The sequence below is a fragment of the Arvicanthis niloticus genome, chromosome 25 (assembly GCF_011762505.2).
Source record: "Arvicanthis niloticus isolate mArvNil1 chromosome 25, mArvNil1.pat.X, whole genome shotgun sequence".
Classification (NCBI taxonomy): domain Eukaryota; kingdom Metazoa; phylum Chordata; class Mammalia; order Rodentia; family Muridae; genus Arvicanthis; species Arvicanthis niloticus.
The window spans coordinates 16279340-16351428 of record NC_133433.1 but is presented as its reverse complement, the minus strand read 5'-3'; the positions used below and the strand labels follow the sequence as shown (position 1 = coordinate 16351428).

The following is a 72089-nucleotide window of genomic DNA, read 5'->3' as shown; positions in this document are numbered from 1 at the left end:
CCAGCCACTTTGTTGAAGGTGTTTATTAGCTGTAGGAGTTCCCTGATAAAATTTTAGGAATCACTTGTGTATACTATCATAACATCTGCAAATAGCAATACTTTGACCTATTCCTTTCCAGTTTATCTTCACTTGATCTTCTTTAGTTGGCTTATTGCCCTAACTAGAACTTCAAGTACTATACTGAATAGATAGGGAGAGAGTGAGCAGCTTTGTCTTGTCCCCGATTTTAGTGGAATTACTATAAGTTTCTCTCCATTTAATTTGATGTTGGCTATTGCCTTGCTGTATATTACCTTTATTCTGCTTACATATGCACCTTATATCCCTGATATCTCCAATACTTTGACCATGAAGGAATGTTGAATACTGTCAAAAGGCTTTTCAGCATGTAATGAGATGATCATGTTTTTTTTTTCTTTGAGTTCAGGAAATACATTGATGGATTTTTGTATATCGAACCATCCCTGCATCCCTGGAATGAAGCCTACTTGATCATGGTGGATGATATTTCATATGAGGTTTGATTCAATTTGGGAGTGTTTTATTGAGTATTTTTGTATCAATGTTCATAAGGGAAATTGATCTGAAATTCTCTTTTTTTGTTGAGTCTTTGTGTGGTTTAGGTATCAGGGTGACTATGGCTCCATAGAATGTTCAATGTCCTTAGTCATCAGGGAAATGTAAATCAAAAAGATTCTGAGAGTTCATCTTACACCCGTCAAAATGGCTAAGGTTGAAAATACATGCTAGGACAGCACATGCTGGCAAGAATGTGGAGCAAGAGGAACACTCTTTCATTGATGGTGAGAGTGCAAACTAGTACAATCACTGTAAAAATCAATCTGATTGTTTCTCAGAAAATTTGGAATAGTCCTACCTCAAGATCCAGTTATATCAATCCTGGGTATATACCCAAATGATGCCCACCATACTATGAAGCAATTGCTCAACTATGTTCATAGCTGCTTTATTAATAATAGCCAGAAACTGAAAAAAACCTGAATGTCCCTCAACTGAAGGATAGATAAAGAAAATGTGATACATTTGCACAATGAAATACTATTGTTCAGCTATTTTAAAACATGATGAATTTTTCAGGCAAATGGGTGGAACTAGAAAATATCACCCTGATTGAGATAAGCCAGACCCAGAAAAACACTCATGGTATGTATTTACTTATAAGTAGACATTAGCCATAAAGTACAGAATAACCAGGCTACAATCCACAGACCCAAGAATGCTAAGTAACAAGGAGGACCCAAGGGTGGATGCTTCATCTCACGCAAAATGGGAAATAAAATAGACATCTGAAGTAATTGAAGGAAGGGACCTGGATGGGAAAGGGATAAGGAAGGTAACAAGGGAGATCAGGAATAGGGAAGGGGGTCTTGAAGAGAGAACAGAAATCAGTGGTGGGGCATCTCTGGGATGAGGGGGTGCTTCCAGGAGTTTATGGTAGTGACCCTAGCTGAGACCTCTAGCAATGAGGGATATATAGCAAGAAGAGGCCACGTTCTATATCCAGGCAGGACTTCCAGTGGAAGAAAAGGGACATCAACCCACTCAGAAAACCTTTGATCCAAAATCTGTCCTCCCTACAAAAAGTGCAGGGATAAAGATGGAAGAGAGATTAAGAGAATGACCAACTAATGTCTGACTAAACTTGAGACCCACCACATGGGTGAGAGCCCACCTCTGATACTATTAATTATACTCCGTTATGCTTGCAAACAGGAGCTTAACATAACTGTCTTGAGAGGCTTTATCCAGCAGCTAATGGAAACAGATGCAGACACCCATAGCCAAATAGCATACAGAGCTTAGAGAGTCTTGTAGAAGAATGGCTGCTAGAATTGAGGAAGCCAGAAGGTCAAGGACAATACCAAAAGACCTAGAGAGTAAATTAACCTGGGCCCATGGCGGGGGGGGGTGTCACAGAGACTGAACTAACAACCAAAGAACATGCATGCGCTAAACCTAGTTGCACTACACAGATGTAGCAGATGTGCAGCTTGTTCTTCATGTGAGTTGCCTAACAATTAGAGCAGGAGCTGTCTCTGACTCTGGCACCTACCTTTGGATCCCTTTCCCATAACTGGGCTGTCTTATCTGGCCTCAGTAGAGGAGGATGCACTTGGTCCTGCTGTGACTTAATATACCAGGGTGGGTTGGTACCCATAAGCTGCCACTCCTTTTCTTAGTAAAAGGGGATGGGGGAATAAGGGTGTGAGGATGGGACTAGGAAGAGAGATGGGAGGAGGGCTGCAATCAGACTGTAAACTGAATAAATTAATTTCCAAGTAAAAAAAGGTGAAATCCTTAACCTTCAAGGACATTTAATAGGAAAAAAAGTAGTATATATCATAGTGTAATGAGTGCTGTAACAACATGCAGTGCAGGAGTGGTGGTGAATTATGCAAAAGCCAGAGTGATCAATTCTACATGATGACACTAAAGGAAAATATATATTATTACCTACTCCTGGTCCACCCTCCCACAGTTTTTCATCCCATTTCTCTACTCTCTTGTCTCCAAGAGGATAAAATATATATCAATTTTATTGATATAAAATTGGTATATATATATATTGGTATATATATATATTGGTATATATATATTGGTATATATATTGGTATATATATATATATATATACCAATTTTATATATATTGATATAAAATTGGTATATATATATTGGTATATATATATACCAATTTTATATCAATTTATTCTCACACTTAATACACCCTTACTCTTACTTCTGGGTGATGATATTTTACTTCTGGGTAAAACATTTGCAGGGCAAATGATTTTGTTCGTTATTTATATCCAAAGGTTTATGAATCATATTGGAGAGTATGTAAATACTTATGAAAATAATGTATAAAATAACTGACATGTGCTCACTCAAGAATCTCCTAATTCTGATTAGAAGTAGGAATCTCAGAATCTCCTGCAAACATGAGAAGTAGGGAGCACAGTAGTATCTCATTGGGTGGTAGAAGTTTCTTTTTAAGAAGGGAAAGCCCTTGTCAAGTCAACATAAGGATGTCTAGGTCTTGGAATATGTGACTCTACCCTTGGAAAAGCAGGTACAGGGTCCCAGGACCATCATCAATGTGGAGAAAAACACAGTTATCTTTGGCAGAATAAGCAAAGTGATTCACAGCTGGAAATATGTTCTGGATTCCCTAATTTCTGAGTAGAAAATGGCCATTCCCTAAATAAAAACAGTAATAGCTCTAGGCTGAGGGGCATCTGCTCTGCACTAAGATCTACAACATTGTATCCGAGTTCTTTTGCCTATATAGTGCTATCAGTCAATGATGTTCGATCATACTTTAGGCTAATGACAAAGCTTAGTTGGTAAAGTTGCTTGTCATATAAGCAGGAAGGCATGAGATCAGTCCCCTCAACCCAGCCCTGTCATCCATGTGCAAGAGATGCAAAAATAGCAAGATCTCTGGGGGCTTCTTGGCCAGCAAGCCTACCTTATCCAGCAAGCTTCAGGCCAATCAGGAACCCTATCTCAATATGGTAGTTAATATTATAGTAAATAATATGGTAGTAATATGGTAGTCAGCTCCTGTGAAATAACACCCAAGGCCGACTCTGGCTACTTTATATATATGTACAGCATACACATATAGACATATCTGCGTGCACACATGCATACACACACACAACCAATAAATAAATAGAAAACATTTTGCCACTTTGTGAATTTCCAGGAGATCCTGGAATCCTACCCATGGTATTCCTAGAAAATAAGTTTATTTTCACCTTTGGAAATTTACATAAAATATCTAGCAGCTATCCTAGAATCTATAACCCACAATTTTAGTAAACTTTATAGGTACCATCTAGTTTACATATCATATTAACTTTCATCAAATATTGTATTTGTTTCTCAACATCTTCATCTCTTTGCACCTAGGAAAAGACTAATTCTGGCCAGGAAAATGAATTCAGAAAAATCTATGCATGACCATCCAGTGTAAATGAACAACACCATTCTTAGATAGTACCATTCTAGATAAAGGGTAAAGCCTCCATTAGCCCAGGTACAGAGCCCTGTCAGTGCTGACCACATGAGGAAAGAGTAAGAAATAAGCTGTTATAAAAATCACAGTTTTACCATTAACACAATCCAGTCTAGCCTGATTACAACACATTACTCAACTATAAGGTTTCATTTCAAAGATTCTAAAAATGGTATCTCAAAGGACACTGATTGAATATCTACACTCAACTTAGTATAATGAATATGTTATTTAGAAGAGGTGCCCTGATGTTCCATGCGCCTCCCGTGTCCCTTTTCGCCCATGGAAGAGAGACACGAGAGGCAGAATTCGGGTATTACCACAGACGAGGCTTTATTCGTATAAGCAGAGGCGGAAAGACGGGAAAGACAGGAAGAGGCTCTGCTTAAATACACCCTAGAGTGACGTATTCACTTCTGATTGGCTGTTCACTCATTACCCATAATACGCCCCAGGTTGGGCAGTGACTTTTGGCACGCTTTTGCCTCTTTGCACCTGCACAGTCAGTTGTTTACTAGTGGGGAGGACACGATGTCCGCGCCATCTTGGAATGACGGATTTATCACTGTTGACCACGGCTTCCTACACCCTGATGGAGTTTATAACAACACAATTAAGAAAATTATAATTATCGCCAGGCTGTGGTAGTGCACGCCTTTAATCCCAGCACTTGGAAGGCAGAGGCAGGCAGATTTCTGAGTTCGAGGCCAGCCTGGTCTACAGAGTGAGTTCCAGGACAGCCAGGACTACACAGAGAAACCAAGTCTCAAAAAACAAAACAAAACAAAACAAAAGCTCAAATAAAATAAACAAATCTTAAATTTAAAAAAAAAAGGAAATTATAATTATCAATGACCATGAAGTATAGTAGCCTTTGACAGATACAACAGACATCATCATGACAATCTTAAGAACACTGTTGCTTGTATCCAAAGTTTTCTAAACAACAATGTTGGAAAATGTTTGCCTTCGATAGGAAAAATGAGTTGTTTCCATTTGCCTCTTCTTGCTTCCAGTTACTTAGAATGTGCAGCATTGTGGAAAAGAACACCAACAATTTTAGCAATTCTAAGGAAACCTGAATGAAGAAGTGAACAGTCACAGCCAATAGCCACTGTCATAACAAATACAGTGATCAGGCCATGCCCATCCAGAGAGATCAGCCAGCGTCAGCTTCTGGTCATTATTTTAAAGGCATTTAGAGGGCAAAGCCAAATTGGTTTTTGTCATTTTCTCAAGCAAAATTCTGAGGCAAGAGTTTCTCATTCAATTCACCATTTAGGAAGGCATTTAGAAAGCAAGAAAACTAACTGTTGAACGAAATCAACTGCTCCATGCATTAATGAAAATTAATTAATTAATTAATTTAAAACACCCCGTGGCTTTGCCAGCTTTTAGGAAAGCCCAGTGCATGACTTAGTTGGCTGCCTATGGTTCTCCTACATAATAAGACTGTTTTGTATCTGAGAACTTGTATTAACGGATCTGAAAACAAATTTTAATTTTTATTAGATATGTCTCAGATAATAATGAAAATATGAGTTATAGAGAAGACTACAACTTAAAACATATATTAGACAAACATACTAAAATCAAAAGTCACACCCAGATGTCCTTGTCTAACTGTAAATTTTATCTTGACTATGTAGTATAGAATACAGTTTTATAATCTTCATAGAAAATTTTATTTACTTCTGTTCATTCACAAACATAAATGCATTGTAAATTTGCCTACAGTCTTTGTACAATGTTTATACCATTAGGAATACAACTGGATGAGATCCAGCATCCCAGAAAAGCTATTCAGTTTTTAGCAACATATCCCTTCAGTTTAGAAAATTCTTCCAGAGTCCCCCTGTTCACATGATTTTAATTGGAGATCTTAGTTTTGTTAAACAATGTAGTCATTTTTACAAATCTCAAAAATCACAGAGCATCCTCTTTAATTATCACAACTTCTGTATTCAGAGTGTACAATGTAATCTGGAGCTGTCACTTCATGAAGCCATTTCCATCAGAGGAATATAAACTAAAACCTCATTGTCAAATGAGATTCTCAGAGATGTATTTTTTTTTTTTGCTTGAGATGATATATTCAATTACTTGTAACTGTTTGGGCAAGTCCTTTCACAGTGTGCAGGTCAATTTTAACATCAACAGGAAAAATCAAGATTTATGATCCATTCATCTGTAAAAAGATGAAGCAAGGGTTTTTTCTCAAGTAACACACGCAGTTTCTATTCTTTATCATTCTCTCTCTCTCTCTCTCTCTCTCTCTCTCTCTCTCTCTCTCTCTCTTTCTCTCTCCCCACTATGTCTATTATATTGTATATAGATGTAGCTAGCCTGGTGGTATTTGGTATGTATGAGTTGTCATCAGCTACAACAGATGCTGATTCAAATATTTTAAGTCCTCTATCAAATTCCACATGAGATTGTCAGCTATTTCTTCAATATTCTAAGCTAGTATTGCTGGTTGAAATTAAATTTACTAATTTTTTTATTTCCTGATAGGAGATATAATTCTTCTGTCTTTAATATAATTTTGTTTTACAAATTCCTCATTTATTTAAAAAGAATGTTTCTAGAGCAAGGTGTGGTAGTTTATGCATGGGATCACTCAGGAGGTCAAGCAAAGAAGAATGAACAGTTCCTCCTTGGATACACAATGAGACGACCTAGACCACTGTTGGGTATAGTTAGAGAACATGTCTCAAAAACTGAGCAAAAAAAAATTTCTAATACCCAGAAAATATTTACAGCTATTACTTATCTGAATTTCACAGAGATATTACTCAGATTTTTTTTAATTCAAAAAGTAGGACCCAGTTTTCTCAGATCCTTAAGTTTCTCATTGGACAAGTTTTTCACTTATTAATTGTATTTCCTAATTTGGTTGCTCACATAATGATATTTTGAAGTTGTTCCTTCAGGACAGAAATACAGTTTACATATATACAAGAATAACCTTATGTTTTAGTAAGAAATGTGCTCTTTCCTGCATATCATCCTCTCAGCTTATCATGTACTTTCCTTCATTTGATAAGATGTGCCAGAAATCATTACCTCTACCTCTGTGAGAGAAAACGAAGTGCATACAATGACGCGTCCAGCTGAAATTCAAACTGTTGAGGCCTAGTAACACCAGAATATTAATTTCCCAAATGAAATACAAACTCCTGGATTTTCTGCAGAACTCTTCAATATTTATATAATATGAGATAACAAACTATAATCAAATACTACCTATCCATACTGGTCATAACTGTATTTAGTTCATGACTAACTAGTGATGACTTGGGCTTTCATATCAGAGTAAGTCAGATCTTTGTTTGATTGTGCTAAGACTAACTAACCTCACATTTGACTACAGAACGTGATCTGACAAGTTCTCACATAAATCAATTATGCATGACTACTATCCATTAAGAGCATCACTTGTCATTCAAAGAAATAATGAACCAATGAATTCACCCAGTAACATCAACAGTACATTAGTACACCATCATCAGTAGCCAGTGAAATGATTTAATATGCTAAAGGAATTTTAATAAGAAATAGTATTTCAATTGTGTTCTATATAACCTGTCTCACCACTGGATACAATAATAATTAATGTGTTCATCTTCCACTGAAATCAATTATTTTTCATAACATATTATCAACAGCACCTTTAAGAATGTTTAATTATAAGTCCTACCCAATAATTTTACAAACCCAAACCCATGGACAAAGAATAGTAGACATTTCTGACCCATAAAACTTAGTGTATAAAAACTTAGCTTCTTTAAATTATTCTCTAGTGACTCAAATTAACAAATGATTGTGTCATAATGAGATGTATATGAGGTCATCAAACTTATTTGTAATTTAACATAGAAATATGAAGAGTTAGTATGACTCAGAAAATAAAATTCAAAAGAAAGGACACATTATGAAATGTAGAGAACAAAAGGTAAGGAGAGAAGACTACAGTGGGTAAAATATAACTATTTCAGAAAGACAGATCAGAATAGATAATATTCATACATACATGCACACAAATAGGTCTTTGGAAGTCATATTTCCTCTTAGCTAACAATATCATCTCTTGAGTTCATAGCTCATCATAAATCATTAAACTCCAGTCTCAGGAAAAACATAATGTTGCAAGAAAATGATTTGTCAAATGTCTTTTAATACAATATTATCCAGAGTTCAACTGACAGGTATCAGAAAAAATGCATGTAGCCTCCTGAAATTGCATACAAAATTTTGTGTAGTGACAAAGTACTTGCCTTGTATGCCTGAAGCACCATGATCCATCTATCTCTCCATATAAAACTAGTATAACAAAACACGTCTATAATCTAAGCATCTAGGAGGTAAAGGCAGGAGAATATGAATTTAAAGGTCATGTTTGCCTACATAATGAATTTGAGGTTAACCTCTACTGGAGGTGAGAGAAAGAAGAGAGAAGAATAGAGGGTGAGTGGGAAAAAAAAAGGAACAAGTATACTTGATTTATATTTCTGACTGAAAATCTAAAATAACAAGACATTATTAAAAGTAATTATATTCAAGAAAGCTCTTAGTAATTGTTTTGGCAGGTTCTCATTAAGTATGTAATAAGAAATTATAGCTATTCAATAAACTCATTACAAAAGTTACTGTTATTATTGTGGGAAAACTCATGGATTTAGGAACCAGACAAATCTGTTTTCTAAGTCCTCTGACTAGTTGGCCACATACAAAGGAAAACTCTTGTGAACAAAATTTCCCAGAAGGCATCTGCATCTTCAAAGTGAACTCTTCTTCGAGGTTGACTGACTAAGACTTTGATGAGTATAAGATAGTTCAAAATGCTGTATGTCCAGAGGTTGGTCACAATTTACTTTTTCTACCTTTAGCCATATAATAACCATTCCTTGCCCACCTCTTTGTAAGACCTATAATCCTGTGTCCAACAGATAAAAACATTTTGGATTATATTAATTTAACAAGACCCTACTTTCCAACAACCAAGAAAATGCAGACCAACAACATGTAAGGTCTACAGCAAAGTTTTTCCTTCTGTAATTATCCTTGCTGATTTTTTTTTTAACCAATGTGGAAAAGTATCTTGACTTACAACTTTCCTTATTCTGAAACTATAAAAAAAAAAAAATCATGGAATTTGGGATAACCTAAATCTGTGTTCCCAGGCCATGGTCATTCATTTTTGGCTGTAGAATAAATTATTGACTAGCCCCTTTGCTGTAAGAGTTGTGCTTTTTGCAGGTGCACACTCTGGGGAAGGTAGGGGAGAAGTGGAAGAGGGTAATAGTACATAAGGCAGAGGAATATAAATGAGACGGTAATGTGTTCAAAATACAGTATGAACACACAGCAAAATGTCCCAATTTCAACCCTTCATAATTGAAAACAGTCTACAGAAAAAAATCATGTTTTTTTTCTAAATAAAACCAGCTTTAAAAAAAACTGAGGGTAATAAACAAAAGAGTTTTTCTGAAAATATCACTGAGATCAGAGAACAAGTATGCTAATACCACTTGTACCTCGGGACACTTCATATGTATGACACAAATAAACCTGAGCTTTGCCGCCTTGAACACCCATAAATAAAACCACTACTCATGCTGTGCTTTAGCTTAATGTTTTTAGCAAAACAAAATGAAAGTATAAAATATTTTCATTTGGACTAACAGATAAAATCACTTCTCAGAACAAACAACTGGTACAATAAAAGTTCATTTTTATAAAGTCACCCCCAATCAAAACACCTGAATGCCTGTGGTCATCAGGGAAATCTGCCTGTGTTTAGTATTTGCATAAGATGTCAGTGTCATAATTATGAAAGGCACAGAAATTGTGCAAACTTTTGCTGGGATTTAGTACTTGCTAAATACTAAATACCTTTTTTTGTTGTTGTTGTTGTGTTCTGTTTTGTAAAAACGATAAGCTTTAGAAAATAAAATCTCAGTATTAAATAAAAAAGAAAGCCAGGAACATACATAGGAATTCTCACATATTTCCCTCTGAACTTGATAGAAAAAGGAGAGAAAATTATGAAATCCAACAGTTGAACAGTAAATAACAAGCTTGACACAGTGCCTACCTAGAGGAGACTGGTATCACAGAAATCTTCCCATTATCCAACCACACCAAAGGCTTCAAGACAACTCAAAGAATATGCTGAAAAGAAATAGTCCTATTCACAATGCTCTTAAAATAAGACCTATATTATTCCTAAAGATAAACAAAAGAACCATATTAATTCTTTAAAGAATGTATATAGAAACTGTGAATATTTGCTTATGGTTGTGATTAGACTCCCCAACTGAAGTGTATAATGTGCCAGTGTCTTTTCTTTTATCTTTGAGATAGTATTTTACTTAAACATTTCTCTGTTCCCTTTACACCATTTAAACCCTCCTGTTGCTCCTCCTTGCTCTCTTTCAATTTTATTATGCCAGATTTTTAAAAGAAAAAATCCAATGCAATTCTAAAAACATCAGATTTACACAAAATATTTTCAAATGTAATTCACTGTCAGTTAAATTAAGTAATAAATAAATAAAACAATTAAATAATAAAATATATGTTATATTGGCAAACCAGTTTTTAAATCTCTAAGAAAGAATAAATTCCTGAGTCCAGAGAGATAGCTTACCAGGGAAAGACATTTGCTGCCAAGTCTGAGAACCTGAGGTCAATACTCAAAACTCACAGTGTGTGGGGGGGGGGGGGGGGAAGAACTGACAAGCAACTTCTCTTTTAAGTTCCATGCATACATACACCATAACACTTTTACACACACACACATGCACGCACACTCATGCATGCACATTTCAAAATAAATGTTACAAGTATTAAAATTAAAGAAAATCTGTGGGGCCAAATGAGAAAAGATATAGTATGGGCAAATTAGTTCTACTGAACAAGTAAAATTGATTACAGTTTACAGTGATTAAAAATATATGTTACCAGCATAGATAAAAAATAAAATAAATCTCTTCCCCTAGTCTCCAAGTCCTGGCCCACAACCCTAACAGACGACTCTACCTGAGGCCATGCTAGAACCCTAGGTACCTGAAATCCCAGAAGCCACACGAGTATCAAGAACTTCAGAGACTAAACCAGTTCCCAGAACCCTAGAACTCCAGAGACAACCCAAGTAACCAAAACTCCAGAGGTCCCACAGGCATCAAAACCTCAGTGAAGATACATTACTGGATTTGAAGACTTAGTGTCACCAGAACCATAGGCCACTTATACCAGAAGACCAAAATGAAACAGAATGCAAAAGAAAAAAAATCCATCAAAAAAAAAAATTAAAGTCAGAAATCAACACATAAACCTATAATAACCCAGACCCCAGATAACTAAAGGCCAAAGAACACAATCAACAACAGTCAGGGCAATATGGCAACACAAAAGTCTAGCTATCATACTACAAAAAAAAAAAAAAAAAACCTGTACATATTTGAACAGGCTGAAGCAAAAGAAAATAACTTTAAATCCAATCATATGAAGATGATAGAGACCCTTAAAGAGGAAATGAACAAATTTCTTAAAGAAATCTAGGAAAACACAAGCAAACAGGTGAAGGAAATGAATAGAACTGTTCAAGACATGAGACTGGAAATAGAAGCAATAAAGAAAACCCAGACTGAGGGAATCCTGAAAACAGAAGAATCTAGGTGCCTGAATAGGAACTTGAGACTTGAGCATCACCAACAGAATTCAAGCGATAGAAGAGAAAATCTTAGGCATAGAAGATACAATAGAAGAAAGTAATAATCATCAAAAGGAAGTGTTAAATCTAAAAAGTTTCTGACACAAAGCATCCAAGAAATGTAGGACCCTATGAAAAGAACACAACTATGAAAAGAATAATAGGAATAGAAGTAGACTTCCAGCTCAGAAGCCCAGAAAATATTATCAAAAATAAACATAGAAGAAATTTTTTCGCTTTCGGCCGCGGCAGCCATCTTCCAATTAACTCACCAAAATGACAAACACAAAGGGAAAGAGGAGAGGCACCCGGTATATGTTCTCTAGGCCTTTTAGGAAACATGGAGTTGTTCCTTTGGCCACATACATGCGAATCTACAAGAAGGGTGACATTGTAGACATCAAGGGAATGGGTACTGTTCAAAAAGGAATGCCCCACAAGTGTTACCACGGCAAAACCGGAAGAGTCTACAATGTCACCCAGCATGCCGTGGGCATCACTGTAAACAAGCAAATTAAGGGCAAGATTCTGGCCAAGAGGATCAACGTGCGGATTGAGCACATCAAGCACTCGAAGAGGAGAGACAGCTTCCTGAAGCGGGTGAAGGAGAATGACCAGAAGAAGAAGGAGGCCAAGGAGAAGGGCACCTGGGTTCAGCTGAAGCGCCAGCCTGCACCAGCAAGAGAAGCACACTTTGTGAAGACAAATGGGAAAGAGCCCGAGCTGCTAGAGCCCATTCCATACGAGTTCATGGCCTAGTGTGCAAAAGAGAAATAAAGGACCTAACTGCAGAGTTTTTCCTTTAAAAAAAAAAAGAAAGAAAAGAAATTTTTTTTCTAACCTAAAGAAGGAGATGCTTATAAAGGTACAAGCTTACTGAATATCATATACTTTGGACCATAAAGGAAAGTCCCCACCCAACACTATAATCTCAACAGTCTCAAATATCAATGGACTTGATTCCCCCCAAATAAAAAGACATAGGATGACAGAATGAATAGAAAAACCGCTTTCTTCCTTCTGCTGCATAGAAGAAACACACTTCACCACCAAAGATAGACATTCCTTCAGAATGAAAGGTTGGAAAAAGATTTTCCAAGCAAACAGACCCAAGAAGCAAGCTGTTGTAGCTATTCTAATAGCTAACAAAATCGACTTTCCACCAAAATTAATTAAAAGAGACAAAGACATTTCATACTCATCAAAAAAAAAAAAATCTATCAAGATGACATTTCACTTCTTAACATCTATACCCCAAATGACAAGGCACCCAAATTTGTAAAATGAAATATTACTAAAGCTTAAATTACACATTGAACCTCATACATTGAAAGTAGGAAACTTCAATAATCTACTTTCACCAATAGACAAGTCAACAAACAAACAAACAAAACCAGAAACATTGGAACTAGCAGAGGTTATAAATCAAGTGGACCTAACAGATACCTACAGAACATTTCACCCAAACAAAAAAGTATACCTACTTCTAAAAACCTCACAGAACATTATCAAAAACTGACTACATACTCTGTCACAAAGCAAGTCTCCACAGACACACACACAAAAAAAAAAAAAAAAACACCAAATAATCTCGTGTATACTGTCAGACCACCACAAACTAAAGATTGATTTTAAGAAAATCAGAAACAAGGGAAAGCCTACAAACTCATAGAAACAAAACAACTCTCTGTGGAATGACTAGAGTCAATGCACAAATAAAGAGAGAAATTAAAGACTTCTTAGAACTTAATGAAAATGAAAGCACGGCATGCCCAAACTTATAAGACACAATGAAAGTGATGCTAAGAGGAAAGTTCATAGCACTACGTGCCTTCGTGCCTTGTGCCTTCGTGCCTTCGTGCCTTCGTGCCTTCGTGCCTTCGTGCCTTCGTGCCTTCGTGCCTTCGTGCCTTCGTGCCTTCGTGCCTTCGTGCCTTCGTGCCTTCGTGCCTTCGTGCCTTCGTGCCTTCGTGCCTTCGTGCCTTCGTGCCTTCGTGCCTTCGTGCCTTCGTGCCTTCGTGCCTTCGTGCCTTCGTGCCTTCGTGCCTTCGTGCCTTCGTGCCTTCGTGCCTTCGTGCCTTCGTGCCTAAGGGAGTTGGAGAGATCACATACTAGCATTTTAACACCACACCTGAAAGATCTAGAACAAAGGAAGCAAACAAAACCAAGAGGAGAGCAGGAAATAATCAAACTAAGAGCTGAAATCAATAAAATAGAAACAAAGAGAACAATACAAAGAATCAATGAAACAAAGAGTTGCTTCTTTGAGAAAAAAAATCCGACAAGATTGTTGTGGATAGTCGCATTGTTGTTTGTATTTTGATGCTAATTTAGCTTCCCCAAGAGGGGCTACCTGGGACTAGGAGTGAATCACTACTCAGGACTTCATATGACCTTCTAATGAATAAAGAAACCAATCACTGGGTGAGTAGGCTATGTGGAACTTCTGGGTCAGACAAAGGGATGGAGTCGGAGGAGAGGAGATGGGGCTGGAAAACTAGAGAGGAGGCAAAAAATGTAGATAGTGGAGACCCTGCTTCAGGTGGCAGATTTATTTGGATCTGCTACTAGAGGATTTCATTTAGACTGGCTTATAAATTAGGATGTTAGTTGTTATGCCCAGGAATTGAGTCACCGTTGATTCTGAAGTAAGTTTGTGTGGTGTTTTCCTTCATGCAGCAGCTCATCTGGGTTCCAGAGAGAAAGGTATGGCTGCCAAGTGTGGGTTTGCAAGAAGTGCACCCCAAAAGGCTGTGGAAATTTTGAAGTGTGGGGCTGATTTGGTAGCAACCTGCCAGTGGGAACTTAGTGCGCTAGGTGAAGATATTTTGGAGCTCTGAGTCAAGAGTCTCCATGAGATGAGAACAGGCCAGCCATGCCCACCAGTGCCTGGCAGGCCAGCCTGCCAGTACCTGCCAATGTAGTTGTGGATTGCATTTTTTTTTATATATATTTCACGATACACAAGATAGACAAACCCTTATTGAAACTAAAAGACAGAGACAGAAAATACAAATTAACAAAATCAGAAAAGGAGGACATAAAAACAAAGACAAAGGAAATCCAAAGAATCATTAGATAACACTTAAAAAACAATTACTCCACAAAATTTGAAATCTCTAAAAGAAATGGATAATTTTTGCAATAGCTATCACTTACCAAACTTAAATCAAAATCAAATAAACAATTTAAATAGACTATAACTCCTAAAGAAATACAAGCAATCATTAAAAGTCTCCCAACCAGAAAAAGCTCAGGCTCAGATGGTTTTAGTGCAGAATTATACCAAACTTTCAAAGAAGAGCTAATGTCAATATTCCTCAAATTAATCCATAAAATAGAAACAGAAGGAACATTGCCAAATTCATTTTATGAAGCCATAGTCACCCTGGTAATCAAATCATACAAAAATTTAACGAAGAAAGAGGGTTAAAGATTAATTTCCTTCATTAACACTGATGCAAAAAAAAAAAAAAAAAAAAAAAAAAAAAAAAAAAAAAAAAAAAAAACAAACCCTCAATAGAATACATACTAACTGAATACAAGACCCATCAACAAGACCATCTACCAGATCAAGTAGGCTTTGTTCCAGAGATACAAGGATAGTTCAATATAAGAAAATCAGTAAATGTAAATGTCCACCATATAAACAAATTGAAAGTTAGAAAACACATGATCATCTCATTAGATGCTAACAAAAACCTTTCACAAAACTCAGCATCCCTTCATGATAAAAGTCTTAGAGAGATCAGTGATACAACAGACATATCTAGATATAGTAAAGGCAATTTATAGCAAGCTGATAGCCTACATCAAATTAAGCAAAGAGAAACTTAAAGCGATTCCACTAAAATCAGGAGCAAGAAAAGGCTGTCCATTCTCTCTGTGTTTATTCAATATAGTAGAAGTTCTTCCTAGAGCAATAAGACTGAGACCAAGGGGATACACACTGGAAAAGAGGTTAAAGTATCTCTATTTGCAGATGATATGACAGTATACATAAATGGATACATGATTAACTCAAAAGAACAGTAGTCATGCTATATACAAATGATAAGTGGACTGAGAAAGAAATCGGGGGCGGGGGGGGAAACACCTTTCAAAATAGCCACAAACAATATAAAAATATCTTGGGGGTAACTCTAACCAAGCAATTGAAAGATCTATGTGATAAGAACTTCAAATCTTTAAAGAAGACATTAGAAAATAGAAAGATTCCACATGCTTGTATATTCTTAGGATTAACATAATAAAAATGGTCATCCTACCAAAAAAAATATCTACAGATTCAACACAATTACCATAAAAATTCCAACACAGTTCTTCACAGACCTTGAAAGCACAATACTCAACTTCCTACAGAAAAACAAAACAACAACATATATAATAAAAAGAACGTGGGAAGTATCACTATCCCTGATTTCAAGCTGTACTACAGAGCTCTAGTAATAATAATCACTTGGTATCAGCATAAAAACAGACAGGTTGATCAGTGGAATTGAATCATAGTCCAGAAGTGAATCCATACACATATGAACACCTGATTTTTGATAAAGAAGCCAGAAATATACAATGAAAAAAACAAAGCATCTTCAACAAATGATGCTGGTCTAACTGGATGTCTGCATATAGAAGAATGCAAATAAGTCCATATCTATCACCTTGTACTCAAGTCCAGGCCACACAGTGATAGTTCACAACTTTAATCCGGGCACTAGGGAGGCAAACACAAATGCATATCTGGCCAGCCTGGACTATACAGCAAGTTCTAGGGCAGCCAAAGCTACACAGAGAAACCCTGTCTTAAAAACAAATAAATGAACAACAACAAAAAAAAATCCTTAAGTGGATCAAAGACCTCAACATAAAATCAAATACACTGAATCTGATAGAAGGGAAATTGTGGAATAGCCTTGAATGCATTGGCACAGGAGACAACTTCCTGAACAGAATGCCATTAGCACAGGCACTAAGACAAACAATTAATAAATCAAACCTCATGGAACTGAACGACTTCTGTAATTGGACAAAACAGCACCCCATAGACTGGGAAAAGATTTTCACTAACTTTACATCTGATAGAGGACTGACTAATATCCAAAATAAATAAAGAACTCAAGAAAAGTAGACATGAGCAAAACAAATAATCAAATTTAAAAATAGAGTATAGATTTAAATGTCCAGCATTCTTATACATCAGTAAAGTGCAAATCAAAACAATGATGAGATTCCATCTTACACCAGTCAGAATAGCTAAGAGCAAAAACACAAGTGGCAGCTCATGCTGGGGAGGATGTGGATGAAGCAAGGGAAACAGTCCTCCATTGCTGGTGAAAGTGCAAACTTGTACAGCCACTTTGAAATAAATTGACATTTTTTTCTTTTCAAAAAATTTGGAATTGACCTGCCTTTAGACACAGCTATTCCACTCCTGGGCATATACCCAAAGGATGTTCCACCCTTTCACAAGGATACTTGCTTAAATATGTTTGGATCAACTTTATTTGTAATAGCCAAAAGGTGGAAGCAACATAGATGCCCCTCAAACAAAGAATATATAAAGGCTATTTGGCAATTATTTGGTACATTTATACAATGGAGTATTACTCAGCTGTTTTTAAAAAATGATATCATGAAATTTGAAAAAAAAGGAGGGGGACTAGAAAAAATTATCCTTAGTGATGTAGCCCAGACCTAGAAAAACAAGCATGCTATCTACTTACTCATAAAGTATCTTCCTGAGAATGGAAAATAGAATATATTTCAGTAGTTTACTGGGGTCAGGTGGTCTTGGGAACAGGTAGGATCAGTTTTGGAGGGAGGGAGAAATACTGGGAGAGATAACTGGAATTGGGGAACATTTCTGGGGAGAAGTAGAAACCTAGTGCAATGGGAACTCCATGGAATCTAAGAGTAACTGTAGCAAAGACTCCTAGTAATGGGGTATATGGAACCTGAACTCACCATCTTTTGTAATCAGGCAAGGAAGAATTGGGACACTAACCCAGCCACAAAAATCTTCAACCTACAGTTTGTTGTGCCTGCAGAGTGACCAGAAAGACTTTATACAGCAACTGATAGTAGCATATATGGAGTCCCACAGCCAAACTTTAGGCAGAGCTTTATAGTTCTGTGGAGGAGGTGGGGGGATGATCAGAGGAACCAAGGGGTTATGGGTACCACAAGAACATGGCCCACAGAATCAACTGACTTGAATTCATGGAGGTTTCCTGAGACCTGGGAGCCTATAGATATCTGACCTAGGTCTTCAGAATATATGTTATGGCTGAGTAACTTAGTGTTCTTGTGTAATTCCTAAGAGTGGGACTCTTTTGCCTGCTTCTGAGACACTGTTTCTCTTGCTGGGTTGCCTTGTCCTGCCTTGATGTGATAGTATGTGCCTGCTCTTATTGTAGCTTGCTGTGCAGTGTTTGGTTGACATCCTTGGGAGACCTGCTCTTGTGTGGGGGGAGAGGGTAGTGGGTGGGGTTGGAAGGATAGGGTTGTATGGGTGAGGAGAGGAGAAATGGGGAAAGTGTGACTGGGGAGAGGGGAGGAAGGGGAAACTGCAGTTGGGATGTAATATATGAGAGATTAATAAAAATAAAACAGACACAGGACAGAATATTTTGTGTGAAAGCTGTAGGATTAAATGTTCACTTTGCATAAATTTTACAAGCCAATTACTGATTTATGCTTTCCTTCTGTTTAGTAAACTAATTTGGGGAAATAACCCAGAGTTTTAATAAAACGTTTATTAGCAATATTGCAAATGCCTACCTCCTCTGCACAACCAAAGGGCCTGTATATCACTCTGATTTAACTATGGAATGTCAGCCAATGGGAGGTTAAACACTTATTTGCTTTGTAAAACAAGCAGTCAGGCACTTGAATGTATTTTCCCTGTCGAATGTCTTTAGCTTTGGTTAAGTATCTAATCATCTCACAGGGCATAGTTGTTATATAGGGTGTGTTGAGAAGTGCTGCAGAGGACTGGAATGCCTGATAAACCGTAGGTTTGTCATTAATGACAAAAGTGACAGGATGACCAGAAAAGAATGTTAATCAGAATACATCCTCCTTCCAACTTAAATCATGCAACAGCTTGGTTAAGTCTTATTTTCCCCCATGCTACAAATGAGGTCACAAGCATTTTTTTTTAAGCCTAACATCACTTTTCTCAAGTCATAAAGGTAATCAACATAGAATCAACCATTAAGTCCAAGCTTCTAACACCAAGCTAGGCTTCTCCCTCTTAACTATCCTACCTCCACAATATTCAACCTTGTTTCTTATGTTACTTAGGCAATATGGATTCACTTTATCCTTGGGTCCATTAGGATGTTTTTGTGAGTAACTCTATTTTAAAAATCAATAAAGACAGCGGAACCCAAACTCCTTCTTAACTAGGAGCAGAACAGAATCTGAAATAGAAAAACAAATTCTTTTACATTTCCATGGTGACAGACAAAATGTGAGAATGAAACCCCATGCTCATTGTCAAGGTAGTTTATTCAAATTGAGGATGGTCAGAATGAGCAGGACAGGACTGCCTAGGGATACCAGACTCTGCTTCTCAGTAGGAAAGAGTTCTGTGCAATGCCCATTCAATTCTCATCTCCATCCTTTGCTAAGGAGCAAAAAGGAAGATTGAACTAATTTTAACCTTTGGTAAGATTCATAACATCCAAAATAAAATCTCTCCTTATAGAGCTGGTTTTTACATATACATATACACATACATCATATACATATACAATATATATATATACATATATATATATATATATATATACATATATATATGGTTTTCTATTGTTGCTTAAAAGTCACTTCCAATTATCAAGAAAAGGAAGAGAGTTTGAGTGACAGGTTTAAGCACATGGTTCTCCTCTGGATTCTAATCGGTTTCTTCTACCCAGGCCATCAATGCCCTAGTAACATAAGCATTTCTGAACCTAGTCATGAGGAATTTTTGCTCCACTGGGTACAACCAGCACATTGGTTGGTTTTGAAGTTGAAAGAATAGTTTTACATAATATCCCAGCTGCCTATTCTCCCTAGTATACAGCAGCAAATTAATTTCAATTTCCCCACATCTATGAAGTCTCAGGTTGAGAAATTCATCTGCTGATGAGAGATTTGCACTGCTGATGAGAAAGGTCACTGAAAATTATCAGTTTGTGGCTTGCGTGGAGCATGAACGAACAAGATTAAAAATTCAAAGATGGAGCTGGCAGAAGGACTGGAGGAGAGGAGGGGGATTGCAACCCCATAGGAAGAACAACATTGGCTGGCTGTTCCACCCAGTGCTCCCAGGGACTAGACCACCAACCAAGGAGTATACAGGAGGGGGATACTTATGTAGCAGAGGATGGTTTTGTCTGACATCAATGGGAGGGGCGGCTCTTGGTCCTGTAGAAGTTTGATGCTCCAGCATACGGGAGATGCTGGAGCAGTGGGGCTAGAGAGGATGGGTGGGTGGGAGAACACCCTCATGGAGGCAAAGCGGAGGGGAGAGAGGGTGGATGTAGGGTTGGGGCTTTGTGGAGTGGTAACTAGGAATGGAAGATTATTTGAGGTGGAAATGAATGGAATTATTAATTTTTAAAAATTTCAAACACGGTAGTCGACCAAATAATTTTTTTCTCAATGGTTACTAAGCTTGGATTTTTTTTTATAAACATCTTTTGCCCTAAATTGTACAACAGGGAAACAGCATCAAATATTAGCAAAACTTTAAAAATCTGATCTTTCATAAGCAGAGGGATAAGACCAATTTTACAATAGAAAATCAAATCTGTGTTTTTCTTTTCTCTAATGGAACAAGAACGGGCGGAAAGAAGCTTAGATTCTATTTACAAGGAAAATTTCATTTTAAATGAACGTCATTAAATGCTGGAATAAGAATAAAGGTCAAAAAGAACAAAGTTGGGTTTTATGTAGAAAAAAGAATTTCTGTCTCCTGGAAAGATTCAGTTAACATAAACAGAAATAAACTACTATTAATCTAAAATTTCTTAGTCTACATTGCCATGTAAAAACACCGGCCTCTTCTCCCTATAGGCAAGGAAAACAAAATGGCAGAACTTGGTTGTCATGGAAATCAAAACTCAGAAATCAAATCTAAATTTTTCCACCTTAGAAACACAATCTTCACTAAAATGGTTTATAAAAATATGAAAGAAATAAGTAGTCCCCTGAACCTTTACCCAGCTGATACCCTGTTTTGAAAGATATCTGTACTCCCCCTAAACACCTATGCTCCTGTGTCATCCCCTTCCCCACATCCTGTATTTTTGTGTTTATAACCTCTGTGTTAAAAAGTAAAAATTATGGTTTGATAATAAAAAAATAAATAAATAAAATTTTAAAAAAGAAAGCAGTAAACAGAGGCAACAATATGGTGCTTTTACTTTGAGGACCCTGAGTGGAAAAGCAAGCTGATGCTTGGTGGTTGTTGTAAGAACCTCCTCTTCCTTCTTCTCTCAGCGTTCTAATTATCACCCTAGCTATCAGTGGTCTTTCACAGATTCAGGATCTGACACATAGAAGGAATTTAAGGTCATGGTTTAAGGAAACACAAGTATCAACGTTGTACACAAAGTTTAAGCCAAAGAGTTCATTTTGTCCCAGATTTTAATACAAATTAATCAGGTGGGTAGATCTTCACTCTAACCCTCACCAAATGTGAACTTTTTTCATATGTTCAGTCTCATCTTACTAGCCAACAGATTGTCTAACGTTATGACTCTGGTCTTTTCATTTTCAACTGCATGAACTGCTATTCGCAAAAACTATATAAGTCCGTTTGAATGTACATATTGAAAGGTCTAGTTTGTAGCCACATAAATGAAAATCTCCATGAGAATAATATGTAGCATGTCCTTAAAAGGAAAAATAACATTACAATTTCATAATTCCCTCAGTTCGCACTTTCTGGAAACTACAAAGAAAACCAGTTTCACCTTCGCTGCTTACAGTTCACAGGTACAGATGTTAATAAAAGCAGGCTTGGGAACAAACATTAAATCAAATCGGTCTTTCTTGTTGCTGGAGCCCGTGGTGGGACTAGCTAAACACATGAGTAGATAAAGACGTAATGGACGTAACGAAACGATTTCGCCTGGGTGATCCCCACACTGAGTAACAAGTCTGTACCAGAAATGTCCAGTTATGCTGCCTACTTTCCTCAACCCTCCCTCCCTACAGCAGTACACACCTACTTCATTTCAAGTTCACAGAGGCCAAGTGATGAACTAGTTAACCTTCTCAGGCTGCGTATTTTGGTATGGATTTTTCCATATAAAACCTTATTGAGATACCCCTCTCGAAATGCATTTGCTTTTCAGTCACATGCAATTGACCTATCTCTATAATAAAACCATGTAGAATTATACATTTTGTAATTTCCAGGATTCATTTCAGGGCTGCTCCTGCTTATTAAGGCTCTCCCCAGTACCGACGTGTTTCTAAAATGAATGGCTTTCTCAAGGAATAATTATGACTTCTCGTATATAGACAAGTGCACAGTGGAGTTAGATTAAATACATGCAGGCGAATTATGCAGTTCATTACTTGAGGTTCAAATTGTTCTCAAAATTCTCAAGGAGAAAAAAATGTAATGCTTGTGGTATGAAAGTAGGAAAGGGAATATGAGGAAAGAGAGTACCTAAAGGAGGGTGGGGAGGGCAGTGGGGGACAGGAACAAATGAGAGCAGTAGACAGTGGTGTATATTAGGGGGGAAAGTCACACAAAACTTATGACTTTGTATGCTAACCTGAAATTTTACTTTTGAAATGTTGTATTATAAATGCCTTAAGTTACAAATTCACAGGCTGGTGAATTTTGCCAAAATAAAAACAATGCCTTCTTTTTTCTGAGAACTTTCCAAAATGTACAAAAGTTCTTTGGGGCTACATATTCAAACATTTTATGTGTAGTTGATGATGGAATTCACAAAATGATGAGTACAAAGTGTGCTGGGACCTAAGCTATTTAAATGTATACATTCTGTGTCTACAGTAAATGACCTCTTCATATCTCCTCACACCTGCGCGCGCGCGCGCGCACACACACACACACACACACACACACACACACACACACACACATCTTTTCTTATAGGGACTAGCAGACAAGAAGACTCTAGGAGCAGCAAAATCATGGGACTCATGCTGGAGCTTGCTGTGCTTCAGGCCCACAGTGCTCGTTATTGGAGAAGGCATTGTGAAGCTGTTTGTTTCAGAATGTTGTAAGAACTTCACAGTCTGATGATACACAGTGATACATGTCTGTAATCCCAGCACTCAGTAGGCAAACCCACAGCACATAGTGTGACACCTGCCTCAAAGTCTTCAGTATTGGAGGATGCCTCAAATGTCAGTCCAGTCCACTTCATGAGTCTTGAATTTTGTCAGTAGTAGCCAGTTGACAGGTCAACCAAACTTCTAAGAATACATTTGTGGGCTGTTCTAACTTTGTGGGTTTTGACCTCCCCAAATTTTGAAATTGAAAACTCTGCATTTCCTACATGTTAGCTTTCTAGGTAACCTTTATATGAACAGTTAAAAGATGTGTAGAATCTGACATTTAAAGCACCAAGGCAACAAAAAAGTTGTTTCTCTAGCTAACATCCCCCCAGAGTGGTATCCTAATAAAACAGAAAAACTGCCTCCAATAATCCATAGCAGAGAAAACTATGGCCACACCCCAAACCTTCCACATAGGTGAAGAAGCAAATAGAATATGCTTTCTCCAGATCTTCTGCTGTAGTGTCAGAGAACATGGAGCAGGAAGGCAGGATTCCCTTGTATATTTGACAGTAACCACCATCCACAGTAGTGTCAGTGAAGGACTCACAGGAACAGGAAGCTTCCCATGTCCCAGTCTGAGTGGTGTCGGAGGAGGAGAATTGAAAGTCTGAATTCCAATGCACATGCAGTAATAACAAAACCTTCTATTAGTCTCCAGTTTCCATGGAGCTGGATGGAGACCTGTAGTCCCTCCGATCCCTATTTGAACAACAATGAGGCTGTATGCATCTTTGTTCTCTGGCACCATGACAAAGGAGTCCTACTATATCATAGGATTTAAATAAAATTCATAGTCTCCTTAAATTCAAGAGCCAATGCATGAATAGCCAAAAATCTTTGCAAGCCTCTCATTTGATTATTTCTAGCATGAAGTCAGACACTGTGGGAGTATTTACAGCACAGAAATGGTAAAGCATTATAAAATAGAGCATTTCATTCGAAGAGTAGTTTACAGCATATCATCAAACAACATGTCGCCCAAGTTATAGATTTATTCACGTTTTGATCTCTGCCACATATCTCACCATCAACATCTCTTAATCTTGAGACATTTAAATCTTTCAGCAAGAGTTAAAGTATTCAAGTCTATGAATACAGTGTTCCCTCTTTACCTCTGTGCTGTGTGTGTGTGTGTGTGTGTGTTGCATCTCAAATGCCGTGAACACTACCACCTTCACTGCCTCTACCATTGTCCTTGTACACGCTGGCATCTTCAGATCTGCTTTTATGTTTTGTACACTCTTCAGTGCTTACATTATCTGTTAATGGCACATGCCACATTGTGCTGAAATTCCTTATGAACTCCCAAGTCTATCGTCAAGAATTTCTAGTAAAGGGCTCCTTGACCTTTTGCCATTAGCAACCCCTTTTTTCTGGCTTGTAAAATGGATACACAAATCAAACACTAATCAGAAACCATAAAGACATTCATTTCCATGCATTTCTTTGGTATGTGTGTAGTTTGGTCATTCATTAAAAAATAACTAGAAATTGGCATACTAATGAAATAGAGGTGCTTGTTGATTTTTACATAAAGAATTAATTATTGGCTGAACCTTTAGTACAAAAATATAGAACACCTTCATAGTTTTCCTGAATGGGTTGACACTTGAATTTTAGAATCATCAATGCTGAGAAATGGCAATTTGCACATACATATATACATATATGTATATATGCATTGTACAAAATGGCAGAAGTAAGTTTAGGACTTATTTTGGAACAATGAACTGTGCCAGGAAACTTGGTAAGGTTAGGCAGGTTCAGAGTCCCTGGCACCCAGGCACCCTCCTGAGACAGTAGGCGGCTCCCTGCTACTACCAGATTCCTGCCCTGGAACACACACCACACTTCCCACATAGGAAACATGACCTATGGTCATGTAAGAGAGAACAGAGTTCTCCATGTTCATGAAGTAACTAGAGGCCCTGGGGGTTTAGGCACTATGCTTCCCTTTTCAGACATTCCTCCCTGCAAAACGTATTTGATCTCTAGTCCACCCTGAGGAGGTGGTATGCACCCATTTTCCACGATGAACAATCAATAAACAATTTGGAACCAAGGACTATCTCTTTCATCAAGAACCACCATGGAACATGGAGCATGAAGAAAGACTTCGCCTACAGGGCCACCCTGCCTAAGTGTCTTGCAGAAGGCCCCCTCTGTACCCACAGACAACCACAACTAAACTAAGGACTTTCACTAATGAGCTAAGCCAAAGTTCTCCTTCCCCAGGCCCCGGGCTCACCCTCAGGCCTCTGGCCCACTCCTTTCCCAACTCCTAGAGACCTAGTGGCTTCTGGATGTCCAGGAATTTGAGAGCACCCAACCCTTCGTCCCGACTCCATGAAGTTTCCAGCGGTGACTGGACACCCGGAAGCTTGGGATCCCCAGCTTTGGGCTCCCACATCTTAGGCTGCGTTTTCCCACGCCCTGAGCAGAGCGTTCATGCTTCCCTTGAGCCCACCAGCCAACAGCGGTGCTGCAGGGTAATGACCATTTAGCGCTCAGCCTTGCGCCTGCCCAGTAGCGTTACCACACCTCAACGACAAGGCAAACCGTGAAACCACAGGCTATCTCACCAGTTGCTCAAAACTCCATCATAATCTAAAGCCAAAATTTAGTCAATGTTTTCTCGCTTTTGAAACCCAGTAGAAACTCAACTCAGGTGTTCTAATAAATTTTAAAGTCAAGCACTTTAATACAGTACAATGCAAAGACATATTGAATTGATATAATTATTTTCCATTTTCCATAATTAAAACATTTTGTTTCTATAAGAGTGTAAAATAGAATATGCAGTGAACTGCAGTTTATAATATGCCAGGATCTCAAGTCTGAGCCGAGGTGCTTTAAGCACTACCTGTCTGTGTCGTGTGGCAACATGCACAGAGCAAAGCGCACATGTTGTGTGCTCAGAATCACGACCATGAGGTGAAGTCATGAGCTGCCACTCACGTACAGACTGTCAGAAACACTTTAGAGTCATTACATAATTGGAATTAATTTTCTGTCATTACATATTCAGAAACTTTTTACCGGTGCAAATTTTCTCATAACCCCCACAGAGAGTTATGTTGCCCCAAAACGGGATCCCAAGTCATAGTTTAAAAGCTGTGCTCTGGGAATCATAGTGGATGGGTTAGAACCGTGTCGTTACTTTACACTCAGTGGGTAGCACGCTGGGACCTCTGATCCTGTTGAGTAGAAACATTGCTAATTCTGTAAGTGGAATACAGACTATATGACTGATTTACGGAAAAGTCAGTTCATCTGCAACTTCATTAGTATCGTGTTTCCAAAAGTGAAAATGACTCTGACTACATGTTTGGATATATGTACATTTACTTTTTGAACATTATTTATCTATCAGTGGGTAAAGCTCAGTTTACTTAAGCTCAAATAATTGCTAAACAATGTCTATTTTTGTTAACATTGGGATTATCATGTTTTTGTGACTTTAAATTCCCATGGTACCTGTTGCCTCTGTACGGTCTGTGATACCTAATTCTCGTTGATTCTCATTATCCCATGAGGCTGTGGTTTAGTGTTCCATAGGTGCATTTGCTTAAAGAGAAACTATTTAAAGGTACATTGTAAAATCTTCACCCTGACTTAAATCTGAACATACAAAAATCTTTATTATTCCAAAAACAAAATAGAGAAGAACCCAATTTTCAAATTTTTCCTGATGTGCAAAAGTCATTCTTTTTTTAAAATTACTATTTTAAAGGATTCGTTTTATTTTTATGGTTTGTACGTACGTGTGTGTGTGTGTTGTGTGTGAGTGTGTATGAGAGAGAAGGGAGAGAGAGAGAGAGAACAGGTGCCTTACAGGCCAGAAGGTAGCAGATATCCTCCAAATGAAGCTGGTTGGAAGCCATCCCTAGTCGGTGCTGGGAATTAAATTCAGGTTCTCTGGAAGACAGTAAGTGCTCTTAAACACAGATCCATCTCTCTAGCCCCAAAGAAAACATTCTTAATGTTTCTGTAACATTCTACTCCTGTCTACCATGAAGATGATTCAATCATCACACTGTATGTGCACAGTAGTCCCACAAGATTAAATTATCCAATGAAGTTGTAACCATCTTAATTCAGATAGGTGTGTTCCAGGATATTCAAAATGGTGGACTTGCTCACAGGTGCTTCTCTTAGACGCTATGAAGGGGCAAGCAACTTCACTGTAAGAGGTGAACAGTCCTCATCAGGCTGAACTTTATTTCATGCTGGTATTTTCTGTATGTGGCACAAATACCAAAAGCTCATTCAGATAAGTACCTGTGGTTAATGAATCATAAGAAACCATGAATGAAAATTAGCATTATCTGATAATCAACATGAATAAAATCCACCATGGAATTCTGCTATTATACCAAGCACAGGAATTACTTCATCAGTCACTTTCAGTTCAGGGTTAAAACTCTTAAATCTAAATTGAGCTGTAGTTTGTGAACGTTAATAATAGCTTAGTTTAACTGCACCAATCACTAACAACTTGACCTGCCTAACACACAGCCAAGCATGATATATATATATATATATATATATATATATATCCCTTGTTAATTTTTACTATACCATGAGATAGATGTCACCATTTTGCAGATGACAAGACTGGTTTTGGTCAAATTAGAAAGTAGCAAAATAAGTATTTTTAAATATGTCACCCTAACGGCCCAGCTCATGCTTTTCCTGTCATGACAAGGTACATAACCAGAGATATCTGTTATCGTTGAATGCATGATTGAATAACATTAAAAGATGCTCAATCTTTTCGAACTCACTACTCAGAGAAAGAAAGAACGTGAAATTGGTTAGGCATGGAGATGGGGACGATCCGGGAGGAGTTGGAGAGGAAGAAGGAATATAATCAAATGTATTGAGTGAAATGTTTTTTAAAAAATGACTCAACAATCAAAAAATAATCTCCCTTGAAACTGTTATGAATCTCACTCGTTTTCCATATTTTAACCTCAAAACATGACTTCTTTACCACTATATAGAACACAATTAAGTACATTCATAGAATACTCTTTCTTTTCCCTCCATAAAGCACTAGATAAAAGTGAAACTAAAGAAACACGCAGACATCCTTTAGATTTTGATCTCTTTACTTTCTCATGTACAATAAAGTTCACACCACAGCACCCTCTCTGCATGCACATTTGCATACTCAGCTTTATTAGAAATTTTAAAAATATGAAGGCAGGTTAGATTTCAGTTCACATATGAACTGAACATGAAGTCAACTTATTTTTTACTTGTTTTGTGTTTGGGCACACACATAAACTCTTGTTTCTTATAGAGTTATTTGGGAAACATAAAGAGAAGCTAGACATGAATGCCCATTAAGATGGAAACTACAAGCATGTTCTGGAGCATTACTGGATACACTGGCAGCATTAAAAAGTCATGTGGGATTGTCTGGTTGAAGAAGCCACGAGTGAATTTGTCTTAATTTTTTTTTATTAATGACAAGTACAGAGTTTGAGAATAATATGGTGCAGATGGCTGGGGTCGCCAAAAGAATCCCCCCCAAAAGAGCTCAAAAATGTCCCCCTATTTTAAAATCCTGCTAGTGGTTGTCTAAAGGAGCTTTAAAGTTGTCACTCAAAGTTAACAGTGTGTAAGAGATGAATGTGGCTGGAAAATCAGTGGTTCTTGATCTGTAGAGCAGGGAAAAATCATAGGACAAACCACTCCCTGAAGACTGGAGAGACGGACAAATGAATAGAGGCATTGCAAAATTACCTGGACAGAACCACAGTTACAAGCAAACCTCTGTGGGAAGCAGCACCAGGGTGGAAATACACAGATTGTAATTGATACATTCCTGGAGGCTCCGTGCAAGTGAGTTAAACTCCAGAACTACCAAGCAGACGAATAACAGTAAGTGGCAGCAAGTGGGAGAAAAAGATCCTACACGTGCTTGGTGGGAATGTAAATTAGTAGGAAAAAACTATCACTCTAGAAAAATGAGGTCAGAGACTCTCAGGACTCAATGGGGGTGACCTTAGCCAAAATGCCCAACATGGCGGTGGGGGGAACTCAAGGAGTCTGCCTCCAGTGGATAGACAGATAGTGGAGGGACGGATGGGGTTACCATTACACAGTTAAAATTTCTGACCCAGAATTGTTCCTGTCTAAAAGAACTTCAGGGACAAAGATGGAAAAGAGACTGAGGGAAAGGTGGTGCAATGACTGGCCCAACTTGGGATCCATCTCATACGGCTGGGGGCACCAAGCCCTCACACTATTACTGATGCCATCTTGTGCTTACAGACAGGAGCCTAGCATGACTGTCCTCGGAGAGGCCTTTCCAGCAGCTGACTGAGGCAGAAGCAGTTACTTATACCCAACCATTGAACTAAAGTTGGGGATCCCTGTGGTTGAATTAGTGGAAGGATTAAAGAAGCTGAATGGGAGGGTGACCCCCATAGGAAAACCATCAGTCTCAATTAACCTGGACCCCAAGGAGTTCCCAGAGACTGAGCCACCAACCAGGTAGCATACACAGGCTGGTTCAAGGCCTCTCCTACCCCTTGGCACACATATAGCAGAGGACTGCCTGATCTGGCCTCAGTGGGAGAAGACACATCTAATCCTCAGAAGACTTGAGGACCCAGGGAAGGGAGAAGCCTAGTGGGGGAGAAGCAACCTCTCAGAGGCATGGGGGAGAAGGAATGGAATGAGGAACTTTGAGAGGGGGGAACAGGAGGGGGTAATGGTTGGGTTGTAAGTAAATAAAATAATAATAATAATTTTTTAAAAGAATCTGCTCTTTTCTGCCTCACATAATTGCAGAACTCCTGAAATAAAATTATGTATTCATAAATATAGAAATTTGAAAGCATTAAAGTCATCTGAATGCAAAATAAATAAATAAATCTAACTTGGAAATAAGGAAAATCATCCTTGTTTGTACATAGCAAGATTCTTTATCAAGAAAATCCTAAAATCATTACAAACAAAAACCATGTTAGAGCTAACAAATTCAGTTCTACGATACATAATTGATATTCAAAAAAAAAAAAAACCCTTTAATTTCTTTCTAACAAAAATGACCAAGCTAAAAAGGGAAATAATACAACTTGCAATATCCTCAAAAACCAATAAAATCCTTAAGAATAAATTAAATCAGAGACGAAGGATTTGTATACTAAAAATTGTAAAACATTAATGAAAGTCACAATTGAATGGAAAGATACTCCAGGCTAATGAACAGGAAGAAATAGTATTGTTTAAATGTTAAAACCACCTAAAGAAAACACAACTCATAGCAAATCCGATGGTATTTTTCACAGATAAATAAACAAAACCTATACCTAACTTCACATAGAGCCACAGAAGACCGTGATTAGCCAAAGCAATCTTGATTTAAAAAAAAAAAAATTGAAAGCATATTTTCTGGTGTCAAATGATCCAACACTATAGATTTTAAAACAGGATAGTATTGGCACAAGAAAGAGACAAAGACCAAGAGCAAAATAGAGAGCTCAGAAATAAGCACATTCTATCAGCTAGTTTTCAATAAGGAAAGAGTGCAGATGCATGCTATAACATGGACGCACCTTAGCATATAGCTGGATTCCACTTATACTAAGTATCCAAAAACTCAAATTAACAGAGACCTAAAGAAGTCCTTGGGTTCTAGGATGACAAGAGTCCAGTCTGTTCTACACAGAAACTTCCAGGCCAGCCAGGACTTCCTAGTTAGACTGTGTTACAAACATGCAATAAATAAATAAATAAATAAATAAATAAATAAATAAATAAATAACAAAAACTAGTAAATTAGGAGTGTTGTTCAACTTGGTTCATCTATTTAAATCATCATGGTGAGTTTTTAAATATGCTCATGTCTGGGTTGCATTCTTTGAGATTCCAAGTAACTATCCTAGTGTCTAAGCAACAGAAGCTTCTTTAGCTTTCTGATCAATTGTCATGTGCAGCTGTGATGTCGGGGTCCTGCAGCATGCACTTGCCCTTCTGTAAAGCCCTACCAATATGTAGCATAATCTCACCACCCCAGCTCTGCTGATCTATTAGGCCACTACCTGAGCACTCACCATGTTCCCAACATTGTGTTTCACAATGAGGAGACAACAAATTAGAGATCTCATTTCTGTTCTCGTGGACTGAGGAACAGGCCGAGAATCTGAGAATCATAATTATGTATATAATGGACCCAAATAAAAACTTAGTGTAAATACAAAAAAAAAAAAAAAAAAAAAAAAAAAAAAAAGGACAGATCCATCAGAGCAACAAAGAAAGGTCAAGGAAAGCTTAAGACATGGTGGTTCTTAATCCTGGAAGATTAAGGGGAAGGAAGTGGCAAATGAAAGTACTCAGAATAGAAAATGCTCCAGCAAAGCAAATAATTCAGAACAGCTGAAAATTTGGTAAAGAAATTAAAATAAAAATTTTGAAAAAAAAAAAAAAAAAAAGACAGCATTGTGGCATTGTGGGGTTTGTCTCAGGTATGAAGAGCAGTGGCTGCTCTCCTAGACGACACACATTAGATCCTCAGCTCCCAAAAGCAAATCATAATCACTAATACCTCTAGTTCTCAGGATCCAACCATGTCTTCTGGACTTTGTGGGCACCAGGCACACGTGTGGTACATGTATAGACATGCATGCAGACACAATGGCACTACACATAAAATAAACAAAACACATTGGGAGATTGGAGGTTAGCTCGGGTCTAGAGTGCGTGTCTATCAGGCACAACACCTGGGTTCAGTCCTCAGCTCCAAGGGGGATAAATGAGAAGAAACTGATGGTGAAGGTAGACTTGCAAAGAACTTCATACACCGTGATTGGGAGCCATGGAATGGCAAGGACTCAGTCACGTGTTTTCTTTCAAAAGGATACAGATAACATTTGAACAAAGAATTGGGGAAACTCCTCCACTTCTTCAGATGAGACAGTAAGAGAAAAACTTAATGGCATTCCATTAAGCAAAGATTTCTTAAATACCAAATACCAAAAATGTGGTTCACAGAAGGAAAACATTGGTGAAATGGGCTTCATTGGGATTTTAAAGTATAGACCAGGGGAAATTACTTGAGGATTATGTATCCAATATGGGGCATATAGTCAGAACATATGATCACTACCACCACCACAGTAAAAACAAAGAAAAAGAAAGAAAGAAAAAAAAGACAGAAAAAAAGACAAAGGGAAAGAAAGAAATCAGCATGTGGAAAGATGGTCATTGGAGAAATTAAAACTATAGTAAGATAACTGACATCACACTCCCAAGGTAAGATCTGTAAGGAAAAGACTGATTTTTCCAAGAGTTGCTGCCAATAGGGAGGTGTTAAAAGCACCATGCCTTGCTTGTGGCTATGTGAAATGGTACAAATTTGCAAAGTAATCTGACAGTTTCTTTAAAACGTAAACTTATTTCTTTCATTTGAATTAGCCAACTCTCAAGAATACACTCTCAAGAAGCATGAAAACAGATGTGATTTTTTTAACTGATTTTTTTTTATTTGATGATTTCCACATGCGTGACTACTATGTTCTGCTTGCTGTCCCTTCTCCATCCTCCCTTATCTTCCTCCTACTCCTGGTAACCCCATTCTCTCTCCCATAAGTCCTTTCTCATGTTCTTGACCTTTTTACTTGGTTTGTGACCCACTAAGTTTAACACATGCTATGTGTGTGACCACAACTGTGAGCTATTGAGTAGAGCTTGATGTTCACTGGTGAGTGGGGACATTTCTAAAAATGACTCCCCTCTGCCAGACTGCTCCAGCAGCCAGAAGTTCGGCAGGGAGGGTTGGGACACTATGAGCCCCTCTAGTTCACAGATGTGCATGCAAGCTTTATCTGTAATGATCAAGAAGTTGAATGAGCATCAGCATGCAAACTGATAAACAAATGTTGTGTGTCTCTGAGACTCTGACAACATTCACAGGCCTACACAGGTTTAAGTAAGTCATATGGGGTCCCAGCTCTGAGAGAGAAAGTGCACACAAGCCCCACCCCTAACTCAGAAGCAATCTCCAATTGGTAACCACTCACAAAGGAAAATTTAATCTTCTCCAATGGAGTTTCACTGGGTATACAAACCACACTTAAGGGAAAACCCTTTTCCCAGCAGTAGATGGCCAGCACAAAACAAATTCAATGGTATTTTTGTTTTGCTTTTTTTTTTTTTTTTAATAATGCTTTATTTAAGCATTTTCCTCTTAGAGGTCTTTTACTTATATATTATGGTTTTTTTTTTTATTTGATTTTGTGTGTTTGTGAAGTTTCTCTGTGTGCCTTTGTGTTTCTTGTGCTTTTTAAAATTTTTTCACCATTGTTTTCATTTTGTCTTATTTTATTCTCTCTCTCTCTCTCTCTCTCTCTCTCTCTCTCTCTCTCTCTCTCTCTCCCTGTTTGTTTTCTAATGAGAGCAAGCAAAAAAAAAAAAAAGCTATGGATTTGGGTGGGTGGAAGGTAGGGGGAATATGGGAGGAGTTGGGGGAGGAGAAACCATATATAGTGTATGAAAATGTCTATTTGCAATTAAAAAAATAACACTGCTCAGAAGTCTTAAAAATCACAGTTGTTGGGGTTGTAAAGGTGAATCATCCATATGTGTAAGAGTACATATGCTCTTACAGAGGACCCAGGTTCCATCCCCAGCACTCAAACAGCCTCCTACAAGCTCCCACCTGTTACCCCAGTTCCAGTGGTCATTGCCCTCTTCTGGCTTCCAGGGCTCCTAAACATATGTGGTGTCCTTAAACTCACACAGGCATAGATAGATAGGTAGGTAGGTAGATAGATAGATAGATAGATAGATAGATAGATAGATAGATATAGATATAGATATAGATATAGATATAGATATAGATATAGATATAGATATAGATATAGATATAGATATAGATATAGATATCTCCAGAGTGAAGGAGAGGGAGTTCATAGTCGGTTTGGAATAAACCCTAGTTGGATGTTTCTTTCACCTAGCCTTCTAGACCTGTGGCTTGGAACCTAAATAGCCACCAACTCAGATACAATCATTCAAAGTCCTGGGGCCTACGTGTGCAGTGTCTTCAGCAACAGGGGCTCACCCTCAACTCCTGAGAAGCAGAGGTACCTAGCCAAGGTTTCATCGATAGTCTATATTGTTTAGGGATGGTCTATGATTTCCAACCACTCAAAATGAGGTTTCTCCTGCTTGGTATGGGTTTTTTGTTAATGTGTGGGTCTCGTGGGGAACATTGTCAGCCCAACTGGCTTAACTTTCTTTAAGTTGTAAATATATATATATATATATATATATATATATATATATATATATATATATATATGTGTGTGTGTGTGTATGTATACACCTACACTTAAATGTATTATGTATAATTTTAGGTGAATTTGCAAGCTTCCAAAAGTGGGAATTATTTAAACAGTCCTACCCAGCTGCAACACCAATGAACCACAGTAATGGCAAGCATGTCAGGAATAACAAGCATGGCAAGATATCCACAAAGATGCACTAAGTGGCATTCAGAACTTAGTGGTAACTAACAGACATCTAATTAGACTTAAGGCCCACTCAACAGGAGGGAAGTCTTGCATGGTACTGAAAATCTAACTAGCTTTACCAAAACTAGTGAAGTCATGGACTTTAGAAAAGAATCCACTACCACCACTTTGCTAGACCAGCATAACTTCTTACTCCATTCTAAATCTTATCCTTATATCCACAGATAATTGTGGCCACCATCTCTCATCAAGGAAGCCTCTCTTTACAGCAGACGGAGGCTATCGCAGAAAACCACAATTGGACACAATGCAGAGAGCAATGGATCATGAATAGATACATCTACATCACACCTTCTGCATTATTTGGCCAAGGAATGTCACAGAAGACATGAGGGAGAGATTCTAAAAGCCAGGGTACCATGGAGTCTGCTGTGAAAATCTACACTAGAAACAGCTGCATAAACAAAACTGACACAAGAGCAATATCAACGAACATGGTGACACGAAAGGGGGACATTTCTCAGAGCCCTACCCCCAGGCAAGAAACTGCAGGCAACTATTGACTGCTGGGAGGAGATTAGCCCCTTCCAAGGATGGGCCCCTTATTGATTATCTAATGCAGAGTGGTCAGCCCTAAAATGCCTACGCACAAACAACAACAATAAAAGATAAACTTAGCAGGTATGTATGTGTGTGTATATATATGTATATATGTATATATATATTTGTGTGTATATACACATATACATATATATTATACACATATACATACTTATATACATGTTTGTAAAACTAATAAAGAAAAAAGGCTATCAACTTGAGAATGGGGACAAGGTACGGGAAGATTTGAGAGGATAGTGCCTGGGAGGGGCTCTAGGGAAGAAAGAGAGATGGGAACGTGGTATGATTCTACTTCTGTTAAAAACATAGTTAAAAGATACATTACCCTTCAAGTGTCGTGTGAAGTATAGTGTAGAAGCATGTAGACTGTAGTGGGGAAGGGGAAGGCTGAATACAATAACTTCAGTTTAGGGTGTGATGTCTCTGGTTTTAATATCCCAGATTACTCTCAGCCTTACCTTCAAACAATTCCTTCTTTTAACTGGCTTTTACATTTGTTTTGAATAAAGTGATACTGATTTTCACTTGTTCCTCTTTCTCTCTACCTGTCTCTTTTCTCCATAGCTATTTAAACTTGGATCACAGAAAAGCAGAGTGCAAGAAATCGATAATGCACTGATAATGTAGACTTTTAATTAAAACTTCTTAAATCTAAATTTTTACAAATAGTACATCACTTTTATAATATTGGGGCTATACCTGGTGATGAACACATCTAATCCTAGCAGTCGGGAGGCAGAGACTGCAGAACCATGAATATCAAGCCAGCCTGGACTGAATAATAAAACCCTGTCTCAAAAGAAAATTAATTAATTAATTAATACAATTGAGCATTTGGTTTAAGCCAGGCATTTGTGAAACAACAGAGAGAAATGAAGACTTGGTGACCTCTTGGTCACAATGGATATTTCATGGTATGATATATCCCCAGACAGTATCCTGTCTGGCCATATAGCAGAAACAGCAGAAAATATTTAACAAGGACATCCTGAAGAAATAATGCTTGACCATCCTCCCAATGATGTTCACACAGATGTTCATACAGATGTTCATATAGATGTTCCAGGAAGAGTGGATGTATGTGCAAAGACCCTTTAAGAAAAGGGGAGTCTCTGAGGACTAAAAAGCTTCTGTAGAAAACAGCACAGAAAACATCTGAGAAGATAGAAATCTAGAAGGACGACAGACACCAGACTTCAAAAAATACATGTTTATACTCCTTGTGCACTTTCGATTTCTATTATATGCTTGCAGGGCTAATTTGGGGGTTTGGGCTTCTAGCACCGTAGTAGGACATGTGTTTCCTATACACAGAGCCCTGGTTCCATCCTGGAACCAGAGAAATAAAAAACAAAAGCTAATATTTTCATTCATTTCATGCTTTAATGAAGGTGTTCCACCAGACCTGTCTCATTTGTACTTACAAAATAATGCAACTTTAAATTCAAAGATATTAACATGTAGCAAATTTCTTCTAGTCAGGTATTAACTTGTAATCAGATTAAAATCAAAATGTAATAAACTTCCAACCTGGTATTAGCTGACTTTCTTTAATTGTTTTTAGTTTAACTCTTAAATCGCTTAGTAAATAACTGGACCTTCCTTCTGAGGGGTCAGGCAGGGAAGACAGAGGGCAAGAAAGTAGCTTAAGTTGCACCAATGCAGAAATATTATCTTAGTAAAAAGGAGATGCCGAAGGAGGGGTCACCAGATATCCCAAAGAAACAGTGCTCAAAATATACAAATGATTTTGTTGTTAGTTATTACAAGGACAGTGTGGGAAATGATGCTAAAATATATTTCTGTTTGAATTCTAGGCTTAAAGGATTTAAATTCTATTGCTCAAGCAAATGAGTAACCACTGAAATATTTTAGCTTTTATTTATTGTTTTAGTATGTTTTGTATGGTGTGTATATGTGCACATGCCCAGGGACATCAGAAGACACCTTTGTGGAGTTGGTTCTCTCTGCCCTCTCTTAAAATGAGTTCTGGGAATTAAATTTCGGCCATCAACCTCATAATAAGTGCCCTATATGTGGAGACCCATCTCACCAACCCCACTCAGACAGTTTTTAAGAGAAATTAACAGATTTTCTCATGATTAAAATACAGCTGATTATCACACACTGGCATGATAATTATAGATAAATAACTGTCAGATTCATCATTTCAAAAACATTAAAATGTGAGAAAAAACAGAAGGTAGAATTGATGAGAATTTGTATGATTTATAGAAGAATAACTTAAATTCAACATTTCTGAAATACTAAAATGTGAGAAAAATAGGGTGCAGAATTGATTGAAAATATGTATGAATTACAAAGGTCTGGTGACTTTAAGTATAATTATAGAAAATATATGATAGTTGGCCTCTCATTTTGAAGTCTCTTTCTCTTAAAAAAAAAATCTGTGTCTCTTTTTTTAAAGGTGGGCATACCATTAAGAGAAGTTAAAAGGCATGGGTTAGGGCCAGGCCTTGTGGTGCACACCTTTAAACCCAGCTGGCACAGAGGCAGGTAACTCTCTAGGAGTTCAAGGCCAGTGTGGTCTACAGAGTGAGTTCTAGGACAGCCAGGACCGTGTAGAGAAACTTGTTTAAAACAACCAAACACACACAATACATGGCTTTTGTACTTTGTAACATTTACTAGTCGTTGTAATTCAGGAATAAAATTAATGAGGCCAAATGGCTTATTAATTGCTGTAAGTGTCCTAGTTTATCATCAGGAAATGCATTTCTATTGGACAGAAAGATATTAAAGGCATGAACTTTACTACAGAGAACTGAAGTTTGGTTGCTAGAACCCATCTCAGATGAATCACCAACTACCTGAAACTACCTCCAAAGGATCAAGGTCTTTTCTTTACCACTGTAGGCAATGCACTCACATACACAAATACACACACACACACACACACACACACACACACACACACAGACACCACAATTAAAATAAAAAAAAAAAATCTTTGAAAATAAAATAAAAAGAAATTTACCTCTCAAGGCCGTAACCTATACCTACGAGAAATCTCTTGTTCACATTCATGATATTTATTTCAATATAGGCCAAAATAAGCAGCCACAAAATTATAGAATTAAAGAAATGGAAGGGGTCCAGGAGGCTGTACCGTCAAAGCACCTCCAAGCCAGTATTCTTTTCGTGACTCTTGTCCCAGTCAACCATGTAGGCTTCATTTCTACATTATTTCTGCTAAGCTTTAAGCCAAAAGGGGCACAAATACACTATGTCATTCACCATTGTAACCCCTGGTTTCTATATAATTATCAATGAAGTGCTTGAATGAATGAGTGTCACAAATACTCTGTCTCATTCACCATTGTAACCCCTGGTTTCTATATAATTATCAATGAAGTGCTTGAATGAATGAGTGTCCCTGAACACCTGTGGGGACAAACCACTCCTACAAGTGTTCATCTTTGTGAAGAACTGCGAAGGTGAGAAGTCTGTTTAAACTATAAAAGATACCTCAAGTGAGTGAAATGGCCTTCCAGTACAGTCTGCTCCGTCTCATTGGGTAAGCCTGACAGAACCACGAGGGCAGCTCCTCCAAGCCAAACTTTGCTATCTAAATCCACTAGTTCCCATTCATGTTCTAAATCCCATACATGTATCTACGTCCATTGCTCCAAAGCGTGTTTGCTCTCTTCTGTGTAACCTACATTTGATCGATCAGCTCTTTTTAGAAACGGTAGCACTCTGAATGAAACGAACTTCCCATGATAACTAGGTAGCCCAAGAATAGAGTCCTTTTATCAAAACATTTATACAAACCTTTCAGCTCCTGGGGAAGGGGAATGTAGGACCTTTCAGCAAACACTAGTAGGTGACATCATGGATCTCTCCCCTAGAAGGCTTGATTAATCTATTAAAAATCCTATATGTGGACAGGTTCATAAGAGTGTGTGATGAAATCCTCCATGTACCTGAACCCATAGTAAAATATCTGAGCGTTTTCTTTTCTGTTTGAAGGCTAAGAACGCATTCATTCAACCTGAAAGGTTCTGGTTCTCCCATAGGCACAGTGACTTGAACTGCCAATCGAGGCCTGAGTCTGAATGGAGAGGCAATAATTCAGTAAAATGAAATGGGAAAGAATTTAATTGTGCTGGAGATATTTTTTCCCTTTTATGACATGTGGGATCATGAACTCATTCACCTTAATGCTGGGTAATGAGGCCTACCAAGCAAGTCATAAAAGTGCTTTGCAATGTTTTTGGAAAGTTTAATCTTATGGAACAATCTCATTATTCAAAGGGTGTGTACTTCTTCCAGAATCCTAGAAAGTGAAAGAGCTTCCTGAACACTTGAGAAATAACACCCTCCCAATCCTGGTTAATGAACTGAAAAAGTCAGGAGACAGAAGGCAGAAATAGTTCATAAGTTACTTCAGAGCTGTAGAACTGAAACACACACTTGTTTAGTGTTCTTAAGCTGAATTTAATTTTGAAGTAGCCCCCAAAATGTTTAAAAAGAGATATTGATTTGAAATGAGAGTCTAAAACTAATAGTACTTTAAAAAGAAAAAATGTATTTTATGAAGTTTCTTCTGCTAAATATATATATATACTATATATTTATATATATAGTATATATATAATATATATATATATATATATATATATATATATATATATATATCCAGGAAAAAAATTACCTTAGAAAGCCAAAATGTAAATTTAAGAAATTGAAGACTATAACATTCAAAGATGTTGAGGATGCCATGCTTACTGCTTGTTAATCTGAGTTGATACAAATTGGAAGAACTAACCTAGAGATGTTCTTTAAAATTTAAATTATGTATGCTTTTGTACTATAACAATAGCACCCTATGACCAGAAAAATAATGTATATCTAAACTAAGTATCTGAAGATATTTGGTACAGCTGTTTGTCACAGTGGAACACTAGAAAAGATGGATGATGTTTCTACTGAGGAACGGACTTTTTTTTATATAAGGATGTGACTTGGGTAGGCTGAGATTCAGTTTTCTCTGGAAATTAGGAGATATAGGCACAAAAATAACTTACATGTATTGGGTCAAAAATGCCCTTTTTTCCTTTGTTCATGTGGCTCCATCAATGTAAGACTAAGCCTCAAGAAGATGAGGATAAAAACTCTTTATTGCATCACTTCCAGCACCTAGCAGAGTACCTGACCCAAAAGCCGGTAAGTGTTCACTGAATGGATGAAAATATAAACAACTGGACATGCATTTAATCCTTTTAGGTAAAAACAGTATCTTTATTATCCTCTCAGTGTTTGGCTTGCTTCTTGTATATCAGCCTGAGATTTGTGTGAGAATCAGATAAGGTGCTGAAAGTCAAAACAACTTACATCCATGAGAACTTGAGAGTATTACTGCCACAAGACCTGTATGGAGAAGACAACTGAGAGTCTCACAATCCCACTACTGGAGGAAACACAAATGTGGATGTTTCCATATTCTATAACACAGGCGAAACATGTGGAGCTTCATGACCTCGTTTTGAAAGTTTATACCACACTTCTTTGCTTTTGTGTTATCGTAACCAGACACTTAGGGTTCATTTTCAGCAGACCATAAGGCCTCAAAAGATTGACAATTAGCTAATTTAGAAATACTTACATAAATGATAACCAAAATGCAGCATTTGTCATATTAAAATACCAGTTAGAACATGTAGCTGGATATTTTTCCCACCCCTAGTGATTTCCTGTTTCTGGAAAAAAAAAATCCCTCACCTAGAGAGAGATAGGAGAGGCGTAGCTGGTGAAATCAGTGAACGGGCTGCTACTGAATCACTGGTTTGCCTGGTGTTACATTTCTTTCAGTTTCTACTTTGTAAGATGCAAGTAACTAACAGTATCGCTAAAATCACTTCCTTCCTAACATCCTAAATTCTTATAAATCAATTCTACTACGTTCCAATAATTCTACTTCGAGCTTATAAGGAAACAACAAAACCAGCAGAATCCTGCATTTTCCTGTCTCTAAGGAGAGCTCACATCTTAAACAGCCACGTGATGTCTCCATTAGCGCAATATAAAGCATTGTTGTTATTAACCATCGTATGCATTAGTCAAATTAAACTAATACTTGACAGTCTGATTTTGTTCAAACAAACTGGACTGCCTCGATAAGTGACAAGCAGACAAAATCGCCACTAACGTGGTTTATCAGTCAGCTTTCCCTTCCATCTAAAAATCAATCCATTCTAGGTATGTTGCTTCACTCTAACACTCGGGAGTAAAAGCCTTCCTGGACCAGGGGGTTGTGAGGAGAAATGAGTCTGAGCAAGGGATCCCCACCACCTGCTGCTTCCTAGACTCCAAAACTCCAGCTCCAGCTATTTCCAGGGAAGAGAGAAATCTGGAGGGGAGGGGAAGAAGGTTGGTGAGAGCAAGAGGCGGGAGCTAGGAAAGGGAGGCAGGAGGAGGCGTGGCCCGGCCTGGGGCCGGCGGGATAAATACTGAGAACTGGGTGCGGGGTGCGGAGAACTCCGGAGGACGCCCGAGCGGAGCAGCACCGCGGACAGCGCCCGGCCGCGCCGCGCCCAGCTTAGCCTGCGCCCTCTCGCCCTGAGGTTCGCGCTCAGCGCTCTCTCAAACTAGCCGCTGCACCATGGCAGAATCCCACCTGCAGTCATCTCTGATCACAGCATCACAGTTTTTTGAGATCTGGCTTCATTTCGACGCTGATGGTGATTATTTTCTTTTTTTTAACCCTTTCAAGACCCGTCCCCATTCCTTCCCTGCTCTTTCCTTCCACTGTAGTTTTTTATCTCAACCACCCTTTTCTGTTCTTTTCCGTCTTCCATCACCCTGCCTAATCTTGTCTTCCCCCCCACCCCCGACTGCTGACCCAGCATCCTGGAAGTTTACATTGTATGTACGCCATCCCCATGCTGTAAGCGTTCACCTTTATAGGAACGGTAATGGTAGGACAGAAGCAAAGATTGGGAAACCTTGTCTCTCAAAAGTTTCAAACACCATCCCCGGCACCCCTGCACTCTACGCCATTCAAGTTTTACACCTCGGAAGCCAAGCGCTGCCGCGACTGTACCATTGCTGATTAATCGGTGTTCGGGCTACATAGCCTCCCAGGAAGCCTGTCCTGGAAATAACCGAGAAGAAACTTAGAAAGAGACATCTGACACCTGGGTGTCTCTTTGTCTTTTCAGGAAGTGGTTACCTGGAAGGAAAGGAGCTGCAGAACTTGATCCAGGAGCTTCTGCAGGCGCGAAAGAAGGCTGGATTGGTAGGCTTGGGTTTGTGCAGGACCCTTCAACTCCAAGACATACCTATTCTTGCGTTTCATAAAAGAGGTTTTGTGGGGGAAAGTAAAGGCTTACTTACTAAGAAAGGCGAGGGAGAACATATTTCCAAATTGCGTCAGGACAAAAAGTGTGTGGTGTAATGTGTATGTGTATGCGTATGTGTTTGGGGGTGGGGGGGATGTCTAAAGAGAAAATCCCTATTGTCTTAAATCAGTCATATATATTCTAAAATCCTCCTTTCCTTAATAGGTCTTAAAAGGAAATATCGATGTGCAAGACCCTTCGACAGATCCCTACCTCTACCACTGAGTTGGTTGTGTGATTTCTAACTTCTCTTTTCTAGACGATAAATAAGGGGTAGAAAGACATTCCTGCCCCTTGGTGGTCAGGAGCAGATCTGCAGTTCTAGTGCCAATTTCTGCTGCGAAGTCAGTGTAGCTGGGAACAGGGCGGGGGAGGGGTGAGACTACAGCTTGCCTTGACCCTTATTCCTGAGAAAAGATAACCAGTTTGTAATAATTGTGAGTGAGAATTTAGCAAGAAATGGTTTTTTCATTTTTATTGGAGAGAAACCCCCAAATTAAGAAATCAATAAAACAAAGCATTGTAAAAATGTCATATATTGTAGAAAGGAAAAAAATCTGCCGAGAAACTTATTAGTGATGGTTTTTAAATAAGCTATGGTTTTGATATAAGTCATTGGTTAAATAAATTATAATTATTGTTTAAGAATTAATTCCTTTGGGCCAAATTTATTTGTTGGGAAAAGATGATGTCAATGTAAAAATAAAATCTACCCAACCAACCTTTAAACATATGAGATGTTTGTATAAAGAATAGGTTGAGAAATTTACAGGTCTGTTGGCATTTACATATGACTACTTTTCAGAAAGCAAGGTTGAATATGGAGTAGATACATGTTAATAGCCTTTGGTCTTTTGAACTAAAATTACCAAGAAATGTTTACATAAAGATAATATACATATTATCCCTAGATATTATACAGCATGCCACCATTTCTACTGCTGTGTGTGTATGTTTGAGAGAGAGAGAGAGAGAGACAGAGACAGAGACAGAGACAGAGACAGAGACAGAGACAGACCCAGAGGGGGAATATAAACAGACCTGTTTTTTTTGTTTTGTTTTGTTTTGCGTTGGTTTGAGTTTGTTTGTGAGATTTTTGCTGTTCTTCTGTCTATGGTGAGAATTATATAGTGGATATCCTTATACAACAGCAAAAAGAGTCACCATACAGCTATAAATGCACTCTGATATATCACATGCAGTCTATCAAGTTCCTAAAATCATGCCAATCTGACTTTAAACCAGATCATGCTCTGGGTATTGTTTTACTCAGATTTAATATCGTGTAATCTAAAGTGTAATAGAATAAGATCAAATAAAATGTCTACTGTGCACTTTGCCCTCTTTTCCCCTTATGCATTAGCATGCAAATAAATTTGTGTACTAATATCACTATAGTTCATGGATCTTTAGCTGATAAGACAGAAGGAATTTTCTTCCTCATTTAAATGTATATGGAAAGTCTTATTTTTTCATAGAAATTGTAATTACAGCCTTGGAGGATGCTTCTAAAAGCTAAGTGATCATATTTTAATCTTCCAGAAGCAATTTTAATATTGAAATTTACTTCTACTCTCTAAATACAAGTATTCATGAGATCTGTGTTTTTCATCTCCTCATTTTAATACTTTCCTTTTTATTTAAAAAAGTTCAGGTGGAAGTTATAGAATTTAGAGCTTTTTTTTTTCTCTGCTCCCTAGAATCTAATTTTGGTTCATAAGAAGGTCTAATTAGATTATAATTTGATAATATTAATTTTTCATACAAGCATATGGTCATATCAAATTGCTTAGTACCTTGATACCTGAGTATTTCTTCTGAATTACATAATAGGCTTTGGTTGGCTAACTAAAAATCTAAATTAAGATCTAGAGAAAGAATTCATATATATCGGATACATTTTTATTCAAATTAGTGATCTATTGCCATAAATCTACTTTTATTTGTTTCTTTGCTATTAAAAAATACATATGCTGAGCTGATAAACCAGACTTCTTCTCATTTCCTAACTGACAAGGCCAGAGAGGAACATTGATTTGACTCACCACGTTATTAATGTGAATGTTTTCATTTTCACCAAGTGAATATGATAGCCCAGTGTCCTGTTTCCAAAATCACTACCCTTCTGCACTGAACAATGTGTCGTCCTTACATTTATACTCATCTTTATAAGTCTGCAATTGATGATGATGGTGATGGTGGTGATGGTGACACGCTCCTCATTATTTAAAACATAGATTGCAACACAGTTGCTACCCAGAAACGTCCCAAGGTAAATATCAAGTCTGCTACGTGAGCTAGTAGTATTCCATAATTTTAATATTTAAAAGTAAAGGCTTTGGTTTTTGTTCACTTACAACTGTGTGTGAAAGGTCTGGGGCTGATGTTCCCACGCTTGACACTGCTGAGCTACACACTTTCATTTCCTTGTAATTGCTTCTGAACCAAAATTTAATAAATGCAAGTTGAAAATTACCCATAGTCGAAGGGTTCTTTTAGGATCACAGAGCAATTAAATCAATTTATTGCTGCTTTCTGCCTTAGTTCTGCTATGTATTTACAATGGCTTCAAATGGGTAAATCCTGGCTTTGGAACTTCAATGTGGCCCTTGCATTGTATTAGACTGGCTATCAATCCCTACAGTAAACTTGTGTGTTTGGCATTACCATCTTGTTCATTAAGGTGAAAATTAAGACCTCAATTTGCTTCCTGAAGGAGGTAAAAAAGGAGGTAGTAAGAACTGACCTATTTTAAATAGACCAGTTCATGTAACAGGATATTTTAAGTGGGCTTTGTTTGAGACCCACTTAAAATAGCTTACAGTTCATAACTCTCAAATATGTTGATATGTAAAGAGATTATAAACAGAGATAACCACAATGGAGGTGAGAAAGCCAAAGAAGAAAATAACATTTACTTAGTCATGCCAACGCACTATTTAGTATACAAAAAAAAAAAAAAAATAGGTGGAAAAAATAATATCTTGAGGAAAATAGAAGCAAGGGAAGCTTGGAAATATTTTTTTTTTATGTTCCTAGTGAAAACACAAATTTGCCCAGTCATTTTCTCCCCTCATACTTTTCTCCCAACATTTAATTCTCTAATTTTATTTAATGAATGCACACCTGTTTCAAGCCAGAAAGATCCATTGTTTGCAAACTGAATGGCTCTTTCACATATGGGTATTTTGCTTGTTGGAACCAAATGCCTACTCCTACCTCACTTAGATAAGACATAATGTTGCAATAAGAAGATGCTATCAGACAAGACTATATAGCATAATAAATAACCTTTCACAAAGCAAACATTTTTAAAATACAGTAACAGCTATTCTATTTCATGTTTAATTTTTTTTCTTTGCAGTCATTTATTAACATCATTATAAGAATTTTTTTTTACTAACATCATTATAAGAATTTTTTTTTACTAACATCTTAAGTAATTTTTTTTTATATAATTTTAGGAGCTTTCACCTGAGATGAAAACATTTGTGGATCAATATGGGCAGAGAGATGATGGGAAAATAGGAATTGTAGAGGTAAGAAACGTATGCATCTGTTTGATTGATTGAATGAATGAACATCAACTTTAAAATTTATCAGGTCATCTTACGTCAAACATAACTCAACTGCAGAGGTCATTCAATGTCAGTGATATAGCATCTTGACTTCGTACACATCAAATTAAAGATGGTAGCGACTTAAAAAGAGACTGAGGAGTTTAATGGATCCTAATATGCAGACTTAGAACTGAAATGCTAAATCTCTCTCACATTCCTGCTCACTGACCTAGTAGACCAAGCAAGTCCTACCTTCTGGGTAAGCAGACTCTCATTGCCTCCTCCACCTTCTCCCCAGCACAGTGTCCAACATTCAACAGTGTAAACTTCTCTGTGATTATTTTCAAATCAAATATGTTCAGCCCCACTAAGTTGTTATGGGAAAAGACTGCATCCTGGCTGATTTCTGAAAGTCTATTTCAGGTTGATAGATGTCCTAGCAAAGGCACAAAAACTCCCTACAGTGAGTGAACACTTCATTCTCTGGTATGCAGGCACACATTTGGATCTCTAGAGGTTAAAACTGTGCTTGTCAAATCTTGCCTTTTGACAATGACTTTTCCTCTTAATGACATCTTATTATGCCTATAAGTTATCAAGGAAAGGAAATCAATTATGTATCCATCTATATTCTCAATTTGCAAAACAGATGTGGACTCCCTTACTCCTACCAGCGAAGTCTTAGCTGTGTTTAGCTCTGCCGCCTGTTTTTTTTAAACTGGGTAGAAAGCTTTATGTAGAAAAATAAATAAAATCATATTTTGAAATATGACAAATCATAATTGTGTTCATAAAATATTCTCGGTCTCTTCATTTGTGAAGTGCTGTGGCCTTCAAAAATAGTTATAGATTCAAAGATTTAACCTGGTTTTCAAATAATTTATCTTATTAGGACAGGACACTTGTGGTGCCAGTGTGAAATACACATATTTTTAAACACCTACCACAAATAGAGTAAAGGAAGGGCAGACTATTATTATCTTTGTAATTAAAATTTCTCCCTGGAGCATACACTTTCCCCTTTTGCCTGTGTGCAACTCATTACTGTATAAATAGGTAATCGTTATTGAACTTACAACTGATACAGAGGCTGACTAATCAAGACAAGAATAATAAAATTATGTTTCTGAACAAACGTAAGAGGAGATAAATATTCAAAACTATTATTCTAAATTGATTCTTTTGTAGTTTGACTACTTTATCATTCTAGGTGAAGGATGATTATAATCTTGTATTTTAACAATTTTCACCTTAAAGCAGTCTAATAGACTCAATTATTTATTGTGTCATTTGTTTGGAGATATGAGGTTATGTAGTAAACGCATGGAGCTTATTCACAATTTATTGAATTTTTAATTAAGTAAAATGAGTGAATCTGGTTTATAGTGTGTAAGATAGAGTCTACCCATTTTGGACTTTAATATCAATGAGAAGCTGGCACCCAGCAAATGCATTGTCTCAAGATATGATAAAACACAGTCTCTACAAGTTTAAAATAATAACTATTAGAGGGAATGCAAAAAGATTTTTGAATTAATAAAAAGAAATGGAAGTAAAACAAGATGGATAAGAAAGAGAGAAAATAGCAAACCTGCCAAACAGCATCACCTAATGACACTGTGCACTGTACCTTGTGAGAACTCATAACAGTTACTAGCCAAGAGTTGGAGAAGGCAACTTGAACAAAATTATCTAAAGAGAAGAGAAATTTTAAATGGGAGGACAGGAAAAAGACTGCTGCAGTAGTTTATAGCGTATGTCCAGGGTAGCTAAGTAAGAGTTGAGAGAAAATAAGTCCTGCTGCATCCTTGGAAAAAAGAGTAAAATGTTACAGGAAACATAAAGAAAACAGGGAGATGGTGGAGGATATGTAGGCTCTCATTTCACCCTCTAGCATCACCACAAAGTTGTTCATCCTGTGTCCAATTTGATATGTGATATTACTTGCTAAGATTTCCTGTGTATAATGAGGCACTCCAATATAAAAAGCCTACCTAGCTATAAGAGAACACGAAACCCCATGTTTCCCAAATGTCTTACAATCCCCTTTCTCCTAGCAATTGCACGATACCTTAGTGTTCAAAGAAGAAAGAGGTTCAACTAGCTTGTGTATAATGCTCACTTAATTTAGACCAGGACTCACTGAAGTCTAACCAAAGTAAATTAACATGCATGCAGTATTCTGCTTCCCTGAGGGCACCACCCAATTGAATTTTTAAAAAGAAATATGTTACCTAATTTTTAATGTTCTGACCTGATACATAGACTGACACTTTCCACTGAATGCATTTTACCTAAACAAGTTAAAGAGAAAGAAAGGTTGGTATGTCTAATATTCTGAATTTGGCAATTTAATGACTTTAGTAGATGTTAAAATTCACATGAAGGTGGTTCAGTAATAACAAAATTGTAAGTATAAATGCAAAAGACAAGCATTGAAAATTTGAGATAATTTGACAAATACCATTGCTGTTAGAAATATTCTAAATTTATTCATACTAATACAGTGCTGATGTTAAGAAAACCCATTCAAATACTTAAGTAGGAAAGCCGAATGATTTAGCAGGTCACAGAATTCTTTCCTCTAGGTCTCCCAAGAAGTACACACAGATATTTCCTTTTGCTAGATGTCAAATCTTTAAGTGCTCCCTCTGTTCCCTTGGGCAATGTGTGGGAGCCTATCAACCTCTCTAGGCTTAGTGTTTCCATCTGTCCAGGTCAGTGCATACACTGAAAAAAATAGATCTAAAAGCTATTTTAATCTAAAAACTGTAACAACCATTGAAGAGAAGCAGAAACTCCTCCAGCCATTTCCTACTCTCCTCCAAGGTGGGATTAAGCTTATACACTTACGCGAGATGAAAGTTATTTTTCTTGCCAGACTACTTATCTACTTTAGAATGCTGGAAAATGATTAATGACAAAATCAGGTTTGAAAATTTGTTCTAGATACACTTAAATGGTGTATTAGAAACACTTTTTGAATATAGGGTGCTGATGGTAAGGGATAACTGTCTCAAAATCAAAAAAAAAAAAAGTTAGATTATCTGACTTAAAAAGTGCCTCAAGCTACATGTTATATAAATAGTCTCAGAACATCTGTTTCCTGGACTATGGGCAAACATGACTCTGCACTAACTTCATATGTCTATTATGAGCATGTGCCAAACGAGATAATTCAGGACAGAATACTATAAAAACAGAATACTATAAAAACCTAGGTTGCACAGTTGGCATTATTACTAAATACAGAAATAAGCTACTAAAAAAAACCTACTCTACTGTCCTAAATGTCAAAACTTCTTTCCCTTCTCACATAATTTATTAAAATCGATTTATTAAACTCAAATATTTTTAAGTTCATGATTATTTACCTACCACATTCCCTGGATTTACTTCTTATTGGCGGGAAAAAAACCCTACTTGGCTCTTCAAATGTAAAACTGAATGCTTGTCTAACACGCTCAGGAAGAATGCTCTGTCCCAGAGTTGTCTTCAAATGTGATGACTACTGCTCTTTTGCATGTTGATGTATCTGTCTCAGCTATTTGTCTCTCTATGAAGTCACCATCTGTGGCTTCTCTTCCAGTATGTAGTATTTTGCTTTATTTTTGTGCCTATGTCTTGCTTAAAAATTGTTATGAAAAGGGATTTTTTAAATCATCTGTTTTCCTGTAAGAGTCTTACTATGGGAGGGGGGACTATGAAACAATCACCAGAAATCAACATAGTGACCTAGAATTTAGCAGTCAGACAAGGCATGGCTAGGATTCCGACCTTCTCTAAAGCATAAGGCAAAAGCTCCTTATTATGCTAGGGAATGAAGGGAGATGGCAAAGCCTGCAAGTCAAAATCTTGCTAGGGCAGAGTTCCCTGGAAACAGACCTGAGTGCAATTGTTACAAAGAGGATTGCTACGAAATATTTGGGAGAGCAAAAACAGTCGGCCTAGGCACGGAGGGATGTAGGGCCCTCACAAACAAAGTTTAATGAAGACTTCCTCTGTAGTGAGCTCTGAAGTGAAGGTGTCCCTTCAGAGATTTCCTAAATTTTGAGTAAGAGTTTTTATACTCCTGTGTGGATTATCCATGAGATACAGCCTTCTTGGATCTGCAGATGTCTTCAGCCCAAACACTTCCACAATGGGACAGTTGATTGTTCAGTAATACTTCCTGAACCAGAAACAACTCAGGGCAGCATCTCCCAATATCCACACTAGCCACTCTCCCCAGCCAAATAACAATATTAATTATGTCCAAGGGAACATCAGCAATTTCATTTGTTTTTTTTTTTTTTAACAAATTCATAAAGATCATTTGTTTGTTAAATAAGTTAGTACTATAATGACCAATGTTAACAGTTTAATGAGATTTTAAAAGAATGCTTTGTATATAGATACAGTCAGTATTTTTATAAGTAAGTTTAAAAACAGCATGCACAAAAAAATACATCTATATACATTTATACTGTCCATCAAGAAGAGTGGGTATGGTGGTGCACATCTTTAATCCCAGCTCGGGGTAGGGGGTGGTTACATCTGATTCTAGACAAAGCTAACATCATTTTTTGCATTAGTAAAATGTAGATGATATCTTCAAGGACAGGCAACCAGAAAAAGTTTGCTTCTCCACTTTCAGTGCCAAGCAACCAATTCCATAAGCAAGGGCTTAGAAAATTCCACCTGTTCCTACAGACTTAGTCTTACTTTCTGTTCATTCCTTTGATTCACTCTACTTTTTTTGCCAACCCACATTAAAGATTGGGGAGTCCGCAAGAGGGAGAGCAGGTAGCCTCGTAACTAAAAAATCATCAAGAATCTTGAAATTCCCATCAGGACTTCTGTGGACATGGTGATTTAGAAAATTTGAGAATAAAGTGGTCCTATGTAACATCCTGTGAGAGACCTTTGGCATATCCTAGACATTGTCTTAGCTGCTATAGATGGAGAATCCCCATGCTCCTGTCTGAAATTTGAATAATGCCTTGTATGCATTGACACAGAGAGCAACAGAAAACACAGGACTGCCACAGTGTAGAATTTACCTTGAAAGGAAGTCTTTCCATTCACCTCAGGCACATATTATCCGGACACGTGCATTGCTTTTTAAATGGCTATTTTGCCTTACAATGATAGTTTATATGAGTAAAATTCATTTAAAAAAAAAATAAGATAGTACTATAATGAGTTTAGTGAGATTTTAAAACTGTTTGTATATAGATGCAATCAGTATTTTTATAATTAAGATTAAAACAGCATGTACAAAAAAATATAAATCCATAAAGAACAGCAGGTGTGGTGGCAGACATCTTTAATCCCAGCACTCTGGAGACTGAGGCAAGCGGATCTCTAAGTTTGATGCCAGCAAGGACTACCCAAAGAAACCTTGTCTAGAAAAGCCAAAAAGGAGAAGAAGGAGAGGGGTAAATGTCAGAGAAAGAAGAAAAGGAGGGACAGGAAGAGAAGGAGGAAGAACTGAAGGACTATGAGTCTCTTTATATGTGACATTCTAGAACTCTCTGATCTTTAAATGAGTTACACAAACTTTGTAACACAAAGATGGGTGAATTTCCCTAACCTTGCTAATCCTTACTAACTTGTGTATTCTTTTACTTTTTTAATTTTTTAATAGATGGTGGATTTTCAGAAGTATACTTTTAAGAGAAATCACTATTTTTTTAGTTTAAGACAACATATATTCTATGAAATTCAAGCAATATAGAAAATTATATTAGTAGAGGATGTTGACTCTATATCATATCAATGAAGTATTTCTAATTTAAAAAAAAAATCATCAAGAAAATCACAAGCATGTATCCTAGGCACCTGATAAGCTGGTCTCTGGGCATAAAATGCAGACAAAAACACTTCCAGAGTTCTTGAAGTGAACTGGGAAAGAACCCTTCAAAACATTAGAAGTTACATATTAGTAAGTGAAGAGTTGAGATTGATTATTTCCATTTTCCTAAATGAGTGCATATGTTAACCACAGCTGTGACATAACATGAACAGACTTCCATCTTTACGTACAACCTCCTAACATGTACACTTACCAAGTTCCCCTGGTCAACTCATCTCATCACTCAGCTAGTCCCTTGTTCTTTAAGACCTAGGATGTCTATGTTGTTTCTTCTTTGTTCTCACCCCTCTCCTGGACAAATCTTTCCTCCCGCCTTGCATCATTTGAAGTTATAAAAGAAGCATTCTGCAGAATGCCTTCAGTATTCTCCACTGGGCTTTCGGTGTGTTCTTCTCTCTTTGAAGACCCGCTCTATGCCCGCAGTTCTCTCTCTCTCTTCTCTTCCCCCGTAGCTTCAGTGGAGACCTGCTTTCTGGGCCTAACTTATGCTTCTTTAATAATGAAAGTCATTTATAACCACTTTCTACTAGTGGCCCACATACAGGCTCAGAGGGAAGGAAAACTCATAAGGAAGATGAGTTCTAGATCTTCCTGAGTGGAAGGAAGCACAGCTTCTCATGGCCACTGGTAGCAATCACCAACAAACGTGTCCTTTGCATTCCAAGAGTGAAGGGGCAACCAACGCATCCTACTATTGTAAACAAGAAGTGTGTTGCACACTTAAGTTATTAACAGCCATAGATATAACTGAGTTTCAGAGTCTGCAAGTCACCAGATCAGATCATTCAATTTGTATCTCAATTCAAATGTTGGGCTTTGAATTATATTGAACTGTAATATTTCTAATGGGCAGAATTTTATAGGCAAAGAAATTAAATAAAAAAAAAAGAAATTAACTATACAGACAAGACCTGAATGTTGTAATGAGCTGCCTGAAATTTTATATATATATATATATGTATATATATATATATATATATGTATATATATACATATATATAAAATACTATATATTACTATGTATATTATATATTATACTTATATATAATCTCACACCATGGTTATATAAATATATTTATGGACCAAAACCTGATTTAATTTCAAAAATTACTGGCAAATCTTAAAGCCCTATTTTCTTCTTTTAGATTGATATATATATATATCAACATTATATTATATATTATATTATATATATATTATAACAATATATATATATTGTTATATATATATTGTTATATATATATCCACATTATTTATCATGTACCCAGACTAGTGGCCTTTGTTTCTAGTTAAGATATTCTCTGATTGGATCGCTACTCAATATTGTAACAAGGTTTATTTGTTTTTGTCTTTTACATTATTTTATCATATGCCATATTTAAAGGCTATGAACATAATTAAAATTTCAGCCATTTTTCAAAGATTGAAAAGCAAGATAATTTAAATGTCATATACAGTTCATGTACCCATAAAGTGAAACGACATTGTACATTAAACTTCAAACCTCAATGGGCCTAAAAGGTTGGAAAACGTTTCAGTGGGCATTATGATCTTGCCCATTACTTGGTTGAACACTTAGGACATCTTATGACCTTAATATTAATTTCAACCCCAGCTTTATAAACTGTAGCTAACGACCCATATGGGATCACAAACAATTTGGCAACAGTAAAAGTTTTCTGAATTCACATAAAGAATAATTAAAAATTAAAAGCATAATGAATCCCGGGTGTTCTGGTACACTTGCCATGCACAGTGTCACTGCACCCTGGGTGTGAGCACATGTGTTCACCTGGCACCACACATGCGCCATTCCATGCAACAGCTGCAAACACTGCCTGAAACGCCCCAGCTATCACTGTGACACGCTGTGAATTTCAGCCGTTTTACTCAACATATGAAGTTTTCTGCTTCTTGGATAAACATAATAGTTTAATCATGGGAAGCAAAGACTTCTAATATCTTCCTTCTGTCTTTCCCGAACATGCATCAAATTTATGTATCTGTGTATTGTATTACAAGGTTCAGTTTTAAAATGTTCTCTTAGAAGTGTTGAATTGAGTTTCACAAGACTTTGTTGGATGGATTCTGGCCTGGGATTAGGACAGAATTTTCAACAATATCTGTGATGTTGCAAAAACATGGTTGTGCCATTTTATACTACATATCTTTATAAAATACTGTTCACAGCCCTGACAATTTTATTGTACTTTAAGGAATTGCTACAGACAGATCAGTACTGAGAGACTGAAGATGTTCTACATTCTGCAGTATCAAACATCCAGCAGAGATTTAACCTTTATATAAAAACAATTTAGGTTCATCTTTAATAAATGGTAAAATTATATAAAAGAATGATTTTAAACTAACTTGTTATGGTTTATGATCAGTAACTGTACAAATATATATAATTATTATATTATTATTATTATTATCATCATCATCATCATCATCATCATCATCATCATCATCAATATTATACCTGCCTGGAATCACTTAAAACATTCTCAGGAGCAAAGTGACTATGAATGGAAGAAGTTTAAGTAGCTCTGATCTTAGATATTTAAAGTGTAAGTACCAAGGCTAAGGGGTCATGTCTGTACTTCAGGGCATTCAACCACTGCTGAAAATCAGTCAAATGTTGTATGTGAAGATTTATTCGTTAATGATGAAGGGTCAGTCATTCCACAGCACATATTTTGAGCCTACGACAGTCATTTCTCCTTCACCTTCTTTTTCTCGTGATGAAGGTACTGGAGGGCCAGTGCAGCTAGGGAAGTTGCTGGGGACCACAGCTCATTAGCAGCAGAGCCAGAAATAGAAGTCACATCAGCAATGGGGCCATCAATCCAGCTCCCTACTTCTCTACATGCAATAGATTATATTAGTCTTAAAATGGTTTCTGTGGCTCCTTACTCCTCAAGAGAGAGAGAGAGAGGAAGGGCAGAGAAGGGGGGGAAGGAGGGAAGGAGTCAGAGATGGAGGAAAAGGAGAAATGGAGGAAGAGGTGTCAGATTATAGAATGAGATCTAAGGGAGAATGTCACAGAATCATGCAGTGGAGATCAAAGATTAACTTGAGCCCCAGATTCAAGCAGAGACCACTGTTTAAGAGTGTTCCCTGATACTGCGTGGTTTCTTCTTTATGGTGATGTGCCTTTCTACCTCTTCCTACTGTTCTACAGTTGTCTTGGGCCCCTCTCCATTGTGTTTCTCTCCAGAATTAGACATGTATATAATCTTTTCTTCCTTCCTTCCACCTTATGCATGTATCTCAGAATTTCTCATTTCATGTGAAATTTATACCCACGCTGTGTTCCATCCTGTGCACCCGAAAAGGACCGAGACCTGATTGGTAGTTTGGAGGTTATGCAGCATGCATCTGCATGGATGGGCAGCAGATCAAATGCCGTCCAGTACAGCCATCTCTTCTCCTAGGCATGCAGGTCCTCAGGACCATAGATACTGAAATGCACCTCTGAATTTTGCAGAAGCAAAGTACCAGACAGGGAAAATGAACCGTGTCCTCTCTTCTCCTAGACAGCTGATACTTATCTGCGCCTACTTTCTCAGCCAATAGAGTTGCTCACTGAGCACGCTGAAGTGAAGCTGAAACAGCAAGTCATGGCACGGGCCCTTTCCAAGCTCCTCATGTCTGTTTTTCTATCTTTTCCAGTTGGCTCACGTCTTACCCACAGAAGAGAATTTCCTGCTGCTCTTTCGATGCCAGCAACTGAAGTCCTGCGAGGAATTCATGAAGGTAAAAATCCTCCTCCCTGTAAGAAAGACCCTGGGAGTAAGGAAATTGTTGGGTTTTGTTGATTTATTTAAATCCGCTTTCCATCTCTGAAATTCTTACAGACTTGGAGAAAGTATGATACTGACCACAGTGGCTTCATAGAAACTGAGGAACTTAAGGTGAGTACATCAAAGCCAAGGCTCAGCAGGCTCCTTCCAGATGCAATCACGACTGCTAAGGGGATTCGGGTCTTTTTAAAAAACTCCTACAAAAGGAACTTACGAGCAGTGGCACATTTGCACCCACTCTTTGCATCATTAATGAAACACCAGATCGAAAGACAGACTTCAAGTGCTTCTTGAGATTCTGTTCATCTGTGCGAGAGATTAGTACTGTACCGACATTGTTACATAAGCTAGATGGGTGTTTGTCATACATACAGAGACAGCTAGAATAGCTAACTATGCCAGCTGAGTACACTACCACTCTCCGTTGAAATTTGAAATTTTATTTTACATTTCTGGTTGTGAGCTTAATGGCTGAGCCATTTCTCCAGCATGAAATTTTATTTTATAACTTGAACGCCTAAATAGGTTTCTCTTTCAAAGAGAAATGACAGAGACCCGTGTTGTACCTTATGCATATTTATTTCATCTTTGCATCTACTATGTGACATAAGCATCAGCCCAGTGACGAAAGGCCTGTAAAACATTGAGAAACCTAATGAAGACCCTACAGAAAGGAGACATGGGGCTGAAATGTTTAATCCCAGACCCATCCTCATCAAAGGCCTCAGATATATTAACAACATAAATTATACAAACTGTGGGAAACTAAAACTTGGAAAATAAAGCCATCAGTTCATACATCACATGATACAATGCCTCAGTAATGAGAAGACACATGAGAGAGAGAGAGACATAAGGAAAAGAGGTCTGAATCAAATGTAACCTCAGGACAAATCTCCACGTGATTCTACTGTTTCCCATGTTCAAAGAAGGGGTAGAGATACCATGGTATCAGGTATGATATGGAGTCCAAGTGAGATCTGCACACTGTTCTATGAAATGGAAAGCATAACAAAGAATATTATACTCAATTCTGGAATGGGAGCAGTTCTTCTACCTCATTCTCTCCATCCAACTGGAAGACTTCTTAGTCAGAAAGGCCCTACGTCCTCTAACTTTAGAATACAGAGTGATTAGTGGTAGCAGGGGCTAACAAGATGGCTCAAGGAGTTAAGGCACTGGCAAGCCTGACAACTTGACTTTGATCTCCTGAGCCCCAAATGGTAGGAGAATCATCCTCTGATCTGCACATACGTGCCATAGCACCTGTGCACCATCACACGGACACATGCATACGCAAACACATTTTTTTTTCATTTTTAAAAGGGAAGCAAATTAATATTGTTGAGAACATGTGCCTTCCATGTCACAGACATAGTACTGCATCTGAATTGAATCTCAGATTTTATTCTTCAGAAAATTTGCCAAGCAGCGCATTATGACTCCCAGTGTATGGAGAGACGGAAGTTCAGAATGGCTGGAGAACTTTTCAAAATGACACCGCTGCCTAGGAATGAAACCTAGGCTTGGCCCTAGAGTGTATGCCAACATCAATAAACGTGGTTTTTCTACGGCACCATGTGCCTCAAGCTTCACCCACTGTGAGCTGCTTCTGCTCTGCTTTGTGGAAAAATGGGGGCATTGTTTTTCTAATCATCCGCCAACATGATTTAAGGATAGGAGTTTAGAGATTAGACTGGTTCGTTTGAACCACTGTAAAATTGCTATAACAAATTCAGCTGCAGCCTCTTTAAAGTGCCAACACTTTTAACATAAAGTTCCTGAAAGCAATGTCTTTTGGAAACACTGCTCTGTCGCTAAATTCCACAAGCTGCCAGGGAAGCTATTGTGGTTTTATTCTTTTAGACTAAACGATCACGGTACATAATGAAAACTTTAGCTCACTTCAATTCTGACCTCAAAATATTCTCAAAGTCTCGTTCTTTGTTCTAAATTTTATCCCAAGAAAGGAAATTCTAAATAGCAGACCTCCTCCCTGGAGAATTTTAAAGACACATTGGCATTCTTTTTTTAATGGATAATTCAAGAAAGCTAATTTTAAGGAGAGAAAGCTAATTTTAAGATTCATAACAGAGTAAAACATCACTTGCTCTCAGATATGACTTTGAATCCTAGTGTCCCAAGGTTTCTCCAAGGCTATTTTTGTGACCACCATTTTCACTGTCTGATGAGGCTTTTTATTTAACCCAATTAATCTCTGACAAAAAAAAAGCCTCAGAAAGCTCAAAAATAAATCTCACTGCCACCAGATAACTTTGAATTTTCTATGGATTTCACTGTGGATCTGAAGCAGAACGTTCAAAGAGAAAATAAATGCATCAAACCAGGAAGCAGCCCTTCCTCAGAAAAAAAGTAAAGTCTGCCCAGCAGAGATTGTTCTCTTTAAGGAAGGAGCTGGATCATGGTCAAAGATGCCAAAGAAACATGGCCCTCCAGGTCTTTCTGGGCACAGGTCTGCTCAGTTTTCATAGCTGCATTAATTCATTTTCTGAGGAAAAGAAAGAGTGGCAAATGAACATCCGTGCAGGAAACGAAAGGCTATTACATCCCTCAGAATTCACACTGACATTTGTATAGCAAGCTTTGGCAAAGCTTTTATTTAATTTTTATCGCTATAAAACAAAAATTAAACGTGCTCCCTAGGTCCTACTGTTAATAGTCACTGGCACCTTTCCCACATTAATCTTCGTTATAATATGACTCACATGTCCCTCAAGAATTTGATGTTACCAACTGTTGTACTTTGTACAGTCAGTGGAAGCCTTGGAGCAAAGACTCTGTGCGTACTGTGATACTTAAAAGCTAACTACCAGGCCATCTGGGGAATGGACACTCACTGCAGACTTATAGTGAGTGAGGGTATGGCAGGAAATACATTTAAATTAGTATCATATTTCCATCCAGATTGCTGAACGTTCTTCACACAGGTTAGAGAGGTACAGAGATGGTACCTTATACTTCTATCAGAAAGATTGCGGGAATACAAGTGAAGAGAAGCATCCATTGTGGTGATGTTTTAAGTTTTAATTCCAATCCTTTTACATTACACAGTCCGCACTCTCCTTTAATTACAATCATAAGAGCACAACGTGACTCTGTGACACACTGGGTCTCAGGAAGAGGCAAGTGCTGTGCCTGTCACAAGTCCCTTCATTTTGGGAGGTCACAATGACCACCTGACTTTCAGAGTCCTCTCCTCACCGGGCTCTAACCATAGAGGTTTTCTTTGCATTCATCCAGGTATACTCTGTTGCAAAACACTCGTTATCAATGAAATTTTCTGAGTGCTCTTTCTTTGAACAGAACTTTCTAAAGGACCTACTAGAGAAAGCAAACAAGACCGTGGATGATACAAAACTAGCTGAGTACACGGACCTCATGGTAAGACTAAACTAGAAGAGATTTGGGCAAGAACTCATTGAGCATGTTTTCTGTGATTTTGCTAACTCTCGAGAATACCTAGGGTGGAATAAATAAACCACAGCTTGCACATCACATAACCACAAAACAGCACTTCTAATGAAGCTATGTCACATTTACCTCTCAAAAGATGGCCTTTCTTTAAAGCCAGAGTAATTGTAATACTAAGTTATATAGCTTATACATATTATATCTATACATAGAATATAAGTGACAACACCCTTTGGTCTTAGAAATTCTGAACTTACTGTTGTCATAGTTTAGAAAAACACAGAGTTTTCAAGAGCTTAAGAACGGGTGATTACTTTATTCATTAAATTACTTAAGATGGTTTTTTTATCATTAAAAATGAATTCTTATTATTTTAAAATATTTTATCCGTGCTATGAATGAGCAGATTCAAACACACCTTACACAATGTTTTAGTAATTGGATCAACAGTATTTGTCATAAAAGTTGAATAATACAGTCACAGAACTTCTATAAACAAAGATGTCTAATGCAAATAAATTAATGGGGTTCTAGAGAAAATAAACATGCATGAGGTTACTTGTCTCAAGTAGGTGGTTCACTCATCTCGACTCATCATAAGCTTAACAGTGCCAAACAACACATATGTTTATATTTTCTATATATACTGAAAAGTTATGAGTTCTTACCCCATGGGTTAAGTAAATAAATGATAAGCCATTACTTATGTGCTATATCTGGATTTGGGATGCCCTGTGAAACAGTCCTCTAGAGGTTTCTGTTCTCATCAGTGCTGCTGGGGTTTACATTTAGTGTTCTAACCCCTCAGTACAGATCCATCTGTTCCTGTAGCATCAAACAGGTGGGAGGCATTCTTGCTGCATCATGAAGGCAAGACCTAAGCTGTCTTTGCTTCTCTCTTTGGGGAGGGGACAATAACCTACATTTATCAATTTTTCTCATTTGTCTCGATCTTAAGGGGTTCTATTTAAAGTAAAGTCGCCTTTACAGGTAGGACTGTGAAGCTGGGAACTTCAGATGGGAGCTTCCCCCTGTTGGTCTGGCCCAGTGGATCTGATTAAATGTCATAAACCAGTTCCAATCCAGGAAGCAATTAATCAAGAACTAATTAAAATTTAAATATATAGGTGAGGAAACATTTCCCTATGGGCAACTAAACTCTGTGATCTAGTTGTTCAGTATCTTGGTAGACAGTATAACAATATTAGAATTTACATCAGTGGGTTGTAAAATGCTGTGTCAGTACAGAGCCCTGAAAAAAGTTGTAACTTCCAAAAAAGAATTCTCAGACCATCTCAAACTTTTCTTTTTCATTTAAAAAGAACTCTCTAAACTTCCATGCACTGTCTTTAACATGGACTTTTTCTCAAATATATTTTTAAAGTATTTTTGTCATATTTAGTATGAGCATTACCTTCATTATAGCAATATTTACTGCTTTCTAAAAATGTGAATGTTTCCCAAATAAGTATATGTATTTATGTCTGCATGCATCTCAGTATGTGAGACTTAAGTGCAATAGAAAGTTAGGAAATATTGTTTAGTTTCTAGTACCCAATGGAAATTAAATAATTTGAGATTATTCAAAATATCTTAGTCTTGTTATCTACCTACTGCTTTTGTTGAATTTTGTGCTTTAAAAACAACCTTTTAAAAAGCATGATGGGGACGTCGTTCAGTATTAGAGTACTTACATTGCAGGCACTCAAGATGTTTGATTTTTGAATGTTTGTCTCCTTCATTCAATAATGTATAACTCAGTGTCCCACACAATAACAATGTCTTTCAGCTGAAACTATTCGATTCAAATAACGATGGAAAGCTGGAACTGACAGAGATGGCCAGGTAAGTTTCAGAAGTGCACAGATGTTATTTAAACAGAATCTCATCTAAAATTCCAACCAATTAACATAATGGGTTTTTTTTTTTTCTCTCTCTCTCTCTCTCAAAAGGTTACTACCAGTGCAGGAAAATTTCCTTCTGAAATTTCAGGTAGTTGGCTTCTCTCTATATTTTCCGTAAAAACCCAGATTTGTCAAGAGAAACAAGCTGAAATACATTATCACTTTTTGACTGAACCTCTCTTCTGACTCCTAGGGAATCAAAATGTGTGGGAAAGAGTTCAATAAGGCTTTTGAGTTATATGATCAGGTAAAAGCATTGTTTTCCTTTTTCCTTAAAAAAGTATTATGAAAACAATTTAACATGAAATCTATCCTCTTATAGTTTCAAGACATGTATTTATTAGCTAAAGGGAAAAGATTGTATGGCAGTTATTTAGAACTCACCTTATACATTTGAGACTGAACACTCATTGGTGACTTCCCATTTTCTACTTCCCCCTTCCCTGAAATCCACTGGTCTGTTGCTTCCAAGAGTTTCACTATTTTAGAAACATTGTATAAGAACCCTCCTCTAACAAGCTTATTTCACCTTGCTGTTCTCAAGGTTCACTGACATTATAATACATTACAGAGTGTCCTTTTCAAATGCAGAATAATATTGTGCTGTATATGTATTTATGATCTCCATACAAATATATATGTATATATATATATATATTTGTACACACACACACACACACATATATACATATATATATATATATATATATATATATATATATATGTTTCATTAGGCTGTTTCTACATCTTAGCTATTGTGAAAACACTGAATGAACATGGAATGTTAATACCTGTAAGAGATCCTGAACTTTTGGGTAAAAGGACAAAATTGTGATGTTTTATATCATGTTAGTTCTATTTTTAACTTGTTGGTGTATCGATATTGCTGTACCATTTTGATTTTCAATTAACAGTGTACACATGTTTCCAGTTTCTTCATATTCTATTCTATTCTATTCATCTCCATTCATCTCTATTCGTCTCTATTCATCTCTGTATCAGTCTCTAAGTAAATACCATACTGTTTTGGTTACTGTAACTGAGCACTTTGTTTTGAAATCAGAAACTTCTGGTGCTTCTTTTTAACATTTGTTTATTTATTTGTTTGTTTGTTCATCCATTTGTGCAGGGAAGCACAACACAATGTGTCTTAGTTGCTGTGCCATCTTACCAGTCTGACATCTCTATTTTCATCCTTTTTTTTTTCCCTCTAAACTATTTCAGCTTTGGGTTTTTTGAGATTATATATGATTTTTGTTGTATCTTTCATATTTCTTCCTAACATACCATTGGAGTTTGGAAAGGGATTACATTGATCTTTAGAACTAAATAGTATGAACACTTTAACAAGATTAAGTCTTCCAATCCATAAGCACGGGTGCTTCTCCATTGGCTTATGTCTTTGATCACTTTCACCAGAGCTTTACAACTGCCAGTGTACATGTGTTTTACTTTCATTGCTAAGTTTACTCTTAAGCAGTTTATTCTATTTTTAGTACTATTGCAAAAGGATTTTAATATCTGTTCTGAAAGAGAACTTTATTTTTAGATGTAGATTTTTATATTTTATGATTTTACTAAATTTACTTATTAATGCCAATTTTTTTTAAGATTTATTTTTATTGATATGAGTGCACTAGAGCTGTCTTCAGACAAATACTAGAAGAGTACATCGGATCCCATTACAGATGGTTGTGAGCCACCATGTGGTTGCTGGGAATTGAACTCAGGACCTCTGGAAGAGCAGTCAGTGCTCTTAACCGCTGAGCCATCTCTTCAGTCCACCAACATGTTTTATATTAAGAATGTTCTATATTTAAAAGTCATATTATTACTTCCTTCTCAATTTTTTTTCTTGTCTACAATTTCACCCTGGAGAAAACCTGGAAAGCACTCACCAAAGAAAATAAGAACTTCAAACTAAAGATTCACAATTTTTAAAAAGCATGGGCAGCTGAAATTACTCAACCAAGTCATTCATTCAACAGAAAACATGCATAGTGTGTCTCACATTACATGATATACTAGCCTAAGCCACTGTGAGGATCTGAATAAAGATCCTAAACCCTCTGAGCCACAATCCTGTTTGTAAATAGAAAATAATAATGGTATTCTCTGGCAGAGTTAAATGAAAATTAAGCTAAAGGAGACATTCCACAGAAGTGTCTCACATTAAAAAAAAATGAGAACTTCATATATGAGGAAAGATTAGGTGTGAGTTTGTTAGTTCATGCTTTTGGCTTCTAATTTCTCTGTTCTTGGACCTAGACTCTATGTAACTGTTGCCCACTGGTGTGACACTAAACCAACCACAGCTTCCCCAAGCTACAGTGTTCTCCTTTGTCATAGGAATATATTTGGTTTTACTTATTTATTCCAATGGAAGATGCTTCAAACATAAAGTGAAATAAGTGAATGTGAGCATACTTTGAAATTTTCAATCTGTTTCACAACGTAAGCTCACCTATTTTGGAACTGTGAAGGGCTCTACTCTAACACAGCAGGTTAGGTGCCCACCGACGAGGATTTTCTTCTGAGGGCTCTAGTTACTTCTAATGTATACTGTTTCATTTCTTCTCCATCAGGATGGCAACGGATACATAGATGAAAATGAGCTGGACGCTTTACTGAAAGATCTGTGCGAGAAGAACAAACAGGTAACTTAGTAGTCATTTCAGTTATTTCTTAAGCAGACTTTAGGAAACTACCCAGACACAACCACACGTCTGTTGTGGAAATGTATTGAAAGAATTTTCAGAACACGGGAGTCCATTTTAATTCTTAAGTCAAATTGAGTCCAGCACAAATCAGTAAACTGTGACAAACAGATTTGATTTAGAAATGACCTGCTGACTATTCACACTGATAAAAGATCTCTTTTTAATGGATTGCTGTAGCAAACAGTTCCTCAAGTTTTAATCACTGGCCAGTGGTTAATTAACGTCCATCTTTAATTGGATTACAATGCTATCTATATGTCCCATACAGGAGTTGGATATTAACAATATTACTACATATAAGAAGAACATAATGGCCTTGTCGGATGGAGGGAAGCTGTACCGAACAGATCTTGCTCTTATTCTCTCTGCTGGGGACAACTAGAGTTGGTGGCCACAACCACTTGCTAGTGATACATTGTATCTAAAACCATAACTGTGCGCTATAAAGGAGTAGGCTGTATTTTCTTTTATATCTGTAAATTCTACTGCATATAGAGAATTATTCAAGATGTGTGGCACATTCTTTTCTGCTTGTTTCTATACTGTTTGTAATGTACAGTTTTTGTAAGCATATAACTGAAAAGAAGAAAGTCCATGCATAGGCCAGTCAGTACAATCAATTTTAAAAAATGAATCTAACCTGGTTTTGCTTTCATAAATACAGATGAACACTTGGATTTCCCTAAGAATTCTACCATCTCAAAATTTCTAGTGTCATATGTGTAAGTGCACATCTGTCATTGAGTAAAAGAATAGCTCATGACAACCCAAGTGTTTTTATTTTTGGCAATTACAGGACTGTCCCACAAAGCACCTCTGTGCTGTTTCCATCTAGTGGAAGGGATGTGCTTCTGCTTCTGAAGCACCAAATATCAATAGTTAACTATGGCTATTATAAAATGATCTCCCTAGAGATTTAGTTTACTGATCAGTGACATGTCTACTGCTTAAATAGATACACACTATTGACTCAAGCTGGCTTGGTGGCAAGGGAAGGTAGCCAGATGATACATAAGTCTGTCTGATTTTATGCCTATATTTCCAAGAAGTCTATTGCCAGAGAGTATGACATTAGCCCATTTTCTAAATTATTTTCATGTGTCCCAGATGACAATTATTCTAGTAAACTGCTGTTTTATGTCATATCCTGTGTGTACTCTCTGATTAAATTCAATGTACTGAGTATTCTGGTGTCTAGTTTGCATACTTCCTGGATTTTCTATGTAGAACTATTCATTTCCACCAAGGGTTTCTGCTGCCTCTGAAAATATTTTTTTCTAGCTATAACTACTCTATTTTTAATATGTAATTGAATTTTAATGTAAGACTCACAGCAACCTGATTATTGAATATTATTTCATCAAAACTTCTGTATTCTGTGGATTCTATGTTTCATATTAAGATCAGCATTCAAAATAGTTCTATTTCTACCTGTAAAATCCCAGATGAGTTGAAAATAGTAACAGAAGAGAAATACTAGTGTAGTAAGTTATCTGATCTAGCAAATGATGATCTAAAACCTTCACTGACCCACATGTACCTCAATTTCATGTATCCTTTAGCTAGTGTGACCTATGCTGGTTATTGGTGACAAATCCTGGTTAATTACCTGGATTCTTTATTATAAAGCAAAAAACCAATGACAGAGTCTATGAAATTTATAGTTATCACCTAATAGAGATTTAGGTCAGGTTGAATTAAGCACATTTTTCCAATTCATAAAAATAACAACAACAAAGCCAAGTATATAAACTTTTTCCCTCAAGAATGAATATAAAAGGAATATGTCACAAAAACAAACAAACAGACAAATAACAACAGAAACCTACTATATCCCAGGATGGGAAGGAGTGATACACTGGCTTGGCTTCAGCATGTATTTGAAAGCAGGGACTTTACACTGAATTTAATTACCAAAAATAAAGAAAATTACATTACTCTCGAATAATTGTGTCTGCCCCAAAGTGTTAACTGTCATGTAATCTATTATAAATTAGGGTAGGAAAGCTGATATCTTGAATCATTATAGCCTAAGGGCTCTAATACAAGTTTCTCTCAGTGAATGACTACAAGACTTAGAGGTATAAGGAGTTTTAAAGATTAGCCAACAAAGAAATTCTAGAAGATCCAAATGTTTAGACATTTCTTCTTCCTCAAGTGATCTGACCACAATTTTTATGCAATGTCTAAAACAAATAGGAACATACAAAAATGTGTTAAATTTTATTTATAGAAAAAATATCTATTCAACAAAATAGATACTAAAAATGTCTATTAGACCAAAGTGGTACCAAGTTTGACATTCTTACTGATAGTAGCAGAACGAAATCTACAATAGAAAATATAATGGTCATAGTTCTTCTGATGTTATTTTATAGGTTTGGGGGGATACTCATCTATTTATTTTTGAAACAGGATCTCACTACGTAGTATATACTGGCCTTGAACTCTTGATCCTCTTGCCTTAGCCACCCTAGTGACAAGACTACAGATGTGTGCCACCATACCCAACACTGGTAGTAGAATTTCTCAAAAGACCCTAGAGTACTGACAGGAACAATGATCATAATTCTAGTAGCAGAATCATCGTGGTGGAGTCAGGTTTCTGAACAGTGTCAAAATTCTTATACTGTAGTAAGTCAACAGGTCCTCTTCTTGGGAAGAGAACAGAAGAAAGAATAAATAGAATATAAATCTAGAAAGGTGAATGTAAAACCACTGGTACAATGTCTGCCTTAAAATCTTGAACAAAATACATTTTAAGTTTAGTTTCAATATGAATATAAATGGTATGTAGATAATACTGAAGGTATCTCTATTGCTCTGGGCACCAAAATAGTTTTTAGCCACTTAGGAGAAACATTGAAAAACCATACTCTACAAAACACACACACCACTAAGAGTGAAAAAATTAACATAAGTAATTGATAAAGACAGATTATTTCTAAATATCAACTTTAAAATATAACACAATTGAGAAGTAGGTGAGAAAATTGAAAAAAAAAACGAAATGTCACAAGAGGACATTTCCTTTTCCAATAAACACAAAAAATAACCAATTTTATTGTTAATCATAAGAAACACAAACTTTAAAAATGGGATTCTACCATTTGCTCCTAAGAAGGCTGAGGAGGCTGTATGGTGGAAATAGCCCTGTTGTGTAATAGCAGCTTAAGTATAAACACCTTGGCAAACCATTTGACAGTGTCTACTAGATTTGAACATACCCCCACAGAACGGATATTCTGTCCAGCTGCACAGTTTCACACCAACATGCTATCAACCTACTGGAGAACATGTATATTTTCATCTGACAGACAAGTTCACAGCAATATTGTATTAAGAAGGGACTCAAACTACAACTGCCAAACTGAGGTGCACACACACTCAATACAGTCAAATGAATGCTATAGACCAATTCAGGTGCAGAAGCAGCTTCTACACAGGTTAAAAAAAGGGGGGGGGGGGGGGGCAGAAACAGAACGGCACAAACTGAGTGGCATGTTTCAAAAGCAGGTGTAACAATTGTACTAAATGTCATTCCCAAAGAGGAAGTAGCAGCTCCCGACGAGAAATAGGGGTGGAGTTTCTGGATTCTTGGCAACATTCTATTTCAGAATATTATATGTATGTATTGATTTTGTGATGACTTATTGTTTATATTCTTCTTAAATTAAAACTTTATAAAAATGGGAGTCCTCCATTTTAAGAATTTTATGTTAGCCTAGACCCTGTCATTATCTTTAAGTTATGAACTCATGAGATCCCTAACTAGATCACAAGGTGTGAGCTTGACTTCATAAGCTGGTATAAGCCATAAAACCTCCTGAGCCGTTGGCAGTAGACTCCTCTGTAAAGCAAAGAGGCTGAGAGTGTCATTTAAGACGTCTGCTGCTGCACATTTCTCTTACCCCATCAGGTAACACAAGAACCACAGGAAACAATGACTGTCACTCCATCTTGAGACACTAAGATTTCCACAAGGCAATTGTGAGTGACACTGTTACCAATAATCCTGCTTCAATTGATGGTGTTCATGCTTCCATCAGTGGAATGAAAGGATATGTACCAAAAATACCAAAAGAGTGGCCATAATCATTCTTAGGGTAACACATTGATGTAGTTACAGCCCTAGGGTGGCCAGTCTGATGACTCGTGAATAGTTTCCTCTTTCATAAAAATCTTAGTCGGGGAAATTCCCATGGTCTTTCTTTGGCTCCCCTCTGCCATGCTTGCAACCTTTGGTCCTTTGTTCATCTCTCATAATAACATGTAATAACTAGAAAACTCAGTGATTAAAAAGAGCACACAAGCTCATCCAAATCAAAAAGTTTAAATACCTCACTATCAACAAGTAAAACCCAAAATTCTCATGTATAGAAATGTAATCAAACTCAGACACTAGCAATCACTCTAACACACAGCAGACATTTTAATACTCAGGAGTTATAAATCCATGCACATTTCTGGAACAAATGTGTGAAAATGTTTTATCATGCTAAAGCTGCCTAACTTTTGATCAACATGGAGAGGCTGAAGCGATGGTAAAATAATTGCCACAGAATCATAGGAAGCAAAGTAAGGTGTTGTGCCTTGTAATCCAATATGGGGAAGCAAAGGCAGGCAGAATCCTGCACTCCCTGGCCAGACAGCCTAGATTAAAAGACAAACATCTGGTCCAATGCAGGGACCCTATCCCAAAAACAAAGTGGATCATTCTTGAGGAATAATACTTAAAGCTGCTCTCTGGCCTCCACAAACTCATATGCAGATATGATGTGCACCCACACCTGTGTATATAATCACACACACACACACACACACACACACACACATACACACACACATGCACGCACAATTTCTAATAATCTATCATGAGGAACACTTCAAATTCTAAATATAATTTATCTACTAAAAAGGTTCAGCTTTATTTGCAATACTGGAGAAATGTTGTATGGTCACAGTTATATGTGTACATAAGAGACGTGACACATAAAGTAGAGAGTAAATGGTGGTTTCCAGACCCCGGGACAGGGTACAGGGAGATGGAGAGCTGATCGTAGGATTTCGGATGGACAGGGGGATATTTTAAGATCTTCTGCACAGCAGCATGACTACAGTCAATGGTGACAGAAAATTCATTTCGAAATGGGAAAATAAACTTCAGAAGTCTTACCATAAAAATAATATGGGTCAGCCAGAAAGTAAATGTCTCTTTGACAAGTTTAAACAATTCCACATTGTGTAAATATATTAAGATATCAAATTATTGTCCAACCACACCTTTCTCCACACCTTTAATCCCAACACTGAGGAAGTAGAGGCAGGAGGATCTCTGAATTCAAGGCCAGCCTGTTCTACAGAGTGAGTTCCAGGACAGCCAGGGTTACACAGAAAAACTCTACTTAAAAAAAAAAGATATCAAATTATATCCATACATATATCCAACTATAATTTATTATTCAAAATATTAATGATTAAAACACATTAGCTAAGAAAGAACCATCAATATCCTTAGGGAAGTAATTTTTTAATTACAAAAGAAAATAGTTCTAAGAATGAATAAATTAATACATATAAACCACAGAATACAGAATCTGATTTATTATGTTCTCACTGGCTGGATTTAAAACATTGTCACTTAAAAACACTAAAAAGCTAGGCATGGTGGTACACACATTTAATTCCAGCACTTTAGACCAACCTGGTCATCACAGTGGGTTCCAGAACAACCAGAGCTACATATGAGATCCTGTCTAAAAAATAAAATAAAATTTAAAAAGCAAAATGACAACCAAAAAATGATAAAGACTTGAGAACAAGTGATTGGGACAAGAGGGAAAGAATGATTCGAAGACTGGTAACAGAGCCCGGTAGAGGCATTGTCTAATGGGCAGGATGCCCTTGGTTCAGGCCCAACATGGGAAACACTGAGGATGGTGGTGCCCGGCTACTGTACCTGCACTAGGGAAGTGAATGTAGGAGGATCAGGCTTGAGGTCTTCCTTGGCTACATAACAAGTTGAGGTTTCAAGCTCTTTTTCTCCTCTATAAAGGGCCAAAAGGCAGGCTTAGGTTAGGGAAGAACTGATCACTAAAAACTTCTAGGCAGTGCCATGATGCTCTGGAACAAGACCCGTGGAAACTTCTAGCCAATTATCTGTAGATCAGGAACATGATCTAAATCTGAAAGTATCTTATCATTATGTTGGTGTCTTCAGTTTTGGAAAAAGAAAAGAATTGGGTCAGTATGGAGGCGGTCAATCTATTAATGTCTCAGACAAAATTTCATAAATGATTAACAGGACTACCTACAGAACTGAGTGGAAATATCACCCAAAGGTTAGAAACAGGCTGATTGGCTGTGCCTTCCAAAGGTAGTGATTGTCGGATGTGAATCTGTATGTGTGTATGCAAATGTATATGTGTGCCTGGGTATGTGCACGGCAGAAACTGATGCCGGGGGTCCTCCTCCGCTGATCTTACTCTTATTTTCTGAGATATTGTCTCTCATTGAACCTGAAGTTCACCAAATGGCTAGTGTGGCTGGCCAGCAAACTCCAGGGATCCTCCAGTCTCCACTGCCCCACTGCTGGGATTACAGGCACGTGATTTTATGTTTACCTTTCTTTGGGGGAGGGGGGCTGGGAGTCCAAACTCAGATCTCCTCAGTTGCATGCCAGACACCTTCCCTAACTGAACAATTTCACCACCACCCTATTTCAATGATTTTTAAAGTCAAAAGAAGCCAAGTAAAACTACGGAGTTTAAATTTTTCCTCGGTTGTAACATCATTTAAACTGTTAATGAACAGGAGGGCTCTTGCTCTCTTGCCTTCTTGTTCTTGCTCTGTCCTCTTGTCCTTCCCCTTTCTCCCCTTCACCTCCCCCTTCTTTCTCTACGTGCTCATGGCCAAGCCTCTCTCCCTCCCTCCTCTCCCCTTCCCTCTCCCTCTCCCTCCCTCCTCTCCCCTTCCCTCTCCCTCCCTTTCCCTCTCTCTTCCTTCCCCCCTCTCTCTCTTCTCTTCTGCCTTTCTCTGTCTCTACCACCCTCTCAACTCCCCTCCATTTTTGCATCCTCTGCCCAACAGAGAAAAAAATCTTGTCGTGGAAGCTGTTGTGTATCCCACCATTTACCCTTTTGTTCACACTTCTTTGCAAATGCTGTTTCTCTTTCTCTTCCATTTATGCATGGCTTACTTGCTCCTCAGTGGCACTCAGAATGTTTGAGTGTCTGGGGTCATCTCAGGAGTGCTATGCCCTGCTAGTGCATTATGGCCCCTAGCAGGAGTTATCTGGAGCATGGTCTGTTCCCCAGCACTCAGGCCTACACAGCTCTGGACTAGTGATCATCTGAGGCTAGCTCCTGGTCTGAGGTGGGGGTTGGGGGCAGCCTTCCTGACTGGCCCTGACCGGGTCTTGAGCTAACTCCCTCCTGGGTCCCACAGTCCCAGGCAGGGTTGTTCTAGTTTCTGGTTTGCTCCTCACCCTAGAAACTCATCCAGATCTCCTGGTGCCAGAATGGGTGGTCATCTCAGGCTCGATTTTTTTCAGGGAATGTTAGGCTACTAATTATTCAGATGTCCATAGGTCAAAACACGGAAGTGTAGACAAAGGCTCTCTCCTCTCTGCCACCCATTGACACACTTGTGATACAGCAGCCACACCTGCAATGCCTTTAGGGTCAGACTTCAGTTGTTTTGAGTGCTTTGATTTGGTGGTGCTTTGGGGTGGATGGGTGGGGGAGAATTCTGTTTTTCTTGGTTTAGAGGGTTTGTTGTATTGGGTTCTTGGTTTTGGGGGGAGATTTTTTGAAAGTTTTTTATTTTTTCATTATTCATTCATTAATTTCACATCCCAATATCAGCACCCCCTTCTCCCAGTACCGCCTCATACAGCTCTTCTCCCCATTCCCCCTCCTCTTCTCCTCTAAGAACGGGGTGTCTTTGTATCACCCCCAACTTCCACCTCCCTACCCATCAAGTCACTCCAGGACTAAGCACATCTTCTCCCACTGAGTCCAGATAAGGTGGCCCAGTTTGGGGAACAGGATCGGTCCACAGGCAGGCAACAGATTCGGGGACAGCCCCTGCTCCAGCTGTTGGGGGACCCGCATGAAGACAAAGCCTCATATATGCTACATATGTGAGGGGGCAGGGGTAGGTGGGAGGTCCAGCCCATGCTTGCTCTTCCGTTGGTGGTTGAGTGTATGAGAGCCCCTAATTGAGAAAGAATTTAAAGTTTGGTAGGTAAGGAGAAG

The 72089-nt window shown here is 37.5% G+C and overlaps 1 protein-coding gene, 1 non-coding gene and 1 pseudogene across 2 annotated transcripts; 2 read left to right on the top strand and 1 right to left on the bottom strand.

The window, feature by feature from the left end:
• The first annotated feature begins 12003 nt into the window (after positions 1 to 12003).
• On the top strand, positions 12004 to 12521 carry LOC143438388 (large ribosomal subunit protein eL21 pseudogene; annotated as a pseudogene).
• A 29127-nt stretch (positions 12522 to 41648) lies between these two features.
• On the top strand, positions 41649 to 65016 carry Calb1 (calbindin 1). Its single transcript, XM_076924127.1, has 11 exons — positions 41649 to 41892; positions 42373 to 42449; positions 46017 to 46091; positions 55645 to 55728; positions 55830 to 55886; positions 59100 to 59177; positions 60997 to 61052; positions 61160 to 61199; positions 61305 to 61358; positions 63697 to 63768; positions 64100 to 65016. Exons 1-11 carry the CDS (start codon positions 41814 to 41816, stop codon positions 64211 to 64213), a joined length of 786 nt encoding a protein of 261 aa, XP_076780242.1. The 5' UTR covers positions 41649 to 41813; the 3' UTR covers positions 64214 to 65016.
• Positions 65017 to 71385: 6369 nt separating this feature from the next.
• On the bottom strand, positions 71386 to 71518 carry LOC143438700 (small nucleolar RNA SNORA17). Its single transcript, XR_013107399.1, has one exon. It is a non-coding gene; the product is annotated as a small nucleolar RNA SNORA17 (small nucleolar RNA).
• Between the last annotated feature and the right edge of the window lie 571 nt (positions 71519 to 72089).

Bases quoted from the DNA above. Each gene is read 5' to 3' on its own strand.
- Calb1 (XM_076924127.1), top strand. From the start codon at position 41,814: ATGGCAGAATCCCACCTGCAGTCATCTCTGATCACAGCATCACAGTTT. The intron at 41,893-42,372 runs GTGATTATTTTC...TTGTCTTTTCAG, and splicing joins GCTTCATTTCGACGCTGATG to GAAGTGGTTACCTGGAAGGA. The intron at 55,729-55,829 runs GTAAAAATCCTC...AAATTCTTACAG, and splicing joins CCTGCGAGGAATTCATGAAG to ACTTGGAGAAAGTATGATAC.